Source organism: Oryctolagus cuniculus, chromosome 1 (genome assembly GCF_964237555.1).
Source record: "Oryctolagus cuniculus chromosome 1, mOryCun1.1, whole genome shotgun sequence".
Classification (NCBI taxonomy): domain Eukaryota; kingdom Metazoa; phylum Chordata; class Mammalia; order Lagomorpha; family Leporidae; genus Oryctolagus; species Oryctolagus cuniculus.
Genome location: NC_091432.1, coordinates 48,540,798 through 48,609,702, shown reverse-complemented (window position 1 = coordinate 48,609,702; position 68,905 = coordinate 48,540,798). Strand labels below are relative to the sequence as shown.

Sequence of the window (68,905 nt, the reverse complement as noted above, 5' to 3'; positions counted from 1 at the left end):
TGCAGCCAGGAGTCCAGGGCCTCCATCCTGCACATGGACAAAGGGAACACAGGGAGGGGCCTGGAAGGGCTCGGAGAGGGCGACACAGCAGGGTGCAGCGCAGCGGGCCCAGGCTCCGTCCTCCGGTCCAGGACGGTTTTGTCTTCTTGACAGCCTCCCACAGCTCCCCTGCACCCTGACACCCCCTCTCATCTTGCCTGGAAAACTCAGGGGCTTCAGTTTAGACAGAGCCCATTCCCCCCTCGGGGTCTGAGGCAGCTGGTCCAAAATGATCAAGGAACCCTAGACACAGTGTCGGCCACGTTGTCACATCTCCCAGCCTATGCTCATGCTGTTCCCTAAGCATGGGATGCTTTTCCCTCCAGCTCTCCCCTGGGGCTCCCCAGTTCATCCCTCAGTCTGCAAGGAACGCCTCGGTTTCCTCCTGGGAGCAATCTTCTCATTGTCCCCTCTGGGCATCCCACAGCGCCTCTCTCTCCCCACTAGAGGGAGCCCTCTGAGGCCGTGGGTGCCCTCCCGACTATCCCCTGATCCTGCCGCTGCCTCTGCCAGGGGCCTGGAAGCAGAGTGGGAGTTTAGGGAATACTGCAGGATGGAGGGAGATTATACCTTCGGGGTACATGAGTCGTAAGTCACTTTTCCAAGCCAGCAGGAAGCAGCAATCCAGGAAAACTTCATGGAGGTGGCAGGACAACAGGTAGGGCAGAGGTGGTGGCAGGTGTTCCAGGCAGCCAGAGGATTGGCCGTGAGGCCCTCTGTCCCCCTGCCAGGAAACTCCTTTGCGGGTGCCAGTGGCCAGGGGTGGGCAGGTTTGGGGCAGAGAATCAGGCTTCCTCTAGGCGCCTGACCTCCCCTCGGGGCGTGTGGCCAGGGCAGCTGCTGGGACAGCAGCTGGCGTCTGTCCCTGGAGCCCAAAGGCTGTGTGTGCCTTAATCCTAGCCCCTTGGAGCCCCGCAGGCTGGCAGGTGGGTTGATGAGGCAGAAAGGAGGCAACAGGAGAGGGCTGGGGAGATGAGCACCCCCCCAGGACCCCACAGCTGCCCACTGGACTCTGCCACGTGTGCTGTCCTCATCACCAGGCCTCCCCCAGTCCCAGAGCGCTGCCTCCTTCAACCCTTGGTTGGAGGCTCCTCCAGGCAGGAAGACCTGGCGGGTAAAGCTGCCGCCTGCAGTGCCGGCATCCCATATGGTCATCAGTTTGAGTCCAGGCTGCTCCATTTCCAATCCAGCTCTCTGCTATGGCCTGGGAAAGCAGTAGAGGGTGGCCCAAGTCCTTGGGCCCCTGCACCTACATGGGAGACCTGGAAGAACCTACTGGCTCCTGGCTCCTGGCTCCTGGCTTCTGATTGGCCCAGCTCCAGCTGTTGCAACCATTTGGGGAGTGAACCAGCGGATGCAAGACTTCTCTTTCTCTGCCTCTCCATAATTCTGCCTTTCAAATAAATAAATAAATCTTTTTTTAAAAAAAGACAAAGAGAAAGTTTGGACTGGAGCTGCAGAGAAGAGATAGATATAGCAGCCAAAGCATCCTTCTCCTTGGTGTCACTTTCCTGGACTGGGGCTGCCAGGCACGTGGCAGGAGGCCCCCACTGGGACCAAGATGTGGACAAACCTGACCTAGAATACAGACAGGGGGGACACAAGCGTACAGGGTATGTGAGGCGTGTTCTGTGGGTGACAGGCACACCATGTAGGAGGAATGCGCACTGCACCAAGTATCCATGGAGTAAGAACAGCTCGTATGGGACGTCACATGATGATGTGCCTGTGAGGGGTGAGACAGCGGACACCAAATGGAAGGTGTGCCCTGAGTGTGAGATGTACTCACGGGGAAGGGCACAGGCAGGGTATCAAGCGTATGCATGGTGCCAGGTGTATGTGACACTCAAAGTGTGTGTAATATGAGAGTTGCTGGCACGTGTGAGGCATCAGAGTGTGAAGTATACAGAGTGGGCGGGGCATGCAGTGTGATGGGTGCGCATGCCTGCGAGTGACCACAGAGCGTCAGCGTGAGCGCACATTGCAGATGATGTTCTCAAGATGTTCCCCGGGTGTGAGGTGCATCAGGCATACACAGTGTGTGGGTGTGCAATTTTGTTTCAGGTGTACATGGAGTGGAGTATGTGTACAATGAAAGACATTGTAAGAAAGTGTATCAGCTCTCCATTGAGTAGGAGGGGTGTGAGGCATGTGAGAGGTGTATACAGTGCATAAGGTATTCACAGTCTGTGACATGTGTGTGTCACTCAAATGTGTGAGTGTGTGAGATGTACACTGTGTGAGGTGCACAGTATGTGAGGTTACACGGTGTGTACAGTTTGTGAGGTGTGCAGTGTGTGAGGTGCACAGTGTGTGAGGTGTACACAGTGTGTGAGGTCTGTGCAGTGTGTGAGGTGTGCAGTGTGTGAGGTGCACAGTGTGTGAGGTGCACAGTGTGTGAGGTGTACACAGTGTGTGAGGTCTGTGCAGTGTGTGAGGTGTGCAGTGTGTGAGGTGCACAGTGTGTGAGGTGTACACAGTGTGTGAGGTCTGTGCAGTGTGTGAGGTGTGCAGTGTGTGAGGTGCACAGTGTGTGAGGTGCACAGTGTGTGAGGTGTACACAGTGTGTGAGGTCTGTGCAGTGTGTGAGGTGCACAGTGTGTGAGGTGCACAGTGTGTGAGTTGCAAAATGTGTGAGGTACACAGTGTGTGAGGTGTATGTAGTGTGTGAGGTGTGCAGTGTGTGAGGTTCACAGTGTGTGAGGTGCACAGTGTGTGAGGTGCACTGTGTGTGAGATGCACAATGTGTGAGGTGCACTGTGTGTGAGGTGTGTGCAGTGTGTGAGGTTCACAGTGTGTGAGGTGTGCAGTGTGTGAGGGGCAGTGTGTGTGAGGTGTGAGCAGTGTGTGAGGTATGCAGTGTGTGAGGTGTGTGCATTGTGTGAGGTGCACAGTGTGTGAGGTGTGCAGTGTGTGAGGGGCAGTGTGTGTGAGGTGTGAGCAGTGTGTGAGGTATGCAGTGTGTGAGGTGTGTGCATTGTGTGAGGTGCACAGTGTGTGAGGTACACAGTGTCTGAGGTCTATGTGGTGTGTGAGGTGCAGTGTGTGAGGTGTACACAATGTGTGAGGTGTGCAAGGTGTGCAGTGTGTGAGGTGTGCACAGTGTGTGAGGGGCACAGTGTGTGAGGTGTGCACAGTGTGCAGGGTGTGCAGTGTGTGAGGTGTGCAGTGTGTGAGGTGCACAGTGTGTGAGGTGTACACAATGTGTGAGGTGTGCACAGTGTGTGAGGGGCACAGTGTGTGAGTTGCACAATGTGTGAGGTGTGCACAGTGTGTGAGGTGCACAGTGTGTGAGGTGTACACAATGTGTGAGGTGTGCAGCGTGTGAGGTCCACAGTGTGTAAGGTGTGCAGTGTGTGAGGTGTGCACAGTGTGTGAAGTGTGCAGTGTGTGAGGTGTGCAGTGTGTGAGGTGCACAGTGTGTGAGGTGCACTGTGTGTGAGGTGTACACAATGTGTGAGGTATGCACAGTGTGTGAGGTGCAGTGTGTGAGTTGCACAATGTGTGAGGTGTGCACAGTGTGTGAGGTGTGCAGTGTGTGAGGTGTGCAGTGTGTGAGGTCTACATGGTGATGTGAGGTGTGCACAGCCTGTGAGGTATACACAATGTGTGAGGCACACAGTGTGTGAGGTGTGCACAGTGTGTGAGGTATACACGGTGATATGAGGTGTGCACAGCCTGTGAGGTGTGCAGCAAACCTGTGGTACTTGTGGGGGGGTGAGGATACACAGTGAGTGAGGTGTACACTGAGTGTGAGGTGCTCACGGACTGTGACACACTCCCGGAGTGTGAGGGGCACAGGGCGGGAGCTGTCCACAGTTCTGCAGTACACATGCCTGTGACACACTACCATGGCCCAATGCTGCAGCCTTGCCACACCTCATATGGAGAACCCAGGCTGAAAAGACAAGTGGACATCCCCTGGCTTCCCACAAAGCCTTGTATACAAGAAGCTGACAGTCGCCCATGTGTCCCCCTGCCTGCGGCTGCCCCAACCTGGTCATGAACTACAGGCTCTCTGGGGGATACCGAATAGTGCATCTTTTATCTGGTGTAAATCCCTCATGCTGCAAGTTAAATTCAACTTTTAGGTTTTAGTCCTCTGATCCCTGGAGGTCATGAACTCTCCTTGCCCTCAACAGCCTGGGGTCCTTAGGTTGGAAGAACAGTGCATTTATTGCACCTGCCTCCTTTACCAGTTGTAGGCACCAAACTATAGTGGCCTTATTTGCGGTGCTTAGCAAACTGCTGTGGGTGTGCATTTGAGACCCCAGGAATCTGGGCCCACCGCGACCCCTGTATCCACCCACAGGCAGAGAAAGACTGATTAGAATGGGCTTGCAGGAAAGGCTGGGCGAGTGTACTCCTTGGGTCTGTCCAGAAGCCAAGCCCAGTTGGCTCTCCCACTGGGCCTCAGCTTCCCCTGCCCCTGTCACAGTTCCAGGTCCTGCCATTTCTGCTTCCCTTGCTGTCTAGGACCCTGGGGAAGAAGCAGAGGCGACAGGCATTCAGAGGCACACGGCAAGGGTAAGGTGGGCACAGCCTGTGGACTGGAGGGTGAGACGCTGGGCGGGTTCCTCTCCCATGGAGCCAAGCTCACTGTGGGCGGGCACAGCCCTCACCCCCCACCCCCACCCCTTTCCTCCACAGCCTCCCACCCAGAGCTGGGCAAAAGCTCCATTCTCGGTGAGCCTGCGATTACAGTGAGGGATTTCATCTAGAGAAGCCCCTCTCGAGGGAAAGTGTTAGGTTTACTTGCTATGTCGGTGTCGGGGGCAGGATTTTAACAAACCCATTGATGAGAGGAAAGAAGGCTCTAGCCCGTTCGGCCAAATTTTCAAAGGATGTCTTGGGTTTGAAGAGATCCTCGCATTAGGAGTGACAAGTCACCCGTGGCACCCCAGCCTCGGGCTCTGCCTCAGGCCAGCCAGTGCCCCTCTCCCAGCCCACGCAGCACCAGGCGTGCCGGCCACACACTCCCAGGAGGGCAAGAGCCAGATCTGTCTCATCAGCCACAGGAGTTCTTGCTCTTAGCAGAAGGCATGTCCCCGAGAAGGCTCTCAGTAATTAGGTCCTCTCCTCCTGGGCTGTTCCCCAGAGGGCCACTTAGCTCCCTCCCAAACCTCTTAACTCTGCTCAAATGCCGCCGTGTCAGCCCGACCACTGCAGCTGGCCCCAGGGTGGTGCCCCAATCTCACTCATCCCGTTGTGCTTGCTCGCCCCGTGAATCACCTGCTAACCTACCATAGAACGTGTGTGTTGTGTTTATTGTCAGGTCTGTGCTGTGCCCTGTTATATTCCCAGCACTGGGACAAATGCTTGTTGCTTGAGTGAATGGATCAGACACCAGACGTTCTACATCTATAACCTGGCGGTTTCACAGCCCCTCTCCAACTTCAACCCAGTCCGGCCCCTCACCATCTGCACCCCTGTGACGGGCAGTTTCAGGCTGCAGCGAGGAGGGTGAGTGCGCAGAGAGGGCCCAGGTACAAGAGGGGAAAGACTGGGGATGGAGGGCCCCTGGGGTGGGTCCTGCCTCACTCGTGTTTTCACCCTCTGGCCCTTGGGCACCTCCCGCCTCCTGGCCAGAGCAGCAGCCTGTGCCAGCCCGAGGGCAGAGGCCACAGGTTCAGCCTGGGCAGGGCCAAGGGTGCTTGAAGCCCGGGGCAGGTGCAGCCTGGATTGGGTTTCCTGAGCTATATATATAGATAGATATAAAGGCTTCCAGGAGCCCCAGGGCCGGCCGCTCCCTGAGGGTGCAAGGCGGTGTGGGCTGGCCAGGCCGGCATTCCTGCCCAGAGGCCATTCTCCATTTATAGCCCCTAGGCAGGCCGGCCAAGGGAGCTGAGTAGAGAGGACTGGAAAGGGCAGAGGGAAAAGGCGGCACCCCAGGCAGCCCCCCTTCCCCACCTCCAGCACAGGAGCCCCTCGTGGCGAAGACAGGAGAACCAAGGCCCAGAGCCCAGAGCCCAGCAGTCTGCACAGGCCTCGACTGGCCCAAGAGGGACCTGAGAACCCCACCTCACCCCGAGCCCTTCTGGCTTTTGCCGAAAGTCTCTCCAGAGCAAGAGGAAGCTGGACTAGACTCTGCGGTACAAGAACACGATACTCTCAGCTTCCAGAATGGATGCAGTTCTCTCTGCCCCCAACTCAGCACTAGGGCTAAAGGGATGCCAGGACAAATCAAGTTCAAAACTGTCAAAGCAGCTTTGGTTTATAACCTGCGAGTGATAAGACAGTAAATCTCTTTGATAAGTTCGAACACACAACATTTGCTTATTGTAAAGGCACCTTGATAACTGTCTCAGGGAAGTTTTTATGAACACAAAACACAAAAAAGCAAAGTTGTAATCACTTAAGTCTCAACTTATTTCTATATTTTCTTTGCTTATATTTGAGAAAAACCTAGATGAGTGTAGACAAGTGTTTTAGAGAGCTCACCTGAAAACCTCAGGGTGCCATCTGTTACATGGATTCACCCACCAAACATTTATTGAGTGCCTACCAGGCATCAGGCATTTTGTCGAGGCCCAAACAAATAGGAAGAAATACTTGCTGCAGTCTAAATAATTAATAGAACCATTATTTCCATTTCTCATTGTGAGTAAAAGCCAAATGTAAAAACTTAAGCTCTTCCTGGGTGCCAAATCTCTCGACTGCACGCTACTACTGGACTGCAGCAGGCCGCGTGTCGTGGCGCAGTGTGAGGGTGCCTGCCCCGGGCAGAGGGACCTGAGCTTGCTCTGGGTGACAGGGCAGATATGTTTAGTCACGTACGTGACTGTGCAGTTCTGAAGAAATACAACCACACTCATGCTGACACACTTCACTGAGTTCTCATATGAAAGGACTTTAAAAAGTTCATGGAAAAGTAAAATTTTTAAAAAGTTGATTTGATTCAAAAAATGTTGAAATGCACATTTTTTCATACTACAAGCTTCCAAGAACTTTTTGAAGATCATTCTTCTATGCGTAAAGCTCCAAATGGCACGAGACCACCATTTCATTCATCTGACACTCACCAAGTAGCTACTGCGTGAATGTTGGTGAACTGAACATCTTTGCCTTCATGGGGCCACGTCAGCTGATGAAGAAATGAATAAAGGAGAGGATTTCTAAAGCGGTGCATGTTGCGGTGCAGCAGGCTAAGCTGTCACTTGGGAAGCCCACATCCCGTATCAGAGGGATTGGTTCAAAGCCCTGGCTACTCCATACTTCTGATCCAGTCTCCAGCTAACGCACCTGGGAGGTAGCAGATAACAGCCCAGGTACTTGGGTTCCTGCCACGCGCATGGGAGACCCAGATGGAGTTCCTGGCTTGCTCTCTCTCTCTCTGCCTCTGCCTTTCTGAAACTCTGCCTTTCAAATAAACAAATAAATAAATCTTGAAAAAATTTCACCAAAAAAAAAATGCAGCCAGAATTCAACCACTTTTCTCCAACTCCACTGCTGCCACTGAATTCCAAGCTACCATCCTCACTCACTCGGATGCCTGCAGTGACCTCCTAATTCATCTCCCTGCTTCTGCCCCTGCCCCCCCAGAAATCAGCATGCTGCTGTTAACATGTGAGGTCGGGTTCTTTCCTTCTCCTAAAGCCCCCCCACTGCAGCTTTCCATCCCAGAATACAATTCCTTCTCTCCCTTTCTGACCCCATCTCTCACCACCTCCCGCCTTGTTCACCCTGCTCCAGACAACCCAGCCTCTTTGCTATATTTCAAACTGTAAGACACAGCCCTGCCTCGGGACCTTTGCACGTGCGGTCCCTCTATCTGGCCTCACATAGATGTGGCTTTCTGCTTCCCCTCTGGTCAGATGTAATCAGCCCACAAAGGCCTTCCCTGAGCACTCCACATAATGAAAGCATCCTCATGCTTTGCTCCTTTGTTTCCTGTTTCTTCCTAGATCCTGTAACCCCCTAACACTCTGTCATTCTTTGCTTGTTTATTTATGATTTTTCACCTTGTCCCATAATGTAAGCACCAGGCGCGCAGGGTCTTGGCTTTGTTTACTGCTGGATTCCCTACACCTGGCCCAGTGCAGAATACTCCATAACGTGTGCTGAATGAGTAAATGGAGGAGGTGGTATGAAGTGGGGGTGGGGGGTGAGGGAGGGCCCTTCAGCACCACTGGCAGGGTGGGAGATGCAGTTAGGGCCCCTGAGCGCCTTCTTCCCAGAACAGCCAGGAAGGAGGCCTTCCCGAAGGTGGTGGGAAAGGCACTTCAAACTTCAATGACCGGATTCCAGAAGGGGTGAATGGTGGAGAGCAATTTGCAGCCCGAGCAGGGAGAGGAGGGTGAGGACTGCAGATTCAGGAAGATGTTGTGAGGCCCCATGGGGGGCGGAGGGGTGTGCTGAGGCTTGTAGGGGAGCCAGATTTGGGGCGGCTGCCTGCTCCTTCTGCTTCCAGCCTCTCCAGGATGCCTGCAAGGGAGCAACACGGCTGAGGCTTCTGCAGGAGCCGAGCCTGGGGATTGCTTGGGCACCTTCCGGGGCTTTGTGCCCCAGGGGAGGGCTAGGGAGCCCACTGGGCACACTGCTGCAGCTGGTGCTCAGGACAGAGCAGGCCCTCTGACTACCATGGCCCTGCACCTCGGACCGAGGACTTCTGCATCCTTGATCTCTCCAGCTTCTCAGCACTAAGCAACTGCCCCAAGAAAGTCCTCCTATCCCCATATTGAAGCAAACGGCAACTGAGGCTGGGGAAGGAGGTGTGGCTTCCACAGAATCACACAGCTGGGAAACTGGGGATTTGGGTCCCCCCTGGTGGGCAAATGCCATTCTCAAAGAGTTCTCAGGCCAGGTCCCCGCCTCGAGGATCTCTGCGAAAGGCATTTCCCGGGTCTGCGGGGGGTCTGGAGCAGACGCAAGCCCTGCGCAAAGGGAGTTCACTTCCCAGCCCAGGAGGCTCTCAGCCTAGCCCCAGGGACACCCGGCGTCAAGGGCGAGGGTGGGCTGGGCGTGAGTCCACCTCACTGCCTGCAGACCCCGCACGACCCGAGTTCGGAGAGAGGGGCTAGATTAAGCTCCAGCAGCGAGATCCACGCCCGAATAGACGCAGCTGGGTTTCTCAGCGTTCAGGAAAGACGAGCAGGGCCCGCGCAGCCCTCTGAGTGACTCTCAGGACAGGGACAGGGACTGGCCGAGTGGCTCTGCCCCCGCGTCCGGTGCGTCTCTGCCTGGCCCCTCCGTCTCTGGGCCTCTTTGGTGGTGGTGGTGGGGTCTCGCCTTTGCACCACCTCAGCCCTAATTGTGTCTCTGCCCCATTACTTTGCATCTCTCTCAAATCTCTCCTGATCTCATTTCTGCCCCGGCTCTGCTCCTGGTTTCCGCACAAATACGGGACCGAGTAAGAGCCAAACTCCGCCCGGAGGGAAGTGAGCGCCCAGGGCCAGCGTTTCCCGCGAACACAGGAGTCGCGTGTTGGAAAGGGTGTGCCTAGGAGCCAAGCGCAGCGGGTCAGGCTGCCAGTCTGCCGCGCTCCCTGCTCCGGGAGGGACCGGAGTGCGCGCGCGCGCGCTGGTGTCCACGGGCGGGAGGGGGGCCACTCTCTCGCCCTGGCGGCCACCCCGAGGACCCAGAGCTCCGCCCTCCTCTGTTCCTATTGGCCTCGTGCTCCCCCGCCCCCGCCCCCTCAACCGGCTTGGGCTCCCGGGGCGCTTAGGCTACTACGGATAAATAGCCCGGGGCGCCTGGCACTAAGCTAGGGCCGGGGAAGCCCCAGGGCACTGCCGCCGCTCTGCTCGCCGCAGGTCCAGCTGGCCAGGACGCGGCGGGGTGGCGGACAGTCGGGTGTGCCCTCAGACCCCCGGCACTCTGCCATCGCACGGCTGGGGTTCCCCAGCGACAGAAAGTTCCGGGCAACCCCTGCCGCCCGGGTTGGTGAGGCCGGGCCCGCGCCGCCCTGCGCTGGGACATGGAGCTGCTGTCGCCGCCGCTCCGAGACGTGGACTTGACGGGCCCCGACGGCTCCCTCTGCTCCTTTGCCGCAGCGGACGACTTCTATGACGACCCGTGTTTCGACTCCTCGGATCTGCGCTTCTTCGAGGACCTGGATCCGCGCCTGGTGCACGTGGGCGCGCTCCTGAAGCCCGAGGAGCACACGCATTTCCCCGCCGCCGTGCACCAGGCCCCGGGCGCGCGCGAGGACGAGCATGTGCGCGCGCCCAGCGGGCACCACCAGGCCGGCCGCTGCCTGCTGTGGGCCTGCAAGGCGTGCAAGCGCAAGACCACCAACGCTGACCGGCGCAAGGCCGCCACCATGCGCGAGCGGCGCCGCCTGAGCAAAGTGAACGAGGCCTTCGAGACGCTCAAGCGCTGCACGTCCAGCAACCCCAACCAGCGGCTGCCCAAGGTGGAGATCCTGCGCAACGCCATCCGCTACATCGAGGGCCTGCAGGCTCTGCTGCGCGCCCAGGACGCCGCGGGCCCTGGCGCCACCGCCTTCTACGCGCCCGGCCCACTGCCCCCAGGCCGCGGCGGCGAGCACTACAGCGGCGACTCGGACGCGTCTAGCCCGCGTTCCAACTGCTCCGACGGCATGGTAAGGCCTGGACGCCAGGCGGAAGGAGGGGAGGCAGCCCTGGGGCGTGGGGGTGGGGGAAGGAGTGGGTGGGTCTGGAGCCTTTCCCGAGGGCGGGGAGCTGGCCCTCGCGACAGGCATGGGCGGACAGGGGCCCGACCCAGAAGTGGACTCGCGTGGCTCCGGCGGCTGTCGCTGAGGTAGCCTAGGGCTTTGGAAGCACGCAGGACGGGTACAGTCGGCACGGCTGGGACGCTGTTACAAAACTTGTTGAGGGATCTGCTCCTTTCCTCCATGGATCCCTGTTTCCAAAATGCAGATCTGAGTCCTGCCTCGTTTGGCTCTGGACTCTGCGGTGCGCGGCTCCTGTCCACCCAGGACAGATCCGGGACCAGAAGCCCTCGGCTGAGTCTCGGGGAGCTGGGGAGGGGGTTGCTCCTGGGAGTGGCGCTCCGGTCCCGCGGGCCTGACGCGGTCCCCCCAACCCTTTGCAGATGGACTACAGCGGCCCCCCGAGCGGCGCGCGGCGGCGGAACTGCTACGACGGCGCCTACTACAGCCAGGCGCCCAGCGGTGCGTATCCCGCGCCTCCTCCATGTCCCTCTCCCAGCCGCCCTGGCTTCCCTCCACCTAGGACCCCCCCAACCCCGCCCCACATAGCCTGGCAATGGTGCGGGGGATGAAGCCCTGGCGGGTCGCGTGCCCTGCCGTCGTCCCGCACCCTCGCTGGATGGTTTCAGACTCCCGCAAGTCCTCCGAAGCACAAGGGGGCTCAGGGGTGGAGGAGGTAGCCGCGGCTCCACCCCTGCTCACTCCCCTGCCCTCCCCGCGCAGAACCCAGGCCCGGGAAGAGTGCCGCCGTGTCCAGCCTTGACTGCCTGTCCAGCATCGTGGAGCGCATCTCCACGGAGAGCCCCGCTGCGCCCGCGCTCCTGCTGGCGGACGCGCCACCGGAGTCGCCCCCTCGCCAGCAGGAGGCGGCCGCCGAGAGCGAGGGCGAGCGCGGAGCACCCACGCCGGCCCCGGACACCGCCCCGCGGTGCCCTGCGACCGCAAACCCCAACCCCATCTACCAGGTGCTCTGAAGGGGAGGGCTGCCTCGTGCAAGGGCGCCGCTGCCTACGCGCCCGAGGGACGGAGCCCCTGGGGTTCCTTCGTGCCCCCAAGATTGAGCTTAAAGCGACCCTCCGCCCCCTCCTCCGCGGTGGCAGAGACGGGGGGAACCCGGTCCCCGGCCCCAGGGCGAGCTCACGGTGGGTGTCTTCCACGCCGCGCCTGCCCTGGCCGCTGGGCGATCGCCGGCAAGCCGGGGCTGATCCTTCCGCTTCCTCGACGCCTCCCCAGTAGGGGGAACTGGATCGCCGCGGACCCAAGCCCGGCCCCGCCCCACCTCCGTAGCTACATCCTTTCAAGCTCCTCCCATCGCACCTGCGGGATGCGCGCCAGTCCCGCAGGTAACCCACCCCAACCCCGCCCTCCGGTTCAGGACCACTTTTTATAATACTTTTTTGTAATCTATTCCTGTAAATAAGAGTTGCTTTGCCAGAGCAGGAGCCCCGAGGGCTGTATTTATCTCTGACGCATGGTGTGCGGTGCAACGGCGACTTTCTATGTTTATACGGCAGGCGGGCGAGCCGCGGGCGCTCGCTCAGGTGTTCGAAATAAAGACGCTAATTTATGCCGCGGTGGCTCCGGCTTTCCCCGGGCTCGGGGGCGGGATCCGGAGGAAAACCCGCGAGCTGGGCCAGCTGTCTCGCAGCGACCCCTACAGGCGACAGGCAGATTGCAAGGAGGAAGACCGCTCAGGGTCGAGGGAGTGGGGATGCCTCCAGAACACACACTGGGGTTTCTCTGAGTTTGATCTGCATCACACGCAAGGCGGTGGCTCTCATGGAAGCGTGCACATCATATGGATAGCATTAGGTGAAAAGAATCCGTGCCTTGCCCCGCCCCCAGCCGCAGGGATTCTGATGAATGAATCTACTCCAGATCCCCAGGGGGCGCCCCCAGCTGATTCTGAAGGGTGTGCAAAGCTGAGAACGATGCCCCTGCACCCCACAGGATGACCCCAGGTGTCTCCCGAAGGGTCACGGAAAGGCGGTGGCCTCAGGTGCCACACGGAGTCCTAACGGAGTGCAGGCTGGGATGGGGTGCTCACTACAGGGGTGATGTGGGCTGCAGGGTCCCTCCAGGCTTGTACTGATAGTGTCACCACAAGGGACAGCATAGCCAGATGAGCACAGACACCTCTGCTGAGCCAGTAACCCGGCGCTGGAGCAGCCTTGCACAGCCAGGTCTCATAGAAGACAGGAACCACCAGACAGAGGGACTCGCAGGACCCGGCATGGCCACAGGTGGCGCAAGTGCTCTTGTCACACTAAAAAGTCGCTGAGAGGAGCAGGGGTCTGGAGGGGGTGCTCCCTGGAGGAGGTGCCCTTGGAGTGGCATCTTGAGAAACAAGAGTAGACAACGCACTTGCAATGCCCACGGACCCACACACACACACCTCGACCCCCTGCTGGTTCCCAAGGCCTGGGCCACTCATGTGTCATCCTCCTACCCCCAACCCATGTGGGAGGGGTACTTCAAAAGGTGTGTTGACAATGGCATTAGAAGAGTTTATTCTGGTGTAAAAAAAAATTTTTTTGAAACCATGCATAGTTTTTTCATACTGTGCATTTTCCACGAACTCTTGGAAGATCCCTATGCACGTGCCCCTGGGACCCAAGCATCTACCTTCCACCCTGCAGATCTGCCTCCTGAAAATCCAACATGCCCACTCACAAGGCTTTGTCTAGTGGGGGGCCCACGGGAATGGAGGCAAAGCATGATGCCAGAAGGCATGTCCTCATTATGTGTCTGAGGATCTGCGTTCCACCCTGAGCACGGCCTCTGCTCTCCCCAACACAGCACCGCAGAGGAGATGCCCAGAGCTGTTCTGTGACTAATGATCCTAGCCTGTCCGCTGGCTGCCTCCCCAGAGGTCCCTTGGGTTTTTTTATATGCCTCTGAGACCCCCTGGGACTCAATCAGCACATGGCAGGTCCTAGGCCGGCTGCACACAGATACCACTGGGTGTGGTTCCTGCCTGGGAGACGCACCCAAGACATTTGGGGGAAGCAGCTGATTGCATTACAGTGAATGCAGCTCTGGAGTTAGGTGCTTGTGGCAGAGAACACTGGGAGCCGAGAGGAAGGTGCCCTACCCATCTGGAGAAGTGTGGTCCAGCAATTGCTCATAGGAGTAGTCTTGAACGAGCTGGCCAGGGGAGAGGGGCCCAAGAACAGTGACCAGGCTGAGGAAATACCATATGCAAAGACCCTGGGGTAGAGAAATAAAACCGTGCCTTCATAGAATGGAAAATGCTCTAAGGTAGGCTAAAGGCAGGGGCAGAGTGACAGTGAATCTCATTTAGGCTTTACTCCAAGGACAAGTAGGGAGCCATAGAGGAATCTAAACCTGGTGTGTGTGTGGCTGGGGTGGGGGGATACAAATAAATCTTTATTTTAGAAAGGTCAGTTTGGGCTGGCAGAGTGGACAGAAAGGAACAAGACTTGAGACAGCACGACTCACCAGGAGGTCACTGGGGTTGCCCAGAGGAGACAGGACAGGCCCTGGACTAGGGGCGTGACTGGGGGTGGACACAGGCACAGGATTGGGGCTGGTTGTTGAGGCGTCAATAGAAGCTGGCTGTGGGAACAGCTATGACACAACCGACTTAGTGCTGTGTTATAAATGGTGAGGTGCTCTCTAAGGGACAGCAAGGATGCTGATAGAGAGTCATGGGGTGAATAAGAAGGAAGTGGGGTGAAGCGGAATTTCTGCATGGAGAACCAATGGCATAGGTGAAGACGGCCCCAGATCTCTCCACATGTGATTAGGAAACAATGGGAACCTGCCCTCCACCGGGGTTTTGGCCAGGCAAGCAGACAGCAGACTAAACTTCAGCCCCCACACACCTCAGGCAGGTGCATTTGTGCAGTGAACAACTTGCACAACAGTTCACAGCACCTTGTGTGCAGAGGCCCCAAGGGAGTGTGGGGAAAGAAGGAGTCATGGATGATGCAGGCTCTGCTTTGCTTGTGAGTAGGTGGTGCCGTTACAGAGGTAGGGACCTCAGGAGAAGCAGGTGGGTGATGCTTTTCAGTTTCAAGTAATAGAAACCCCATTCCAACCAGCTTAGACCCCACAAGGGCTGGGGACACCCAGGGCAGTGCCCCACAGCACCTATGGGCCCTGGCAGCTGGGCCTGGAGCCCCTCTCCTCATCCATGTTTCCCCCTCCTCATCTCTACATGCCCCTCCCCCATCCACACTGGTTTCCCCAGCCACTCCAAGGTTACTGTAGATCTCACCCTTGAACCCCAGTTAGAAAATTCCCAGAGAAGAACTCTCATTGGACCAGCTCAGGTCATGAGCTAGGATTGGAACCCAGACCCAGGACGAGCGAGCTCCAGAGGCTGCTCTCTCTCTGTGGACTCTACAGAAATCAGGAGAGAGGAAGTGAGGGAGGGGGGCAGGTAGAGGTTGGGTCGCACCACGGAGGATGGGATGTGAGGTCCCCCCCCCGGCCTGTCCCTGACCTCAGTCCCCCGGTGGTGGGGGTGGGGGTGGGTTGGCAGGGTGGGGGTGAGGAGTTCCAGCTAAGTCCAACTCCATTTGCAGTGTCAATGAAACATTCCTTGTTTGTGGGACCCTTTTTGACCAGGGTTGGATCTGAGGACGTCCCAGAGCCGTGCGCTCTACAGATACACAAGGAGCCCTCAAAAAGCTCAAGGAGGGGCTGGCGCTGTGGTGCGCAGAGGGTAAAGCCATCACCAGCAATGCCAGCAACTCGTATGGCTTGGGTCCCAGCTCTTCCACTTCTGATCCAGCTCCCGCTAATGCACCTGGGAAAGCAGTGGAAGATGGCCCAAGTGGGCCCCTGCCACCCACATGGGAGACTCCAGTGAAATTCCAGGCTCCTGGCTTCAGCCTGGCCAGCCCTGGACATTGCAGCTGTTTGGGGAGTGAACCAGTGAATGGAAGATCTCTCTGTCTCTCTCTCTCTGAAACTGCCTTTCAAGAGAAAAATAAATAAATGAATCTTTTTTAAAACAAAAAATTCAGGGAAAATGCTCATTGTGAAAAAGCTGGCCATGGGTTTCAAAAATGTTTTAATTTTTTTAAAGATTAGTAATTTATTTGAGAGGCAGAATTACAGAGAGAGGGAGAGGCAGAGTTAGGTCTTCCATCTGCTGATTCACTCCCCAAATGGCCACAACATCTCGAGCTGGGCCAATTCAAAGCCAGGAACATCTTCTGGGTCTCCCACGAAGGTGCAGGGGCCCAAGGACTTGGGCCATCTTCCACTGCTTTCCCAGGCCATTAGCAAAGAGCTGGACTGGAAGGGAGCAGCTGGGACTTGAACTGGCACCCATATGGAATGCCAGTTCCACAGTCAGAGGCTTAACCTACTACACCACAGTGCTGGCCCTGGGTTTCAAAATGTTTTACACCAAAATAAACTTATCTTTTAATTCTATTTTTCCAAAAACTCTTTATAGCACCCTTGTATGGGATGTGCAAGACTTCTGCATACAAGGATACTTCAAAGGAGTCATAGAAAAATGGAATTAAAAGATACATTTTAGTGCAAAAAATATTTTGACATCCAGAGTGGTTGTTTAGTCTTGCAGCTAAGACACCTACATTTTATTTCCTGGTCCAGCTCCTGACTCCAGTTTCCTGCCAATGCAGACCCTAGGAGGCAGCCATGATGGCTCGAGTAGTTGAATTACTGCCACCCGCGTGGAAGAATCTGGATTGCAGTCCTGCTGCCAGCTTTAGCCTTGGCCCAGCCCAGCCTTTGTAGGTGTCTGAGGAGTCAACCAGCAGATGGGAGTTTCCACTCTCTCTTTCTCTGGATATAGATAGACATAGATGTAGATGTAGACGTAGACGTAGACATAGACATAGACACAGACACAGACATAGACATAGACATAGATGTAGATATAGTTATAGGTATGGATATAGGTATAGATATAGATACAGGTATAGATGTAGATACAGGTATAGGAATGGATATAGATATAAATACAGGTATAGATATAGGTATAGGTATAAATATAGACATAGATATGTAGATATATGTATATATAATGAAAAAGCATGCAAGGCTTCGATTTTTTAATTATTTGAGAGACACACTGAGACAGATACATGTAGGGATTAGCACTTTTCATGAACTGTCTGAAACTCCTGTGTTGAATTTCAAAACTTTTTACACCAAAATGGACTTGTATCTTAATTCTATTTCCCTCGAACTTGCTGAAGCACTCCTGATTGTGCTCACACAAGAGCACCATGTCTCCAGAGGGCCCCACCAGTGGCCGACCCCGTGGAGACAACCAAGCCTGAGGCACAGTGCCCCTCCCTTACCAGAACTCCTTCCAAGGCCCTGAGAGAAGCCTGGTTTCTTCCTTTTTTTTTTTTTTTTTAAAAAAGGAGTTATTCATTTATTTGAAAGGTGAGGAGGAGAGGGAGAGAGAGACACACACAGAGACAGAGAGAGAATGAATGTGAGAATCTTCCAACCTCTGGTTCACTCCCCAAATGACCACAAGGGCTGGGGCTAGGCCAGGCTGAAGTCAAGACCCAGAATTCCATCTGGGTCTCCCCACAAGGGTGCCAGGGTTCCAAGCATATGGGCTGTCTTCCTCTGCATTTCTAGGCTTATTACTAGGGAGCTGGATTGGCAAAGGAGCAGCCAGGATTCAAACTGGTGCTCCAACATAGGATGCTGGCGACACAAGAGGCAACTTAACCTGCTGCACCACAGCGCCAGCCCCCTAGTTTCTTTCAGTTTGCCATAATAAATCCCTTTAGCCAATCTGTTATGATTATTGAATCTTCCTGTTCTGACTTCCTCTTGCACTGAGGGGCATTGATAAGGATGTTTGAGTCCCATCTACAGGCATAAATTGCACTGGAGTTTAGTGGAATCTATTTTAAATAATTGCAATTTAAAACAGAAGCAATAATAATGAGCAATTATATAAATTAAAATAATTCTGACATTGAGAAGACAATTGTAATCCAAACTATATTTAGATTATACCCAAAATAGTTTATTAAAAGAAAGAGATAACTTTCAACTGTAATTATGGAAAAAGACTCTCAATATGTTTGCTAATGCAGTCGGTAAGGAATAGCAAATTAAGGGAGCACAGATTTACTTTTTTGGTGATTGGACACAATATACTGCCATCAACAGCAGATAGCTTATAAGTCCTGTTGTGCCACTATAACAAAACCTCAGCAACATCCACATAGCATTTAATGCAACTTGTCGATTTACAGTATTTCAAATATCCCACCGTACCAGAAGGTCCGGGATGCTTTGACCTCTCACAGCCCACAGATGACAAACACTTGATGCAGTGCTACCCAAATTTGACCCAAACCCTGACAAATGTGCGTGATGTTTGCCAAAGACTTGTGAAAGATGTTTCCCTAAATTATAGAGAAATTAGCACAAAATTAGTCCTGGTACAAAGCCATTGTCACAAGAAGAGGCCATGGAAGGATCTGCCGTTGGGTGCATGCGGGAAGGGAGGGCAAGACCGAGAGATAGGAGAAAGGGGGAGCCAGAGGAGGGGCACAGAGGGATGAGATGAGGAGGGAGACAAAGACAGACAAAGACGGTGATGTGAGAATGATGAAGCAGCATCTACTCCGCCTGCACGCAGAGCCCTGGCATTTAGAAAATTACATCTGAGACTGCGACACTTGTTCTTATGCCATACTGGGTCATTTGAGCCTAGTTCCCAAGTTTTGTTTCTTCAGACCACATTGAACGGTAGACTCCAGTTCATGGAGAACTCTTCCCAGGAGCAGGGGGAATGAGTCCCAGAACCTGTCACCGGCTCCAGGAGTCCCTGGAATCCAGGCCTGGCTGTGCCATTCACCAGCTCTGACAGCCTGGGGATGCGACCTAGCCTGTCTGGACTTCAGCTTTCTCTCTGGCTAACGACATCACGATTTTGAAAGGCCTGTGCCTTAAAGCTCTTCAGAGAAAGAACAAAAAAAAAAATGAAGTGGATGTTTTACAGAGAAGAGGACAGGGACCAGGTTCATCTCAGCATGGACAAATGACATAACCTCCTCATGAACTTCTCCCTTCCTTTTCCCCTCCCCAGAGTCTTACGAAGATATAACTCACATATCATAAAATTCACCCTTATAAAGTGTGCCTTTCAGTGGTTTGTAATCTATCCACAAGGTTGAGTGCTATGATCTGAAAATCATTTGGTCCTTGGATATATGTAGCTTAGTCCACAGAGTCTCACGTTACTGGTACTGGGAGGGTGGAAACTTACCCAATTATGGTGCTTGGAGGCAGGGCCTTTGGGAAGGGTTTGGGTTGGGTTAGGGCACTAAGGTGACACCCCAGGACCCCATCCTGGTGGCTTTATAAGGAGAGGCAGACAGGCAGACGCACACCCACCGTCTCCTGCTGTGTGCTGCTCCAGGCCACCTGCAGATTCTGCCGTCACCAGAGGCAGAGCTGCCCAATCTTGAACTTGAACCTCTACGACTGTGAGCTAAATCAACTCTCTTTCTTGATCAAGTCTGTGTCCTTGGGTATTCCATCATGGAAATGAAAAACTGACCAGTGCGCTGTGCAACCATCACCACTGTGAAATTCCAGAACTTCTGCATCACCCCCATTAGTGTCACTCCCCGCCCCGGCAGCCCCTCCCCTTTCTGGCTGTATGGACAGTTTACAAGAATGTAATCAACAATGTGTGGCCTTCTACATGTGACTTTTTCACAGGGTGTTTTCCAGGTTCATCCATCTCGTAATGTGCATCGATACTTCCGTTCTTTTTCATGACTGAGTAGCACTTCACTCTACGGCTACAACACATTTTGGTTATCCATTCATCAGCTGAGGGCATTGGGTTGTTTCCGTTTCTTAACCATTATGAATAATGCTGCCATGAACGTTCCCATGCAAGTTTTTCTAGAAACATGTGCTTCTAATTCTCTTGGGTTTATATACCTAATATTGAAATCTCTGTATGTATCATAACTCTATGTTTAATTTTTCAAGGAATTGCTAAGGCTTTTGCAAAGTAGTTGCACCATTTTCCATTCCCATGAGCAGTGTACTAGGGTTTCGGTTTCTCCAGATCCTTCACAATCCTGATTATTATTGTTTTTTTTTTTATTGTCATCTTAGTGGATGTGAAGTATGATCTCGTGGTTCTGAGTTGTAGTTCCCTAATGACTAGTGAGGTTGGGCATGTTTTCATGTGCTTATTGGCAATTTGTACATTTTCTTGGGAGAAATGAATATTCAGACCTTTTGTTCATTTTAAAATTAGGTTATTTGTGGGCTGCACATTTGGTCTAGGGGTTAGGTTGCCTCTCTTTCATGTCAGAGTACCTATGTACCGGTCCTGATGCCAGCTTCCTGCTAACGCATAGCCCGGCAGATACCAAATGGTGGCCCAAGTACTTGAGTCCCTGACACCCCGTGTGAGTCTGAGACCTGAACTCAGCCCCTGGCTCCTCCTCCTCCTCTGGCCCAGACCTGGCTGTGGCAGGGATTTGGACAGTGACCCAGTGGATGGGAGCTCCGTGTTTCTCCCTCACTCTCTGTCTCTCTTTTTTTAAAAAATAGGTTAATTGTGTTTTTCTTGCTGAGTTATCAGAGCTCTTTTGTACATTCTAGACACGATTTAAAACCGTTTTCTCCCACCGTCTTATAACGTTCTTGATCATGTTGTTTTATTCTGCTGAAGTCCAATTTACCGATCTTTTCTTTTTGTTAGTGTATTTGATATCATGTCTAAGAAGCCATATCTAACCCAAGTTCTAAGAGTCTTGCAGTTTTAGCTCATGCATTTAAGAATTTGATCCATTTTTAAGTTTCTACACGGTGTGAGAAAAGGCTCCAAGTTCAATCTTTGGGATTTACAGTTGTTTCAGCGTTATTTACTGAAAAGACCATATTTTTCCCATTAAATTGTCTTGACACCCTTGTAGAAAATTAATTGCCCATAATTTCATGGTCTTGTTTCTGGATTCTGAATTCTATTCCAGTGAACAATGGACGTGTCCTTACACCAGCGCCATATGGTCCTGTGTATGGCAGCTTTGTAGTTAGCTTTGAAATCTGGAACCAAGCATTCTTGTTTTGGCTTTTCTGAGGCCCTGGCATTTCAAGTTCGTCTCTAAGTAGCTCTGACCTGTGATACTTTCAGTTACATGACCCTTGCCTAGTACATTCTGGGAGCCGTAAATGTGCATGAAAGTTTAAAATAGGTCTTTCTGGTATACAGGAAAGAAATGCTTATATGGGGTAGGGACCGTGATTTTTCATTCTCAGCCATCTCTGATGCAGCTTATATAAAATCAATGCTTTTTCAACTGAAAATCATTCTGCACTTGCAAACGGAGTTGTAACTGTTTTGGTTGTCAACGTATTGTATCTAGTTTTCTCGGTGGAATTGGTCAACTTTTTAAAAATGTATATTTGGTTCTGATTTATTTAAAATATTCACTTCTTCCCTTGCTTTTTATTTATTATTTGATTTCTTGCCTTCTATTTTGTTTTTATTTATTTTTTATTTTTTATTATTTTTTTGACAGGCAGAGTGGACAGTGAGAGAGAGAGACAGAGAGAAAGGTCTTCCATTGCCGTTGGTTCACCCTCCAATGGCCGCCGCGGCCGGCGCGCTGCGGCCGGCGCACCGCGCTGATCCGATGGCAGGAGCCAGGAGCCAGGTGCTTTTCCTGGTCTCCCATGGGGTGCAGGGCCCAAGCACTTGGGCCATCCTCCAATGCACTCCCTGGCCACAGCAGAGGGCTGGCCTGTAAGAGGGGCAACTGGGACAGAATCCGGCGCCCCGACCGGGACTAGAACCCGGTGTGCCAGCGCCGCTAGGCGGAGGATTAGCCTGGTGAGCCGCGGCGCCGGCCGCCTTCTATTTTGAAAAAGTCTTGGCTTGGGACCCCTCCCACCTGCACTCTGCTGACCCTGTTCCCCCTCAGGCTGACGCACACACACTCTGCACAGCAGGGGAAGCGCCAGGCTCCTCGGACAAGCCCTGGGGTCACCAGGAGTCCCCAGCTCCTCTTGGGAGAGGGCTCGGTGGCCTCTGCCCAGTGCTGCTGGGGACACACTTGTAGAAGTGCCTGCACACCATCATCCCTACACACATGGACCCCTGACCGCATTCACACACCTGCTCCCCTGCCTTCATCATCTCCCACCTCCCCACCTCACCCCACAGCCAGCCCCGACAGGTGGTGAGACCCCGCCTTCCCAAAGACCAAGTCCAGGGCGGGTGGCAGTTCTGCCCGGGACCCACAGCAACCCCCTAAGGCTAGGGATTGGCAAGGGTCTGCGATGGAGAGGTGGGGTAGGAGCTGGCTGCTGAGGGATGGCAGATGGAGAGAAGCGGAGAGGAGGTGAGGCACTCTCCTGCGTAAACCCCATGGAGTATCACTCCCTTGCCACACAAGAGGAAACAAGGCCTAAAGAGGGAATGTGCCTGGTTCATTCAGCTAGTGAGCAGCGAAAATGCGATTTGGACCCAACACTCTAGATCAAGGATTCTCTTAACCAGAGGAAATCCCCTCTCCCTCCCTCTGCCCCCAGGGGGCTTTGGCAGTGTCCATAGACCTTTGATGATGCCTGCTGGGGAAGCGGCTTCTACTGACATCTAGTGGATAGAAGCCTGCTAAACATTGCACCTTGTGCAGTCTGGAGCAAGCTCGAAAGCAAGCAAGAGTGTGTGGCTACACACACACACACACACACACACACACACCATTCCAAAGCGTCAGCAACACAGATGTTGGAAAAATCCTGTTCAAGACACCTGCCCAGACGATTCCTCACCTTGGCCCCTTTCTAGGCTTCCCATGGTCTAAGAGAAAGCAGGATTTGCAAGTAGGAGCAGCTCTACCTCGACTCCTACCCCGGCCCAAGTTAGCTACCAGGGTCACTGCTCAAGCTCCTGATCCTATGACCAAGGTCACCAGTTTCCCACAGTGACACCTTGAGGTTCACTCCCCCCTGCCCATCAGAGGGAGGAGGTCTGGTCTGGGAAGCCGACGCCACCTGCTGTCCCCACTGCCTACCATCACAGCAGGCTATCCCACCAAGCCGACTCTCCCAGCACTCTGCTGACGGTAGCTTCCAAGCACGGCCGCAAGATGGCACCCCAACCCATCAGGAATGCAGAGGCTCTGGGCCTGGAAGAGCCATGAAGAATATGCCAACCTGGACAAAGGCCTGGGGGCTGGACTTGGACCAGGTCCAGGGCCTCGCACGCCCAGGTCTAAGGCCTGTGAGTGCCGGATGTGCAAATGGAGGCCACACTTGGCTTCAGGACTCTCTTCACCGTTGTCTAGCTCGCTGCCAGCCCCAGCTCCTCCTCCAGCCCCTTGCATGCACACAGAACTCCCGGGAGCCCTGCACATCCTCCCCTTCAGCCTGCACACAGCCGAAGTGCTGAGGATGTAGGCATGATGACTGTCCCCAACACCAACGGCAAAGAAACTGAGGCACAGAGAAGTTGCATGACTTGTCCAAGGTCACAGTTAGCTGGGATTTGAACCCAGGTGGTCTTGTGCCCGCGTCTGTGCTTTAAGCCACTGCATACTGTCCACCCGCAGTAGCTCACCGCCTCCTCCCACCACCCTCCCCAACGCCCAAAGATTGTGTGGCATGGGACCACAGCCTACTCTGCAGGGGGAGCCGGGATAACGGCGAGAGCTCAAAAATGGAAAGGGGGCAAGGCTTTAGGGTCTGTGGTCAGTGTTCGTGACAAGCGAACTTCCCCTCTCCTATGTCTCTGCTTCTTATTTTCTTTCTTTTTTTTTTCTTCTATGTTGCCCTGTTGGTTTTTCTGGGCTTTCTGCAAATGCCAGCCTTCTGTGTGAAGAGGAAGTGAGAGAAGGGACTTTTATGTGCCGCTTAGGATACAGAAGGGGTTATTTCTTGAGGCCTGGGCTGGGGGAAGGGCTGGTGTCACCAGGGCTCCAAGTGAGAATCCTAAAGTGGAATGTGTGGGGCACCTCTGCACAGCTGACTTCTCCCCGAGCCGCCTCTGCATGCGGCCTAGGGCATTTTAAGGTGTAATGTGTGCCTGTCATGTTCTCACTCCCTCCAGCCCTGGATCGCATCTCTTTTCCTAGCTCATCTCCCAGGGCGAGGCCTGGCCAGAGCCCCTAGGCTTCCACCTTCCCCCTTACTTGGGGCCCTTTGCCTCTGTCTCTCCACCTCTGCGTCTCACAGCAGCTCCCCATGAAGACTCCCCCATGGGGCCCTGGCCAGGGTGTGTACTGTGTACTGACTTCCTAAAGGGTCCTGGGTAAGTCCCACTCTGGCCTTGGTAAGGGGCCCCGACTCCCACAGTCTGCCTCGGGGCTTCCTGGGTCCCAGCCCCTCTCCTGGCCTTTCCCGAGTCAGGGAGCCCTCAGTGAGCAGCCACCGCTCTGAGCACTGTGCAGGGAAGCACATGGGGAGCCCTGGAGGAGCTGAAAGTCATTTTCGGGCAAAAGGATGAGCTGTAGAGAAGGTCTGGGAGCCGTCCTCTGACCCCTGGTGCTTCTGCAGGAGGGAGAGGAAGCGGGGTCGTCAGCCCTTGAGCAGCAATTGCAGATGTCTAGGGCAGGTGAGGGGGGAGTGGCTGGTCATGAGGCTGGGGGGAAGGGGCGCTCTGGAGAGGCCTGTCTCTGGTCTCCCGGTCTCGATCTCACCCATCTTGGCATGCGTGTGTGCCAAGCTCTCTGTGCCCTTCCACTCTCCCTTAGGAAGTCTTGGGGCAGAGCTTCCTGAGAGCCTGTGTCCTGGGGACCCGCATATGGGCCAGGCTGGGCTACACCAGGCCAGACCTCTTCATGGTTAGCAGACAGGTCTCACACAGGTCGTGGTGAGAGGGACACTTAAAGACACGCTCATCCCTGCATTGCTCTGAGACTGAGAAAGGAGCAGCTCCTAACTGGGAAAAAAACATGCAGACTAAGCTCTGGAGGGAAGGAGTGTGCACCTGTCCCCAGACGCCAGTCCTCTGTTCGTCTGTCCAGCTCTCTCTCCAGTTCTGAGTTACCGCCCTCTCTCTCCCATTCTCCCTCCATCTGTCATCCCTTGCCCTTCTCCATCCCTCCAAGCCCTTTCCCCACCACACAAGGACCTCTCTGTGGCTGGGAGGTGATTTCCCTGGCTGGATGATGGCAGAGATGTCCACAGCACTGCTTTGTCCCCAGGCCCGCAACAGCATCTGTGTGTGGGGCAGTGTGGAGGGACGGCAGCCTGCACAGTCAGCAAGTGCCAACAGGTATAAACAGGAGCCTCAGGTCTCCTTAATTAAATCGCCCTTTGCCCAGGCAGCTTGTGTTCGATTGGGCTGGACTGGGATCAATAAGCCGCTTTCCCAGCCCAGCTGCCCCTTGGAGCTGGGCCTGTCCTCGTGTCCTGCCCAGGCCCACCTGCCCACCTCCCCTCCCCCTGCCCCCCGCCAATGCCTGGAGCTGGTGGAGGGCAGAGGCTGCGGCTGATTCATCTCCTGTGCCCTTGTGCCTGGGACAGAGCCTGGGACAAGCAGGGAGTGGAGGAGTGAGGGATGGGCTAAGGTCAGTGGGGGCACCAGCAGCAGGCAGCGGCCAGGAAGGCTGTGAGGTCCAGACTGCTACCCCCACCCCCAGGAGCCACTGTGAAGCTGTGGGCGTCACTGCAGGCAGCTGCTCCCACCCAGCCCCACAGGCAACACAGGGTGGCCCCAAAGGCAGCTGGGGCTGCCTTCTCCCTGGGGAGAAGAATGTCAACACGTAGTGGGGCTTAGGAGCAGCATCCCCCGTGAGCCCTGAGAGCACCCAGGGACCCACACCTGGCAGACCAGCGGACTTGGGGGGGACAGGGGCTTCCAGGAGATGAGGTCAGTCCCAAGCTTCCACGGGTCCAGGGCCTTTTGGTTTTGATTTTGGGGTTCTTGTTTTACATAATCTTTGAGCTGTTTATTAAAATGTGAAAAGCGGCTAATGGCAACTGAAATCTGTATATGGCTTTCTGGGAAAATGTTTATCTGAGAATTCACCGAAACGCAAAGTAGTAAGCGGTGGCAGGGGGTGAAAAAGAGCCAGGATTGGTTGTTTGTGATGGTTTAGAGAACAAGGCGTGTGTGTGTGTGTGTGTGTGTGTGTGTGTTTGGAGTCCATGCAACAGGATAGCTATGGAAGCATCGCGGGGTTCCAGATTCCGGGCGAATGGTTGGTATGAAAGCGCTCCTTGGATCTATCTATCGCGCCCGATCCCGGACAAGGTGTCTCTGAGGACCCGTTGGGAGCGCCTCGCCTCACCAGGGGATCAGACAGTTCCGGGTTTGGAAGGAGAGGGGCGGGTGCCTATGACGCCCTTGTCACCTCAATGTGACCCGGGGCCGCGGGCCCAGACGTCTCTTGGAGCCCCCGCCCTTCGAGCAGCGCTCCCTGGGGCGGAGCGTCGGCGGGTCCCCCGGGAGCAGCGGGAGCCGTGCGGGGCGGGCGCCCCCAGCGCTGGGGTGGAGGGAGGCCCGGCTCGCGCTGGGCTGGGAGGGGGGCGCGGAATCAGGGCTTTTTAGGACCCAGCGCGGCGCCTCCCTCCGGGGGCGAGTGCGGCTGCGCGCGCCGTGTGCCCGTGTCCGGAGAGCGGCGGGCTGGACGCGGACCGCGCGAGCGAGCGAGCCAGCCAGCGAGCTGAGCAGCAGCTCCGGCGGCGGCAGCGTCGCGGCGGCGGCGGCCGCTCCGCGCCTCGCCTCCCTGGCCTCGCCGGCCTCGCCGCGCCGCGCCGGGCCCCGCCACCCCCGCCTCCCGGGCCCGACCTCCGCAGCCCCCTGGCCGCGGCCGGCAGCGCCCACCGCCTGCCCGAAGCCGGGAGCGGAGCGCGGGGCGCAGAGGCACCGGAGCCAGTGCCGGCCGGCCCCGCAGACCAAACCCAGCCGGCAGAACCCCCGTCCGGCCCCACGCAGCTCCGCGACCGTCTGGGAGCTGTCCCTTCAGCACCGCCGCGGAAGCCTGAGTCCCAGCGCAGCCCAGCGGAGCCCAGGTCGAGCCTGAGCGCCCGGAGCGCGGCGCGCAGCGGCCGCCGCACCGAGCAACACCCGGGCGCCCCTGCCCAGGGGACCCGCCATCTCCTCCGGGAGGCGGGGAGAAGGAACGAGGAGGGCGGGCGGGCGCGCCCGCCGCCGGGGGGAGCAGGCAGCCAGGCAAGGAGAGAGGGGAGGGGGCCGGAGCCCGCCCTGCGCCCCGCGCTGCAGCCCCGCCACGCAGGGAGGAAGGCAGCCGGCATCCATCTCCCCGGCGCGGAGGACGCGCTGCGGCGACCACCGCACCGCGGAGCGCGCATTTCCCGGCCCCCTCTCCTCCCCTCCCCCTTCTGGGAGCTGGTCTCTATCTGCCTGGCCCCATAAGCTTTGTGTCGATTTCTCCGCTCTCCAGCTGAGATGGGGATAGAAGCCCGGCCCCCCCACCCTCTTTCCCCTCCTCCCGGGGCTCGCCGCTGAGCGCCGCCCCCCTCCCTCCCTCCCTCCCTCCCTTTTTGCTCCTCTGCCTCCTCCACAGCCAGACCAGCTCCCTCCCACATCAAGCGCCTGGAGACCCTTGGGATCCGGCGCGCACTTCCCTGGACCAAAAAGCGCCCCGAACGACGGGTCCCAGCCGCTCGCTGGGGTGGCCAGAGCCGCGGTCCTCTGTTCCCCCGACGGCTGGGGGGAGGGGGGAGGAGGCCGCGCGCCCCCCTCCCCGGCACCGACTCCCCCTGGCGGCCGCTCCCATGGGTGTCGCTGGGCCGCGCCATGCCTAAGGGGGCGCCGCGATGGGCCAAGGGGACGAGAGCGAGCGCATCGTGATCAACGTGGGCGGCACGCGCCACCAGACGTACCGCTCGACGCTGCGCACGCTGCCCGGCACGCGGCTCGCCTGGCTGGCGGAGCCCGACGCCCACAGCCACTTCGACTATGACCCGCGGGCCGACGAGTTCTTCTTCGATCGCCACCCGGGCGTCTTTGCGCACATCCTGAACTACTACCGCACGGGCAAGCTGCACTGCCCGGCCGACGTGTGCGGGCCGCTGTACGAGGAGGAGCTGGCCTTCTGGGGCATCGACGAGACCGACGTGGAGCCGTGCTGCTGGATGACCTACCGCCAGCACCGCGACGCCGAGGAGGCGCTCGACAGCTTTGGCGGGGCGCCCTTGGACAACAGTGCCGACGACGCGGACGCCGACGGCCCTGGCGACTCGGGCGACGGCGAGGACGAGCTGGAGATGACCAAGCGCCTGGCGCTCAGCGACTCCCCGGACGGCCGGCCGGGCGGCTTCTGGCGCCGCTGGCAGCCACGCATCTGGGCGCTCTTCGAGGATCCCTACTCGTCTCGCTACGCGCGGGTAAGTGGCAACAGAGCCCGGAGCAGAGCGGGCGGGCCGAGAAGGCAGCGAGCGCCCTCTGCTCCCGCGGGCGGAGGCGGGGAGGGGCTCGAGAGCCGGCGCCCAGGGAGTCTGGACTGGAAGGGGCATATGCGAGTGTCCTGGAGCGCAGCGGTGGCCCTTTGCAAGGGTGACCGGTTGAGAGCCCTGCAGGAGTCGCTGTCCCTCACAGCGAGTCAGTGCGGTTGGGTAGGAAGGGGTGTTTGTGTGTGTGAGTAGCTGGTGTGTGCGTATTTATGTAAGTGTGGTGGTGTGTGTTTGGGTGGGAGCGAGTGAGCACGGGTGTATGAGTGTGCGTGAGTGGCCGTCGGCGTGTATCTGTGTCTTTGCAGATGTGTGCTTGAAGGTGCGAAGTGCCCTCTATAGATTTTGGTGTGGGGAAGGAAGCACCTCCCAGGTAAGGAGGTGCCTGGAGCCAGCCAGGGCCCAAGAGGGCCTGAGGCCTGCCTGGCTGCTCCAGAGAGACCACCCCTCTCCCCCGGAGCAGCCTCAGCCAAGGGGGAATCTTGAGGGCTAATTCGCAACTTGGGGGCTGGCAATCCCTTTGTGACCTGCTCCTGGGGTCAGAGCTTGTCCTTTTCTGTGCACAGTGATGGGTGTCTGAGAGGGTCACGAGGTTCACACCTGTGCAGCCTCTGGGACTTGGGGGCTCAGGGAGAGGGGAGCCCTCAGGGGGAGCCTGCCAGGGTGAGGTGTGCCTGAGAGGTGGGTGTGTCTTCAGCAGCCACTCCCCTTTGGTGACAAGCAGCTTGTTGCTGGGGAGAAAGGACACCCTGCTTCTGACCTTGGCCCTCTCTGGGTTAGTGTCATCATCTGTACAGTGGGAGAGGGGGCTCCCAGGGCCTTTGCTGCTGACCCCTCGGTAACTGAGCCCAGAAGGGAGACTGGCAGCAGCCAGCTGGCCACCCTGGAAGAGACAGTTCCACCTTCCTGCGCTCTGCCTCCGGAGGCCTGCGGGGAGTCCAGGGCACCAGGGCAGGAACAGAGTTGGCAATATAAAGAGAGATCCTTCCCCATCCGTGGGCGGCCACCCTGCCCCAACACACACACCCACCCGAGAAAGCACTACCTCTGCCCTTGCTGTTTCCCTGCTGACCCTGGCTTCCCACTGCCCACTGGAGCCTGAGCCAGAGCCTGGGGCAGGGGGCAGGGGGCAGGGGGCAGGGGCAGGGGCAGGGGCTGCCTGGGAGGGCAGCAAAAGGTCATGTGAGGCCCAGATGTGGTCAGATGGCATGGTGGAGGGGCAGCAGGCTAGAGACTTACCCTGGAATCTTAGAACAGGTAGGTGTGGGCAGCGGGGTCCAAAAGGGAGCGAGCCTGGCCTCTGATTTTGCCCCTGAGAATCTTGCCCAAGGTCACCCAGGAAGCTGGAGGCTAAGGGAGACTTGAACCCAAATCCCCTGGGAGCTTCTCCTTCCTTGTGGTGGCCACAAACTCCCTGCCATTCCTAGAGTGGCCTGGGACCCCCAGAGGCCTCCCGTCCCCTTCCCCGACAGAGGCCAGCACCACGGCTAGAGGATTATGTAAGTGGGAGCTGTGCTCAGCTGTGGGGAGGGGCTGGAGCAGGGGCACTGGGGTGTTGAGCCCCAGTGTGTTGAGCCAGTGAGTGCTAGGGTTGGGGTGGGGGACAGGCTGGGCAAAGGCCTGGGTCAGAGCAGCTGCCCATTCAGCCCACACTTGACCTTGGGCAGCGTTTTCCGCCTGCCCCCAACCTTGGCCTGAAAAGCCAGGGAGGCCCCACTTCCTCACGGTGATCTCAGCGGCTCTCCCTGGCAGGAGGTTGGGTGCTCACACCCCTTTCCTAGGCTCAGCTTTTGGGCTCTTAATCAGAATCCCTGAGTTCCAAGGCAGGCAGGGGCCCATGGGGCATGTCCCAGTCCCTCTCCTCCCACTGGACATTCCTGGGACGTGGGGTAGCTGTACCCAGTGCAGACAGTTGGGCCATTGGCTGTGGCTTGGGGTCTTGCTGGTGTACAAAACCCAACTGACAAGTCTTTAAAAAAAATCTCTCATGCAAATGTCCATTGAAGTTGGGCAGGGGGAGGTGGTGGCGGGGCAGGGGTGCCAGGGCAGAGGTGGCTCCTGGCAGGAGCCCGCCTCTTCCGATCTGGGCCACCATTTCCCCCATAGCTTCACAGAAAGATTGTCGTCCCTTCCAACTCTCTTGGGTGACAGATGAGGACCCAGGCCCCCAGGGGAGCAAGGGAGCTGAGGCAGAGCAGGGTTTGGAACCCAGGCTCCCGGCCGCCCGCCGGCCAGCCTCGCTGCATTGCGCTGTCTCTCTGCGGCTCAGCTGCGCAGGGACCAGCCGGCTGCCCGCCCTCCTCCCGCTCTGCTCTGCCACCGCTGGCGCTGTCACCTTCGTCCACCCCTCCCCCACCCGGGGCCCCAGGCCTCCTGGAATTGCTAGGTCTAGACTGCAGAACAGGCTGCTGTTGGGTTATGTGTGAGAGGAGGCTTGTGTAAGAGGTGCCGTGTGTGTGCAAGAAGAGACAGACATGCCATGAGGCAGTGCACGCGTGTGCGTGTGTACGTGTGTGTGCTGAGACGGAGTCTGAGAGTCTGTAAGTCCTTGTGTCAGGGAAATCCTGGGTGAGTGTGAGAGACAGATTGGGGGTGAAATGTACTTTGTGCGTGTGTGTGTGTGAGAAAGAGAGAGAGAGTGAGAGAGAGAGAGAGGGAGGGAGGATGAGACTGTAGGGGATAGTATATGATTAAGGAGAGGGACTGTGTGTGGAAGAGAGATGCTGTGTGTGCAAGACTAGGTGAGTGTGTCTCTGTGCGGGCCAAGTGTGCAACTGCCTGTGTGAAGCTCTTTGCTGCCTTTGTGTGTGTGCGTGTGCATGAGACCATCTGTGCAGAAGGCTGCCGGAGGCTCCCCGAGTGACCGGTTGTGCGTGTATGCTGCTCCAGGTGACAGTGTGTCACTGGATAGGAGACACAGCGTGTTGTCTGGGTGTGCGTGCACCTGCAGGGACACGGAAGGCAGCAGCTGCCTGCCTGCCCCCTCCATCTCCCGGGACACCTGAGCCGCCTTGCCAGGGGCACTTCCAGCCAGTGTGGGCGGGCAGGCCCAGTGGCGAGGTCACCTTTCCCTGAGGAGCTGCCACCCACCCAGGCCCTGGCACTGGCTCAGGAAGATGGAGCCTGTGTGGCTGGGGTGGAGGTCCCATCTGAGCTTGTGAGAGGTGACAGCTGGCTCCCCGGCCTCTCTGTCCTGGGATGAGCTCAGCTTGCATTCTGGGTGGGAGTGATGAGGATCCCATGGGGTGAGGGGTTAAGGAGCTTCCTCTGCTTTGGGAATAAGAAATTATCCCAGAGGCAATGGCGGGGCAGGCAGGAGGCTGGCCGTGCAGAGAGCAGGGGGCTGCGGTGCTCCCGGGCTGAGTTGCAGAGGTGTGAGAACAGATGTGGGGCAGCCCGCGGGAGCCCTGCTTGAAGCCTGCCCTCCTTTCCTCCTTGCGGGGGGTCCACTGAAGTCCAAAGCCCTCGGCTTTTGAGTGTGACTTGCACATTGTCATCAGGAGCATCATTCCATGTCCCATCAGGGCCAGTGGTGGTCCCTAGGCTGCAGACCAGACAGGGTCCATGGCACAGCTGTGAGCGGTGATGTCGGTCCCCCAGAGTCAGTGACCTCCCAGAGGTCAAAGACGTGCCCACGACCCCCAGGCTGGGGAAGCCCCACTCCCGCCCACGCACTGCCCGCCTCGCTGCTGAGCCCTCGTCTAGTGTCTATCTCTTTGCCTTGTCTCTACCTCTTTGGGACCTAAAGCAGCCCTGAGTCCCCCTCTGCTCCCTGGAGGCTGGAGCACAGAGCCAGCTGGAGACCTCTGCACCTCCCTTGGACCCAGGCAATGCAGGCTCCTCTAGGGGAGGGCTGGTGGATGGCGCCGTCGTTGGAATCTTGCTGGGCCACTCGGCCTCTTGTCTTAGGGCCCACCTCCTCCAGGCAATGAGTGTAGGAGAGCCCTGGGCAGTGGAGAAGAGTCCGCCGCGTCCCCAGCCACCCCAAGCGTTCTCCTTCCTCCAATTCTTTCACAGGGAGCCCTGTGTGTCTGAACAGTACCCCTGGCCTCTGCCCTCCCAGTAATGAAAATCGCAAACCACGAGTCTCCCAGCCAAAGGCCCACAGCCTCACCAAGGCTAAACAGGGGCAATGCTGGGTGTCGTGACCTCCCAGCATTGTTGTAGAGCCCGTGGGGGTGACTGTGCAGAGCCGCGGGGCCCAGCACACAGTAGGTGCTCAGTAGACGCTGGCTGCTCTAATTACTCCCAGTGGCTGCACGATCGATGTACCCCATGCCTGTCCATCTCCGTGTCCGCCCTCCGGCTTCAAGCCACCTCTGCAGGAGCTCCCTGCCAGCTCTTCCACCGACAGCCCCTGGTCTCTATGCTTGGCAACCTCTGTGGTTACCTCTGACAGCTCACCGTCTGTCAGATCAGTGCCTTGCCTGCTTAACACACTTGGGTACTTCCCTGGCCCACACCCTGGCCTCTCAGGGCCTCCCTGTCTCAGTCTCCTCAGTGCTCACTGAGTAGCAACCACCTGGCCTCTTTTCACTTCTTACATGGGCCAGATTCCCTGCCTCAGGGCCTTTGCATATACAGCTCCCTCTGGCGCACTCTTTCCTCCTGGCTCCACTCACTCCTTCCCACGCTGCACAACCCCCAAGCATCCGTTCTCAGTGATGCCTTCCTGGACTCCACCGGCTGGGCCAGGGTCAGGCCCAAAGTCCTTCCTTTCAAAAAGCTATCTGGTTTATGATACAGTGCTCATCAGCGGCCTTGTGTGACTAGGTTTTGTTTCACCTGGGTGTCGGAGCTTCTCGCATAGGCAGTGTAATAGGAGCGATTATCATGACGGAGAGGAAACAGTGGCGCAGGGCGGAGGGCTTTACCCAGGGCCGCATGCGAGCAGGCTGGTTCAGCTGCCTGTGTCTGCTACCTCCGGGCTCAGGGCCTGCGCCTGCTCCTGGACTCTGGGAAGGAGGGGATTGGCTTGAGCCTCTTAGGGAGGCGGGTGGGCTGTCTCAGAGGTGGGGGAGGGCAGCTGCAGGGGGCCCGTTCCAAAGCCCACTGCGTGCGCGCTGGGGGATCTCGGCCTCCCACAGCAGCTGAATATAGTGCCTCTGGCTATTCTGAGCGGTCTCATGACTGGTGCACTCGCTCTGGCCCAAAAGGTCAGGGCCTGGGCCGCAGCCGCCCGTCGGCTTCTGGCCACCACTCTGGCCTGAGCGTCCCAGCCCTGGTGCGAGCTCAGGGGACAGTGAGGGCCAGGAGCCTCTGGGGACAGTTGCCACGCATTCCCTGCGGAGCAGATGGGTGCTCCCAGGCCACCACAAGTCACTGCTGTGATAAAGGAATGTAATCAGGGATGCGGCTCATTCACGGCTGTCGCAGTTGGTACGGGAGCCGTGGCGGCGGGGTCTTGCAGCGGGCAAGAGGGTTTGCACTGCACTCTGAATACAGCCTTGACAGGTGCGACTTTGTAACCAGGGACCATGGCTGGAGGTAGATCACTGGGAGGAAATGTCAGGTTAAGGGGATTCTGGCTGCTGATCAGTCATCTCCTGGGGGGACAGTGCGGGATGGGGAACCTGAGCAGGCATCCAGGCAGGGTGTCCTGGCGTCACTGACTCCTCTTCAGAGCCCTTTGCTAAAAGTGCATTAGAAACAGGCTCAGAGAAGGGAAGACACGTGCTCAAGAACACACAGGAATTTGTGAGACTCAAGCTCATGACACCGGCCTCTAGGTGCTGGGCCTGGCCCCCTGTGCATTTCTTTCTTTTTTCTTTTTCTTTTTTTTTTTTTCTTTTTTTTCTTTTTTTTTGGCCCTCAGTTTGAAAAGAACACCAAAGCCCACAGGGAGGAGGCACTAACCGGTCCTGCCCTCCAGGGCCAGGCCTGGCTGCTTGAGACCCTCTCGGGCCAGGCAGCCGAGGCTCATCCCGAATCCTTGGCCTCCCCAGGCAGGATGGTCCAGAACCCCCTCCCATTGTTGACTTGTAACAATGGCTCCTAGAGACAAAGGCACCTACTGGGTGCTGGCCACTGTCAGGCTTGCTTGACGTATTCTCACCTATTCACCCAAGGCTCTCGCAGGGGGGCATTATTAGTATCATACCAGTTCACAGGCAAGGGAGCAGAGGCTCAGAGAGGTCACACCACTTACCCAAGGTCACTTAGCTTGTGAGCAGTGGGGCCAGCACTGAGCCCCGAGTCTGTGGGACCCTGGAGCCCTGTGCATCACCACTCCTCCTGCTGGTGTCCCAGAGACGGGGAGCTGGGGCCTGCCATGCCCTGGTGCTCTCCTCCCCAGCTGTCCCCCTCAGCAAGTTCTAGTCCCTGGGGAGTGGCAGGTGCAGCTCGGGCTGGCCGGCTAAGCTGGTGCTCTCTGTCAGTTCTGAGAAAGAGAGTTTTGTGTTGGGGCTGCAGCTGCCCTCCCACCACATCTGTACAACCCCCCCCCATGTGGCCAGGAGGGGAATGCAGGGGCACTGGGTGTTGGGGGGATCCCAAGTTCTCCTGTGTGAAGCTATGCATGGCAGGGATGCTGGCTGCCCCTCAGCTTGGCACTCAAGACCTACTGATCAGGGTCATGGCCCTGTCTCCTGGGGCTCCCTTCTGCCGGCCTCCTCCCTGGCCACCTCCTTGTCTCAGCCCTGATTTTAACCTCTGGGTTTTGCTCATATGTTTTCCTCACTTGGGCATCCTCTCTGCTTCTGGTGGAGCGCGAACAGCCGTCCCTGAGCTCCGTAACACTGAGCTGTCCTTGCCAACCTCCTCCAGTAGGACTGACGGCTCCCGTGGACACTGAGTCACTGCGGCTTGCACCGTGGGAGCTGGAAGCCAGTGGGTCAGCTCTGGGGCCTGGCGCTGGGTGCAGGCAGGCCTCAGGATTCAGGACCCGCCCCGGGGTTGCGGAGAGCTGAGGCCCCAGACAAGACCTGGGTGAGGGCAGCAGGCACAAGGACCAGGGCAGGATCTGTCGCCAGGCCAACTAGAGCAGCAGGGCTACCTTGGGCAAGTCCCTCGGCCCCTTCAGGCTGCAGTTTGTCCAGCTGTAAGGGACAGAGGCCGTTCTAAATGCACACGCTCCCTGTGAGTGACAGAGCCCTGCCCTGCGCAGCCCTGGCCTGCTGGGACTCCCAGGATCTCTGGATTGCAGTGTGCAGAGGAGCTGGGGCCTCGGGCTGGCACTGCCCTCGCTCTCCGACATCCCAGCCTCACTGCCTCTAGGACACGTGTGTGCTCCCCTGGCAAGGGGAGTGGGTAGGAGGCCAGGGGGCGAGGGGCTGAAGAGCTTCCTCATCCGTTCACTCAACCCTTCTCAGTCTTCATTCATTCATTCATGGCATAGGAGTCTGAGCCCTGGCTGACAGGCTCACCCAGCCCTCTGGCCAGCACAGAGCTGGGCAGCCACCTCATCAGGGGGTGTTTGCTCGGGCCTGGGGGCAGCCCCCGTCCCCTCCTCTGCAGGTCTTTCTCGTGGCCATCCGTCCTCGGGGAGCTGCAGGAAGGCCCGCTCACAAGGGAGATACTGTGCCCAGCGGGGGGGCTGGAGCAGGGGCTGGGGGCCAACTTCAAAGGTATGGGGGCTCCATGGATGGGAGTCCTTGGCTCTTTCCTGGGAGAATTTGATTCCTAGACTTGGGGCGTGGTGGTGGGATGAGAGTGTTTACTCCCCCCGCCGGCTCCTGCTCAGAGAGGCAGAGTCAGTGCCGAGAAGTATGGGGCCCCCAGACCATCAGCGGCGTCTCCAGGCCCCAGTTAGCAGTCAAAGGGTTTCAGCCCCATCCCTACCCCAGACCTTTGGATTCGGAATCTGCCTTTGAAGGAGGCTCGCAGATGACTCATGCGCACCGGAGTTGGAGCAGTGCCTCCTTGGGCAGCGGTTCCCAGACAAGGGGGCAGACCAGGACGCAAGGGGTGCAGGTGGCGGAGCGCCCCAGATGCCTCTGACCCTGCCCCAGGGCTGTGCCAGTGATGACAGGGTGAGGAGGCCTGGGGGCAAGCCCCCGTCTCTGTCCTGGCCAGTGGCTCAGACCCAAAGCCGTGGGACTCCCTCTCCATTTTTCTTCCTCCACGCATCAGCAAAACCTGTTGTCTCCACGTTCTGCTGCCTCTCATCACCTCTGCCACTACCCGTGGCTGAAGCCACTGCCTTCCTGGCCCGGGTTACTGCCCAGGCCTCCTAACCATCCTGTGCATGGCATCCTGGTAAAATGCCGGTCAGACCAAGCCAGACCTCAGCTCGCTGTGGCCCCTGGTGCCTCAGAGGAGAAGCAAAGTCCTGACGAGTGTTCCAAGGGTCCCAGGAGCGCCCCTACCCCTCCTTATGGCCCCCGCCTCTCTTGTGCCCACTGGCCCTGGCCTCCTTGGCTTCCTGCCTGCACTGCTGCACTTCTGCCTGGGGACCTGGCTGCTGCTGGCTGCCCCCCGCCCCAGGCACATGTCCTTCAGCCATTCCTCCCACCTCCAGACCTGTGCTCAGGTGCTGCTGGCTCCCGTGCACCTCTGTGGACCCTTCCCCCGGGGTGTTTGTCCCTGTCTAGTACTCAGCGGCTTTGGCCTCCCCCCCACCCCCGGAATGTCTGTTCTATGTGGGCACAGGTTCTTGTCGCTATCCCGGAAACTAGAGCAGGGCCTACTGCGTAATGGGCACTCAGTAAATACCTATTATGAGGTAGGGTGGAGATCAAGACTGGGGGCAGACATGGGCACCTGCCCTTGAGCTGTTCCTGGGGACCTCCTCTTCCTCGCCTCACCTGGGCAGGGTCCCACCTGTCACCGTCACCACCCCAGGCCAGAAGGGCTCTTGGCATCCTGGCCCCCATCTTTCCAAACCCTTCCTTCATATTGCATCAGCTCAGTCCCCCACAGGCCAAGGCGCCATTGTCCCAAGCCAGGATGCACAAGTCCCCAAGCCCCACGGGGTCCAGCCCAGCCCCCAGCCCCATGTCTCCCAGCCCTCTGCTTCTCAAGGCCTTCCCTTCCCCGCCACGGTCCCCTTCCCCTGTCAGCTTTCTCTGTGGGGGATTTAGGCAGTAGTTGTGGGCTTTCAAACCAGACTCCTGCCCTCGAAGGCCCAGGGTGAGTTTTTGTCCCAAATCCCTCTACTTCGAGCCCCGGGTCATGCACTTAGCGGGAAGTGAGTGGCCTCCACACCTCCCCCGAGTCCCCACCACATCCTGCTGAGTCCTGCCTTCGAGTCGCAGCCCCACCACTATCCAGCTGTGTGACCTTGGACAAGTCCCCTAGCCGGTCTGTGTGCCCGGAGAGGGCCAGGAATAGTGCCTGACTCACAGGGCTACCGCGAGGAGTCTGTGTGGAGCACTTCGCCCAGAACCCAGAACGTAATAAGGGCTCAGCTATTTGTGGGTTCCATTCCCTTCTCTTAAGTAGCTCTTGAGGGCTGAACCCTCACCTGCTCCCTTCAAGCCTCAGCTGCCCCTCCCTCCCTGTGTGGCATGGGGCCTGAGAGCGAGGGCTGGAGGCCCCTCCGCCTGGCTGCCGCTGAGGGGGAGTGTGGAAGGCTGGCATCAGGCTCTGCTTGGGAGCCCAGCGCAGGGACCTGAGACACTGACCGATGTGCAGTGTGCTGGGGATGGCAGCTGGGGCCGTGCATCCCAGCCCCGGGCATTGAAGCAGCGACTCGTTAAAGGGGCGCTCAGACACAGGGAGGGGCAGCAGCAGGGGCCAGGGCTGAGGGCTCCCATGGGTGCCAGTGCAGTGCCCACTCCACGGCTGGGCTGCTCCCCCAGGCCGACGCCAGGCTGGGTGGGGACGAGCTAATATTAGCCAGGGCGGCCCTGGGTAGCTGAGCTCATGCAGCCTCGTGAGCCAGCCCCCTCGGGCCCAGGCTCAGAGGCAGTGTTCACCTGCGCCGCCGTGGCAGCCAAATGAAGACCATGTTGGGGCTCAGCCTCACCTCCCTCCTGCTGGCCTGGCCGCCCAGCTCCTGCTGCATGCTGGCTCTGCCCCGTCCACGAGCCCCCTGCCCCACTGCCCACGACGTCCCCACCTCACTGCTTTCCTTCCCCATTCCGGCGCTGGAAGGGCCTCCCCACACCCCTGCCCTGCACGGCAAGACAGTCTGAGCAGTGTCCCTGCCCGGGCAGCTGTTGGCCCTGGGTCATTGGTGCATTCATTTTTCCGGTAAATATTTCTGAGCACCTGCTCTGTGGCAGGCACGTAGTAGGCAAAGAGTGAGGCGGTCAGAAATCCCTGCCCTGCAGTCTGCCCTTCTCACACAGCGAGAACAAGCGGACAGCCAGGATGCGCGGGTGAACGGTTCTGCTGAGGCTCACCCTCGCCGTTCTGCAGACAGGGGCCGCGGATGGAGCCATGGATGGATGCTGCCTGGGATGCCCTGCCATCGCTGGCCTCGTCTCCCAGCAGCCTCTGAGATCGGGGACCTACCTTCTCCCAACAGTGTGGCTGCAGCTGGGGAGACCGTGCTAGGGACCCAGGCGTGGTGCTCTGGGGGCCTTCCCCATCCACCCAAGTGGTCGAATGGGCAAGAGTGACTCCCTTGGGCCTTGTCACCAGGGCAGGGATGTGAACATACCTCCAGCCACAACTCCCTGCCACGCTGGCGTCTCATCGCTTAGAGATTAATATTTTATGCTCAACCTCAGGGGGTTCTCTGAGCAACTGCAAGGAACATGGTCACCTGCTGGGCCACCTGGGGCCACCGGAGCCCTGGGCTGAGAGCCAAGGGCCAGGCTCTTGTGAGCCCAGGTGGAGGTCGTCCGTTGAGGGCTGGCCCTGGTGGTGTGCCCAGGCCCACGTTGGCCCCTGAGCAGCCCACGCACTGGCACGTGGCCTTGGCGTCTCCAGGCCTTGGTTTCGGTGTCTATGAAGTGGGCATCCCTCAGGGATGGGGGAGGATCCAGTTGGACCAGAGGCAGAGATGCTTTGTAGGCCTCGCACGGGAGGAGACACATCTCCGGCGCTGGGGGCATAATGGGGAGAGGGAGAAGGCGGCAGCCCAGGTCAGTGGGTCTAGGCCTCCCCCTGCCCTGTTGCGGACTTGGGAGGCGCCTCCCGCTAGGCCTGTTTCTCCACGTGCAGCTCAGGCATGACAGTTGCTGCTGCATGGGCAGGAGAAGTCAGTGGTGAAGCCCCCGACCTGGTGCCTGGCATTTACCAAGGGCCACGTCCACTGTCCCCCAGGCCCGCACTCTCCAGCTTGTGGGGAGGCCCTGGCTGAGCCACAGAGACAGGGAGAGGCAGGCCGTGGAAGCTTCATCTGGTGGCCGTGCAGCCCCGGAGGCCTGAACCGCCATCACTGGTGACATATTGGGCCGCACGAGGGTCAGAAATGCCAGGCACTGGCTTTCCTTCCAGGTGGCAGGGATGGTGTCTCCTGAGCCCGGCTGTCACCGAGCGGATCTCTTCTCCTGTCTGGTGAGCTGGGGGTGTAGGCACAAGTCTTGGAATTCGGAATCGTGGTGGTTTGCCCTAATTCACCAAGCCTTCCCCCGTCCACGGCCCTGCCTGAGGCCTGACTGCTCCCCTTGGAGATCAGCCCTCCTGCCGTCCCGGACTGCCTGCCCTTGGCCCCCAACACGCTGCAGCTCCCTGGCTCCCGGCCTTGGAGCTCACCGTGTGTGGCACCAAGAATGCCGACTCGCCCACCCCACACATCTGACCGGATGCTCCCTTCGGGGCCCCTGCTCTCTGCAGTCCTTCCAGACCCCAGCACGAGCCTGCTCGCCCCTCTGTGCTTCCAGGAGGCATCACCTGTCCCCCATGGGCCCTGGATCCACTGACCCACAGATGTTAGGTGTTTCTCAGCCTCAACTGTAAGCTCGTAGTGGACAAGGATCCACTCGGGCCCGGCCAGCTCCTGTTCCATAGCAGGAAGCCAGGAACTCTGTGCCAGGGTGTTGCAGCTCACCACAGCCCCAGGAGCTGGAAGGTGTGGCTGTGACACCTTGTTACTGATGAGGGGAAAATGGCCCAGAGAGAGGAGTTCACTTGTCTAGGCCCATTCTGTTAGTCAGTGGGAGAAGACGGATTGGATACCAGGACGTCTTTTGGTGGACATTCAGAGGGCTAAATAGAACTGTAGCAGTATTCCCTCCTGCTCCCATGTGCTGCAGTTCTTTTTTTTTTTTTTTTTTTTTTTTTTTTTTTTTTTTTTGACAGGTAGAATTAGACAGTAAGAGAAAGAGACAGAGAGAGAGTTGTAGAAAGTGAGAGAGAGACAGAGAGAAAGGTCTTCCTTCCGTTGGTTCACCCCCCAAATGGCTGTTACGGCTAGAGCTACTCCGATCCGAAGCCAGGAGCCAGGTGCTTCTCCTAGTCTCCCATGTGGGTGCAGGGCCCAAGCACTTGGGCCATCCTCCACTGCCTTCCCGGGCCACAGCAGAGAGCTGGACTAGAAGAGGAGCAATCAGGACTAGAACCCGGTACCCATATGGGATGCTGGTGCCATAGGCGGTAGATTAATCAAGTGAGCCACGGCTCTGGCCCCGTGCTGTGGTTCTGTGGTCAAGAGCGACATGGTCAGGGACAGCCAGTTGGCCTAGCGGTTAAGCTGCCAGTTAGGTCTGAGGGCCTGGTTTCAGTGCTTGGCTCTGGCTCCTGGTTCTGGCTTCCTGCTAATGTGCACCCTAGGAGGCAGCAGGTGACGGCTCCAGTGGTTGGGTCTCTGCCATCCTCGTGGGAGACTTGGATTGAGTTCCCAGCTCCTGGCTTTGGCCTGGCCCGGCCCCACATCATTGCAGGCATCTGGGGGAGAATCAGTGAATAGGAACTGTTTCTTGTGCTCGCTCGCTCGTTCTCTCAGATATTTCTTTTCTTTTTTTCTTTTCTTTTCTTTTTTTTTTTTTTTTTTTTTTTTTTTTTGGACAGGCAGAGTGGACAGTGAGAGACAGAGAGAAAGGTCTTCCTTTTGCCATTGGTTCACCCTCCAATGGCCACCGTGGCCGGCGTGCTGCAGCCGGCGCACTGCGCTGATCCGAAGGCAGGAGCCAGGTGCTTCTCCTAGTCTCCCATGGGGTGCAGGACTCAAGTACTTGGGCCATCCTCCACTGCACTCCCGGGCCATAGCAGAGAGCTGGACTGGAAGAGGGGCAACTGGGACAGAATCCGGTGCCCTGGCTGGGACTAGAACCTGGTGTGCCGGCGCCGCTAGGTGGAGGATTAGCCTATTGAGCTGCGGCTGAGGCGCTGACCTCAGATATTTCTTAAATTTAAGAATGCTATAGTTAGATGGACAAATGGATGAAAGCATGGACAGGAAGGGAGACCCGTGATGGATGTGGATACATGGTTGGAAGGAAGGACACCCGGATGGATGGATGGCCAGCAGGTGGATAATGCGTGTGGGCCCAGAGGAGTGTAGATGCCTGCTGTTGGAGTTGCTTGCCCTCAGGGCAGGAGAGGAAGTCCCACCCCCACCCCCATTAGGGGAACCCTCCCAGAGGGTAGAACTTAGAAGCTGAGGCCTTCAGGGAGGTAGGCAGAGCAGAGTGGGATTGGGAGACGCAGGGGCGGGCTGGCGTGGGGAGTGAGAGAACTGGGAGCTGAGTTGGAGCCAGCCCAAGGGACTGGGCTGTGCTGACTGTTGAGAGGCCCCAGTGGAGGCGAGTGGGCAGGAAAGAAGTTGCAGGACAGCCGTGTCACGGGGGAGCCTGGGCGGGGAAGAGGGCGCTGGCCGGTGCTCGCCAGGCTGTGCCAAGCACACCTGAAGTGAGTTCTGGAGCGGGAGGCCGCGGTTCCCCCTCGGGTCCTCAGCCTCAGCGAGGGGCTCCTCCGCTGGCTCGGGCAGGGTGTGTCCCTGCATTCAGTGCCGCTCTGCGGGGGTGGGGGGGGCCCGAGGAGTGGGCCCTCCCCAGGCCCTGGGAGGCCTCGGCTCCAGGATGCGAGACCTGCCGTCTGCCCAGTAAACCCCAGGCTCTGGCCAGGAGCTCCAGGGGCCAGTAAAGAGGCCACAGGCGACGGTGGCCACTAGCTGAGCTTGGCAGGGCCTGGAGGCTTAGATGCCACTGGTCTGGAGAATACGCTTCCAGCTAGAGCTAAGTAAAGCTCTCCATTTGCACCAGGCACAGCGCTTAGAGCAACAGTCTCCCTCTCGAAACCCTGCTCTGGCATTCCCCAGCACCAAGCTGCTCACTGCACCCCCCAGCGCGCGCGCACACACACACACACACACACGCACACGCACACGCACGTGCACGCGCATGCTGGCCCCGGAGATCTCCCTGGGAAACCAGGTCCAATGAGAGTGCCTGGTGTGCCGCTAACTGTTCATTACAGTCGCGGCTGCGGCGAAGTATAGCTTCAGCACACACAAGGCCGAGACAACAAGGGAGAGTCTTGCCTTAAAAAAGCCGCACAAGCAAGCACGCAGACACCTGCAGGCGCCTGCTCCCCACACCCATGCACCTTGCACCCAGGTGGACACACACTTGCACCAACACAAAGCTTCACTCATTCAGTACATGTTTGTTGGGGGTCTGGGAGAGTGGATAACAGCATGGTGCTGGAGCCAGACCAAACGGGGTCTCCAATTCTGGCTCCGTCACTTCCTGTGGGTAACTTAACCCCTCCGAATCCATGTCCTTCAGACTTGGTTTGGGCTAAGTGAGATGGAGCGTGCGAGGGCACTTAGGATGATGGGTGTGGCGCAGGACAAGTGTCAGGGCACGGCAGGCATCTTCATCACCACTGTTGAGTACCTACTCTGCCTACTTCTGTGCTGGGAGCCTCTCTTCAACTTGCTATTTCTGGAAGTGGTTGTGGACAGTGATGGCGGGAGCAGGTGTAAGACGCCCTCGGCATGTGGTTGCTGATGGACTGGATGGCCGAGTGAGCTGTCTTCTTTCAGGAGGAATCCACTCTCATTTGTCTTGCATTCAGGCTGTGTCTTTGGAAGGATCTGGATGTCCCTAGGGTGACACAGGGACCCCAGATATAGAAGAGGAGCTTGAGGGTGTCCTGATCGCCCCTCATTTATGGCAGCATAGAAAGGGAGCAGGGAGCCACATTTTCCCAGGCCACATAGGCAGCAGTCAGTGGCCTCCTTGAGCCAGCCTAGCGCAGTAGGCAGTGCGTGGTCCAGCCTCAGCCCCAGAGCCCCAAGCTGTAGCCTGCATCCTGGACCCTGGAGCCGCTCAAGGCACAGCCCTGGTCGTGGCTTGGGCAGCCCAGGAGTCTCGCAGCCGCTGGCGGAGTCCTGGCTGGGCTGTCAGGTAGGCGGGGGCCTCAGGGCTGGCAGCCGGCAGGGTTCCCTGTGCTGGGCAAGGGGCCTGGGTGAACCTGAGTACAAAACAAGCTTCGGGATTTGGAGGTCCTGTCACCGTTCCCAGCCTTTGAATAAACCGACCGCCACGTCGCCTGGGCCGTCTCCGCCCATCGCACCTCCTCAAAAAGAAAGTGACATTTCCTCGAGCTTTTTAAAGCTCAGGCTGGGCCGGGCCAGGCCAGGGTGTTGGGGGGGGGGGGGGCGGCCCTGGGAGCCACACAGCCTGAGTCTCTCCTCACCTTGAGTGATCTCAAGACGCTGGGAATAGGCATGGCCTCATCTCCTCGCCATGCGCCCCGGATTCCAGCCGCAGTGTCCAGATTCCAGCGCCCCGACTCCAGTGCGTCCAGGTTTTGAATTCCACATTCCACTGCCGGTTCTGTCCTGGGGGCCTTCTGCGTGAGCGCCTTGGGTTGGCCAGCCTGCTGCGGGGGAAGGGTATGCCGCCCCCTCTCTGAAAAACCGCCCTCCCGAGCTGTGTCCACTCTCCATGGATGACCTGCGGCCCTCGTGTTCACGGCCGGTGGGGAGTCAAGTCTTTGTTCCACCAGTGGTGGCCAATTTCAGGAGCTGAAAGTGTGTGTGCCTGCTGCCAGTGTAGACGTGAGTCTGCTGTCAGTGAGTGTCCCCGTTGCCTGTGTAGACACAGGTCTGCTTCAATCACCGTACCGACCGGCAGTGTAACGGACTATCCTGGTGGAGACCCGTGCGTGCCTGTTGCTGACAATACAGCTGTGCCATCAGGGCCTGTGCCTGGGGCCAGTTGAGTGAGAAGTTTGTGGACAGAAATGATCCTTTGCCAGGGAAGCCGCCGCTGTTAGTGTGGTTACGCCTGAATGTGAGTGTGAAACCAACAGTTGGGTGTGTTAGTGTAGACGCAGGCGTGGTGTTAGTGATCCAGTGGTTGGGCACACTCTCCATGCTTAATAAAAGCAGACTCTGATGGGGCGGGCGTTGAGTGGGCAGAGTGCTTCCTAAGGCGGCTTAGGAAGTTAACTTTTCTACCCATTATGCAGGTAGAGGGACTGAGTATAGCACACGCACTTTTCCCCACATCGGGAAGCCATTCTGGTGCTGAGCGGTGCTCCCTGGGGTCTGGGAAGGATCACCCCCGCCCCTCCTTCAGGCAAGTGTGTGGCCGGGCCGCTCTGGAAGCTGCCACTCTAGACGGGGGAAGAAGCAACAGTGACCGTGAAAGCCGAATAAATTCCACGGTGCGAGTCGCCCCACTGCTGCAAGTGGGCACGCAGAAAGAGTGACTGGTGTTGAGCCAAAGTGCACCGCAGGAATGGCGCAGGGAAGCTCAGCCGTGCTGCCCGAAGAGCCTGGTTATGACTTCAAACCAGGCGGTCAGAGCAGGCCTTTGGAGACAGTGAGGGGATGAGCCGCAGCAGGGCTGGGAAGGGCATCGTAGGCAGAGGGAACAGCAGGGTGAGGGCCCAATAGCAGGGCATGTCTGGCATGTTTGAGGAATGTGTTTGGGGCTGCAGGTATGGCTGGCGTGAGCCAGGGGACAGTGGTGGAGAGGACATTGGAGGGGCAATGGATGCCCACCTCTGGCAGGGATGTGCAGGCCACGGTGAGGCCCTTAGCTTCTCCTCTGAGAAACAGAGAGGTGACCCTGAGCAGAGAAGTGACACGAGTGGACTTGCATTGCAAAGCATCCTTCATCTGGCTGCCAGCTGGGGACCCCCTAGGCACAGCCCAGTGGGATGAGATGGCGGGGATATGGGCGGCAGCCGTGGCGGGTGGCAAGGCCACCAGGATTTCCTTGCAGATTAGATGTGAGGTGCGGCAGGATGGGGGTGTCGACGGTGACTCAGGTTTCTGGAAGAGAGGCCTGGGGATGATGTCTCCTGGGACAGAGAAGGCGGCCGGCGGCAGGTGGCCTGCAGCTCCGCCAGGACTGCTGGGACTCCTCCTGCAGATGCCAGGGAGTGGGGTACACGGCTGGGCTGTCTCGGGGCCTGGGATTGGGCCACGGTGTTGCAGTCACGAAGCTGGCAGAATCACCAGGGGAGGCAGTGGAGACTGCGCTGCGGGAGAAGCGGCTGACCAGGGGCACGGAGCAGGAGCAGCAGTGAGGGAGGAGGACCCCGGAGGCTGTGGTGTGGCCCGATGTGGGGGGTGGGGGCGGCTGCTGCTGAGCGCAGGCTATGACAGCGGGAGTCATCCCCTCGCTCCCTGCTGCGGCGCTCCTCCTGCACCTGCCCCTCCCCAGCCTGCCCACTCCTGCTGCCCCCCAGGGCTCAGCGTTAGAGGCCCACCGATGGCCTTGTCACCTCTGCTGGGCACATACTTGCCTGTGTGGTCATCTGGTAACCAGGAGCTCCGGCCACTTTGGCTCACTGCACAGCCAATGCCCTGCACAGGTCTGGGGTAAGACGGAAACACAAAGGTACTCCAAAAAGCTCGCAGGAAATGGAACGAGGCTACTTGGGTACAAAGTTTTCTCACAATCTGTGTATATAAATGATCTTGCAAAAGTTCATGGAAAATATGAATTAGGAAAAAAACTATGTATGGATTACCTTTTTTTGCGGGGGGGGGCACCACAATCATTTTTTTCATTCTATTTTTCCATGAACTTTTTGAAGTCCCTTCCTATCTGTTGGAGGGACAGCAGGCAAGCAGCCCATGATGGCCCCACCCAGGTGTGTCAGCTGCTTTCAGTGGGGCCATCCCCCCACCCCGCCCCTCCAGCACACTCATATATACACACACCCGTGCACATAGGGAGGCAGGACCCCCACTCCGCACAAACCGACAGGTGGGCACCTGGCGGGGTCGGAGTGGGGGATGGGGAAGCCGCCTAAGGGTTCCTGGTAGCCTTCATTCCCAGCTCTTTCTTGGAGCTCAGAGCCTCCGTTTTCTCCCCTACCAAACGGGGGCAGTCCAAACCATCCTGCTCATGGTGTGCACGCGTGCGTGCACGTGTGAGTGTTTGTGTGTGCGGTTCCTATGTGGAAACGTGTTGTGAAGTGAAGGCCCCTTGCTACCCTGGTTGGAAGACAAGAGTCTTCTTCCTGGGTCGCCCGGGACGGACGGGGAGAGACCCGTAAGAGGAAGTGGCCAGATCGCGGCCCCCTTCCTTCCATCTGGAGTTTTCTGCACAGGTCTTAACCACCCTGAGCCTTGGTGTTCTTGTCCACAAAATGGCGGCAGTGATACCTCCCTCAGAGAGGTTCTTAAAGACGAATGAGATAACGTTGGAAAAAGCCCTTGGCCTCTAGCGAGCGCTGGGTGATTACTTTGCGGCCGGGAGAGTGCGACTCGACGCGGACGTTAAATGCTCTGTGACTGAAGTGACTGCGAGGATTAAAAAGGCTGAAATGTGCAATCCTTTTAGCAATACACAGTGGGCGCTTAATAAAAGCAGGCTCTGATGGGGCTGGCATTGAGTGCTGGTGGTTAAGACGCCTCCCGGGACAGGCGCATCCCGTATCACAGTGCATGGAGGATTCAAGTCCTGGCTCTTCTCCTGACTCCAGCTCCCTAACACACACCCCGGAGACAGCAGGTGATGACCCTAGTCGTTGGGTCCCTGCCACCCACGAGGGAGAGCTGGCTCCAAGCTTTGGTCTGGCTCTGCCCTGTTTATTGCAGACATTTGGGGAGTGAACCAGCAGATGTAAGTTTCTCTCTCTCTCTCTCTCTCTCTCTCTCTCTCTCTCATCTCTCTGCCTCTCCAGTTAATTTAAAATCAATCAATCAACAAATAAATAGTGAACAGGGGAGCTGCGAAGGAAGCCTGGTGTGCAGGAGGCGTGGCCAGGCATACAGGAGGCGTGGCCGGGCTGCAGGAGGCGTGGCCAGGTGTGCAGCCTGAGGCTCCTCTGCAGCTGGGTGGGGGGGCTGTCACAGGATGGGAAGGAGCAGATGTGTTCTAGTGACCCTGGAGGGCTGACCAGCCTGAGGAAGGAGCAGGAGCTTGACTTAAGAAGTAACTGCGTGTGCCTCCAAGCTGTCCAAGGACAGGATGAGTGACCCCGGAGGCTCCGTGGTGTTGGTGATGATTAGCAAAGACATTTGTCTCTGGGTCTCAGTGGAGGGCAGTCCCGAACCACCCCCTTGGGAGGCCTGTGTACCTTGTGTGGGCCTGCCTGCATCCGGGAATCTCACTCCCATAGTTCCTACTCCAACCTGTGGCTTTCTCAAAAACAGGTTTGAAGCACCCTCATACACGTGTAAGACCTACAGTAGAACCCTTCAACATAAAGAAGAGAGAGGGAAAAAGAAATAACTGTGCCCTGAGCCCTGACAGAGCAAGAGAGGAAAGGCAGGCAGGTGTGGCAGGAGACACACCCTTGCTCTGGGTCAGAGATGCTAATGGGGGAAGGAGAAGGGAGGGGCAGGGGCAGCCCCTGTGGGATGCTGGCTCCTTCCTGGCAGGGGACACCCTGGGACAGCACAGCTCTGTCATCCTGAGGCCCCACACTTGCTGTGCTTGCAGGTGGCAAGGGAGGCCGGGTCACACCTAGGCTTCTGCCTGGAGGGGCTTCCAGGTGGCAGAGGGCTGCAGAGCTGGGTTGCCCTGGCCTGGCCACTGGGGACGCCAAGGCCTCGGGCAGGACGATGGGCCGGGAAGTGGGCAGCTCTGTTCAGCCCACGTGGTGACCCCGGGGCCCCTTCCCTCCTGGGCTTCACTTCCTTTCCCTTGTAAACCCAGAACATTGAGGACCAGGGCCTGTGAGTGTGACCCACCCCTGGGACTGCGTCCCTCCCTGGCTGGAGGCCGCAGAGGCTGGGCCCTGGGCGCCACCGGCCTTGTCTGCAGGAAGCAGGCCGACCGCCGGCTCCCCCAGGCCTGGCCCACACTCCCGGGGCCCTTGGCAGCAGGCAGGTGGGAGTGGGAGCAGAGCACATCAGGGGGAAACACAGAAAATGGAACACATTTCTCCCTTTTGCTGTTGCTGCTGCTCCTCACACCCCTCCCCCTGCTCCCCACCCCCTGGTAATTTGGGAAAAACACAAATCGAAAATGCTGCGTTTGGATTTCTGTGCAGGGAAGCCTCGGCCCAGCTCCCGGAATCCCAGTGTGCAGGGGACCTGGCAGCCTTGGGGGACTGTTTCTTCCCGCCCCCGATCTGGGGACAGCATCCGCCCCTGGCCTTCTCCACACGCCTCCCCTGGACACCACCTTGGCTCCCTGGCGCGTGTGCTTGTCACGTCCACCTTCTGAGACCGATGGCGTGGAGCTCCAGCAGGCTGCCAGGCTGCAGCCACACCGCGGTGGCGGAGCTGGGATTCGAACTCAGGCCCCTGCTCCTCCTACTGGGCTGCCTGCTCCCAGCCCCTCATGGGTTTGTGGTGCATCACAGCTACCTGGCGCCTGGGCCTCCTTGGCCTGTGAGACCCCACACACGAGGACAGGACTGGCAGTAGCACAGCCTCACCCCCACCCCCACTCCCCCACAGCACACAAATTCAAGGTAAACCTCTGGTCCCACCCATGACTACTAACCCAAGTCTTCAGCCAGGGAGAGGGGGCGGCCAGGGACTCTGCATTTGCGTCTCTACTCTCCCAGCACCTCCAGTCACTCAGGCCGGTGCCCATGTCCATCTCCTTTGCTCCCCACCACACTCCTCCGGGGAGGGGTTCCTACTCCCAGCTCCCCCAGCCCACCCTCCCAGGGGCTCCGGGTCTGGCCCCCCACCCCCACCCCCCAGGTTTCCCGGTTGCTAAATCTGCAGACCTCTCCTCCAGCGCCGCCCCACTGGATCTCTCTGAGGCTGCGCCCTCACAAACACCTGCCCCTGTGCTCCAGGGCCTGGGCTGCCCTGTGCTGAACTCACTGGGTCACTGCGCTGCTGGGGGCCTGCACAGGAGGTGACCTCAGCCTCACTCATGTCGCGTGGGCCGAAGGAGGGAGGCAGCGGCGGGGCTTTCTGCCTCGTCTCCCAGGGTCTCCCAACTCAGTGGAACAGCTCACTCCGTGACTGACGTCCCAGGCTTTCCTACATGCAGACACTCGGCTCCCAGGCGCTCCACTGCAGTGGGCCCAGGGCAGGAAGGCCACACGAGGTACAGGAGGCTGGGTGCGGGGACTGAGCGGTGCCTCTGACGCTGCTCCTCCTCCTTCCTCTCTGCGTTTGGTTTCACCCTTAGGACCGCCTGGGAGGCAGGGCAGGGAGGGCTCAGAGTCCGACCTAAAGCCCAGGCTGCTCTGACTTCAAGGTCCTGCCCTGTCTGCTGTAGCTGCTGCCTGCTTCAAAGAGACTCACCTGCTTTAAAAGAAACTCGTGTATTTATTCGTTAGAGAGAGAGAGAGAGAGAGAGAGAGAGAGAGAGAGAGGTATCTTCCATCTGCTGGTTCCCTCCCCAGGTGGCAACAGTGGTGGGGCTGGTCCGGGCCAGGAGCCAGGAACTCTACCCGGGTCTCCCACATGGGTGCAGGGGCCCCAGCACCTGGACCATCTCTGCTGCTTTTCCAGGTGCATTAGTCGTGAGCTGGATCAGGAGCCAGGAACTCAAAGCATTGCACGTGGCAATTTAGCTCACCAGCCCCTCAAGTTGCTTTTGATGATGTGGGATCTGGGAAGCAGCTGGGAACCGCGGCTGGGCAGGGCTGGAAGTGGGGAGGAGGGGAGGTACGGGCTGCTCTGTGTGCTTTGTGGCATGTGATCGGGGGCTGGATTCCCTAGGAGATACTCATCCGCTTCACCCCCTCCTTACTGCCTGAGCAACGGCTCCATGTGCGTTCATGATGATCAAAATCCCAAGGCTGACACTCCGGAGAATGGGGTGCCCATCTCTGGTCATCCTGAGAGCTCTCCGCCCCTCGCTGGGCCTCCACTTCTCCGGCAGCCTTCTCCATCTTGGTTTTCTGAGGTTTTCTGATGGTCACATTTCCTCCCATCCAAGGCACCATTGATTTAAGACAGGCCATTAGTTCAGTCTCGGCGTCCTGGGGTTACAGGAGGAAATACCATTTGCAGGATGGGCCACTTTATCACGTATTTGAACTTCCAGAGTCAGCATTCAGGGTGGCCGTGTCTGGATCTGACCTAGGTCTGTGGTCATGAGAATGAACTCAGTGAGGCGAGCTGTTGTGTTTGGGCTCCAGAGCCCCTGAGCGTGGACGCTCCTTCTCCGGCCCTGGGTCCTTCCTCCCCAGGTTGGATCCCAGGACTGAGAGAGCTTGTGAGCACAGGACAGGCCTGGGCATGTAAAGGGGAAGGGATTTGGAGCTGGACATGGCGCTGCCCCCTCACTGCCTTCCCCGGGACTCACTCACCCTCTCCCGCCCTGTCTGTCCATGTTCTCCCACTCAGGGATAGTTCCAGGAAAAGGCCCCGAGGCTCTGCCCAGGGCCAGTATGAAAGTGTCCACTGTTGGCATGGACAGGGCTCAGGGCCCTGGGCAGAGCCTCGCCTCAGAGAAGGAGTGTCAGGTGTGCCCAGCCAGACTCGGATTTCCCTGGAAGGCCCAGGCATGCACACATACCACAGATCACACATGTCCCCATAGACGCACACACACGTGCAAGTGCATATGCACACAATATCCCATACACACACAGTGTGCACATATCACAAACCACACGTCCCCACACATGCATATACCCATGCACACACACCACACTCCATACATCACCCAGTACACACACACACCACCCCATACACACCCCCATGAACACACACACTGCACATTTGTTCCCATACACAGATACACACACATGCAGACCCAGCATCCCAAACACAGCCCCATACAAACACACCACAAACCATGCTGACTATACTAGCACACACACACACACACACACACCATTCCATAATATCCCTGCCTCCTACATACCCCGTACATGTTCTCATGCACGTGCACACACACACACATGCACACGTGCGCTTGTCCTACTTGCGTGAATCACATACAAAGAACCTCAAAAGGTCACAGAAAATGAAATCCAAAGATAAGTTTGTTTTTGTGCAAAAAAAAATTTTTAGGTTTATTTTTTTACTTGAAAAATAGAGCAATAGAGAAGGAATGAGAGAGAGAGAGAGAGAGAGCTTCCATCTGTTGGTTCACTCCCCAGATGGCTGCAACAGCCAGGGCTGGGCTAGGTTGAGGAACTCCTTCTAGGTCTCCCACATGGGCGGCAGGGACCCATGTGTTTGGTCCACCTTCTGTGCGCTCTCAGGCACGTTAGCCGGGAGCCGGATGGGAAGCACAGCAGCCGGCACTTGAACCAGTGCTCTCATATGGGATGCTGGTGTGCCAGGTGGCAGCTTAACCTGCTGCACAACACCAGTCCCACAGAAGAAAAATTTAAATCTGCACATACAGGAGGTTTTCGCAAATTTCATGGAAATGTGTATGTTTTAAAAGAAAAACTATCTCTGGATTTCAATTTTTTGGAGCAAAATAAACTTATCCGTTAATTCCATTTTCCACAAACTTTTTGAAGTCCCCTCCTGCGCCACATGCAGCAAACGTTTACCCAAAACTCGTGCACGGGCTGGGGTCAGGCCACCTGCACAGGCGACACCTTCCATGCTCCAGCGCTGCACAGGTACCCACTGCCTCCCCCAGCACTGCCCCCAGCACACGGACGCTCCCACACTGGACCTTGTGCTTGGCACGCACACACACGTGCCCCGGCTCCCAGCTGCTTGTGCCAGGGGAGCTCCTGCCCACTGCTCTCTGGGCAGGTGCTTTGTGGTGGGGAGTGTGAGAAGGAGCAGCGGCCGGGGCCAGAGTGCCCGGGCCTCCTGGCCTTGATGGGGAGGCAAAGCACACAGCAGGCACCACATACCTCCAAAGCCACTTCCCCTCTCCTCCCCTCGCAGCCCTTGGCCAGCCCAGCACACCAGCCCGTGCCCAGCCCTAGGAAGTCCAGACAGAGTCTAATTTAGTTTCCCAGCCCAACTCAACTGACAATTTATTTAGGACAATTGGCCGTCCCGCCTGCTCTGCATCACTAACTCTCCATGGATTAACTCACACGCTCCACACTCCCGCTGGGCAGATTAATTGGGCGGAAAAACTGACCTGAAGCCTCTGGGGGCCTGGGGTCTGGACACCAGCCAGGGCTCCCCTGAGTGGCCGTCCTGTGTCCCCAAGCGCCGGCAACCTTGCCCTGCCTCGGTGTGCACAGAAGGGACCCAGCCCAAGCTGTGCCTGACTCAGGATGAAATTGAGGCCCAGAGAGGTCAGGTGACTTGCCAAGGGCTCACAGCAGGTGAGTGGCCAGAGCAGAATGTTGGTCTTCACGCCATGTCACAAAGCATCTCCTTGTTCCCGAGACGCCAAACAGAACACAGATCCCCGCGGCGAGCCCCTGCACAGCCCTGAAAGGAAGCACATTTTTCTAAGGATGACTGTGGCATAAATAATTCATAAATGAAAGTCATCGCACATATTGGTCATTTTAATAGATAGTAAATTGCCTTTGTGATTTATGGTTTCAGGGGCGGGGTTATGGTAAAAATAACTTGGCGATTTATAAAACATCTTCTTAAGTCAACAGATCGTTAGTAGGTTTGTCTGACTTTACAGCCAACTGCCTCACCACCCTGGTTGCCATAGAAATGGGATGCCTCGCTCTGTTGCCATAGCTACCACTTTCTAGAACACAATTGGTGGGTCTCTCACGGTTTGTGATTTGGTTCTGGAAAAAAACAACAGAAACTACAGCTTGAGTTTGTGCCGTATCACAGCTGATCTCGCCTGCATTGTCTTGCAATTTCACAGGGTGACCACTCAGGCGGCCAGGCTGGGGGACAGTTGCCCTGGCACTGCCTGGCAAAAGCTCCTGTGCGTCACAGTTGGCCTGGATCCTGGGTGTGGCAGGGGCAGAGAAAGGAGACAAGGTCTGGCAGGTGACAGGACGCCCCCAGATGATGGGCAGGGCCCAGGGACGGAAAATGCAGGAGCCGGCATCACCCGAGCAGGAGGCTGAGGGCATCAGGGAAGGCCGAGGAGGCAGAGGCGGGGCAGAGCCGTCCTGCGAGAGACGCAGGCACTGAGTCAGCCGCCAGCCGCTGGGCGTGGGGTGGGCAGAGGGGCTGACAGGGAACTGCCGGGGCAGGGGAGGGGCTGGCTGGGCGGCAGAGCCCGGGCTCTATGTGTGCTCATGGGGGCGTGTGGAGTGGCCCCAGTGCTGGACTGCATGTGTGCTTTGGGTGGGCATGCACTGGTGCAGTGTGCATGCCTCGCGGATCAGCCCTGCGCGGTGTGTGTCTCGGCACGCTCTGTGCAGACCCCTGGTCGCCTGCGTACGTGTGGCTGCCTGTGTGCCCAGTGTCTGTGCTTAGGTAATGGGTGTGGTGTGCAGTGGGTGTTATCACGTGTGTGTCGCCAGGGTGACTGTTCCATGGCTCTGGATGATGGGGGATTGGAAGGCAGAGCTTTGGTCCTTGCCTGTGACCCCCTCCTCCCCCACAGTCCTGGAGGTGACAGCCGGGGTTGCTGCAGCGGTCATTCCAAGGCGTGCTGCCCTGGCCCTCCCAGTAGAGGTTCACTCCCTGCCCGGTCAGCTGACCCAGGACCTCCCCATCCCTCATGCCCTCCCTCTGGCTGAGCAAGGTGGCAGGCCAAGGCTGCAGCCGGCGATAATTCCCTGAGCACAGCAGGTGCAACATCCCCCCTCGAGGGGCTGCTCCAGCCCCGTGTTGGCAAGTCCTGGGCAGTGAGGCCTAAGAACTTCTCCAGCATGGCCGGGCTCCAGCCAGTGGATCCGGTACCCTGCTCCTTCATCACTGGGGATGGACAGAACCTCCTCTTTAATGGAGTCTGGGCTGTGGGTGCCAAGCTCCAGGATGGAATCATTCAGACAGAGTCAGAGCCCTCTGCCCAGTGAGCAGCGCTGTGATTTCAGCTCCTAGAACTCTGGCGACTCAGTGGTGGGAAGAGTCCAGGTTCTAGACCTCAGTGATCCCGGGTCCCTGTCCCAGCTTCCTCACTGGCTGGTAAACCTTGGCCTGCTCCCGGGGTCCATCTGCATCTGGGTTTCCTTCTGGATGCAATGGGGACGTGACCACCTGCCTTGCCAGCTGGGTGCAAGGAGTAAAGGCCCCTAGCAGGTCCTCAACCTTCGGTAGCTTCTTCCTCTCTCCTTCCTGTGTTTGGCTGGCCCTGGAGGATGGACGGGAGGGAGCCAGGCCCTTGGGTGACCTCCCGCTGGTCTCCAGGTGAGGAGAGGGGCAGGGTCTGTAGCCCTCCACGTGTCCCCTGCACCTGGACATTCCTGGGGCTGTGCTTACGACAGAGGGAAGAGCAGAGCTTACAGCAGCAGAGGCTGAGAAGGCCCAGGTCCCACCCCAGGTTCGTGTCCGGCTCTAGACCTGGCTTTTGCCACCCGCTCTCTCTCACTCCATGGCACCGGAGCCCTGAGGGAAAGACTCTAGAAGGCTGTCCATTGACCAGCAAGAACCAAGGATTTTTCTACTGTAACCTGATAAGGCCTACCCTCTTGCTGGGGCCCCACTTGCCCACCAGGATCTGTACTGTGACAGCGGCAAATGAGAGGAGAGTTCATAGAGCCTGGGGGAGCCCCTGGGAGTAGACTCCTGGGTGTCAGTGCCCTGTATGGCTATTCCCATGGGCCTCCCCCAGCACTAATGAGCCAGAGTTGGAAACAGATCTGCTGCCTCCCTGGAGATGGATGTAGAGATTCCTTGGTGGTGGGGGGGTGGGCGGATCCCTTCACTTGCTGCCTCCTAGGGGCTCCGCAGCTGCCACGTGGAGCCTCACCCCAAGGGAAGGTCTGCTGAGCGGGCAGTGGAAGATGAATGGGATTTTTCCAAACAAGACTGGCAGGAAGACTCTCGGGTGGAAGGGGTAGCAGGTGCAAAGCCATGGAGACCGGGGAGACACCCTGGTCAGAATAGCAGTGTTGCACGCGGTAAGAATGCGGGGTATGTGTAGGGAGAGGACGCCCAGGAGTCCAGGGAGGCCGGGGGATGGAGAGTCTTGTTGCCAGGCTGAGGGGTTAGGCTTTGCTCTCAGGGCAGCATGGGCAGAGCTGAATTCCTTAGGGCAGCTCCCTCTGGCAGCTGTGTGGAGGGTGGGCTGGTGGCCGAGACCAAAGCCTAAAACTTGGAGTAGCCCAGCTGAGAGAGAGGAGGGTGGATGTGGAGGTTTTAGGAGGGGGGATGTCCAGGCTGATGGGGCAGTGGGCCCTGCCTCTTGGCATCCCCTAGACACCCATAGTGTGTGTGTCCCTCTCCTCTGACACTAAGGCCAGGGCACGGGGCGTGGCTGGGGATGGCCTGACCTGCCTTTGGGAAATCTGAGCTGTGAACCAAGCTCCAAGATCCTCCCCTGTGCCCCCCCCCCCCCCCGAGGGAATCAGAACTCGAAGGCAAGGGTGCATTTCTTAGCTCTAAGAACTCAGGCGACCTTGGTGATGGAAAGAGCTCTGGAGCAAGGTGGACTTGGGTCAGCGGTGGTAGCCTCCTCCAGTTCCTCCCACGTGGCTTTCCCGGCCTTCCTCTGTGGTGCCCTGGTTCTGAGCTGGGTGGGCCCTGAAAGAAGAGCCTTCTGGCTGCGGAAGGCCTGGCTTAAAGTTCCCAGGGTGCCTCTCTCCCAGGCGCACGCATCGCTCTCACGCTTTCCCAATCCCACTACTTCAGAGGGTTGAGGGAGCTCAGCTCGTCAGTCCATGGCACTGTCTCTGTCCCTGTGTGTGTCCTTCTCCCTTAGCCAGCCAGGGGGTCCCTGGGGGTATAAGCTCGTGCCTGCTGAGGAGTGGAAGGAGGAGAGGATAGATGCGCGACTCCACGAGTAGCTGGCCGGCTGGGTGACAGGTGGATGATGGAAGGGGGAAGGGAGGGCAGGAGAGATAACACAGGGGGAAAGGGAAGAAGACCGACAGGTGGAAGGAACAGAGTAGAGGAAGGGGAGGAGCTAAGGGGAACGCTGAGATATGGAAGGGTGGATAGGCGGGGAGGGAGGGAGATGGAGGGAAGGGTGAGTGGTGGACAGGCGTATGAATGAAAATACGGATGACTGGGTGGAAGAGAGAGGAGGGAAGGGGAGAGGAAAGGAGGATGACGGTGGACAGCTGAGTGAAATGAGGGGTGGGCGAATGGCAAGAACGATGCACTCAGCTTCCAGAAACTCCCACAGTGCTCCAGTGCCAACCGGACCGTCACCATCCTGTGATGAGAGATGGGCAGCCCTCTTCCTCTCGGCCCGTCCTGGGCCTCGGGCTTCCCTGGGAGAGCAATGCGGTGCCTTGGCCCAGGTCATCTCTGCAGGGCGCTCTCTGGCTGCCATTCTGAAACGCCAACCTGGCCTCTTCCTCCAACCTGGAATACCGTTTCAAAGCCCGCGGAGTTCCTGGTTCACAGATCCCTGCGAGGTTGGGTGCCGGCTCTGTGGTTCTACCAGGCTGTCCCCAGACGCCCCCAAGGGCCGGGGGAACGCCCTCAGCGCAGAGGCCCGCAGTCCCTGGAGGCAGGGAGCCTTCTCCCACCGCCCCGCAGTCCTTGACGTGACAGTGGCGCTGGCAGGCAGGCGATGCGCTCCCTGAGGGCCTGATCCGCTCAGGCTGGCCGCTCTCAGTTCCTTGCACACTTCAGCCGCCGCAGGGGCCTCTCACTCAGGTAGAAGTTCAGTGAGGCACTGAGTGGGCCCCTTCCTTTCCAGGGAGGCTTTAGCATTTACCAAGGAGAGGAAGGCAAGATGGCGGCGGGCGGTCTGGTGAGCCCAGCCCGGCAGCAGCGCAGGCCGTCCTCGCCCCGAGGAGGGGGTCCTGTGCACACGCCTTCCCCCGGCACAGCACCCTGAGTAGACCCACATCCTGGGCGGCGAGGCCTCGCTCTGACACTGTCTTTCTCCCCTCCTCCCCTCCCCTCCCCCTCCGGCAGTACGTGGCCTTTGCCTCTCTCTTCTTCATCCTGGTCTCCATCACCACCTTCTGCCTGGAGACCCACGAGCGCTTCAACCCCATCGTAAACAAGACGGAGATAGAGAATGTTCGGAACGGCACGCAAGTGCGCTACTACCGGGAGGCGGAGACGGAGGCCTTCCTCACCTACATCGAGGGCGTGTGCGTGGTGTGGTTCACCTTCGAGTTCCTCATGCGCGTCGTCTTCTGCCCCAACAAGGTCGAGTTCATCAAGAACTCGCTGAACATCATCGACTTCGTGGCCATCCTGCCCTTCTACCTGGAGGTGGGGCTGAGCGGCCTCTCCTCCAAGGCCGCCAAGGACGTGCTGGGCTTCCTGCGCGTCGTGCGCTTCGTGCGCATCCTGCGCATCTTCAAGCTCACGCGCCACTTCGTGGGGCTGCGCGTGCTGGGCCACACGCTGCGCGCCAGCACCAACGAGTTCCTGCTGCTCATCATCTTCCTGGCCCTGGGCGTGCTCATCTTCGCCACCATGATCTACTACGCCGAGAGGATAGGCGCGCAGCCCAACGACCCGAGCGCCAGCGAGCACACGCACTTTAAGAACATCCCCATCGGCTTCTGGTGGGCCGTGGTCACCATGACGACGCTGGGCTACGGGGACATGTACCCGCAGACGTGGTCCGGCATGCTGGTGGGGGCGCTGTGCGCGCTGGCGGGCGTGCTCACCATCGCCATGCCCGTGCCGGTCATCGTGAACAATTTCGGGATGTACTACTCCTTAGCCATGGCTAAGCAGAAACTACCAAAGAAAAAAAAGAAGCATATTCCGCGGCCGCCGCAGCTGGGATCTCCCAATTATTGTAAATCTGTCGTAAACTCTCCACACCACAGTACTCAGAGTGACACATGCCCGCTGGCCCAGGAAGAGATTTTAGAAATTAACAGAGCAGGTAGGAAACCTCTTAGAGGCATGTCGATCTGACCTTTCACCTCCGCCCTCCCGGTAGCGATGATTCCAGATTCGGTCAGACTGCTTCCTTAGTCCCGTGGGCCAGCCCGGACCCCGCACCCAGTCTCGAGGTGTGGAGCCTGGGGGGGCCCAGGGCGCTGCTGGGCAGCCAGAGTCAGAGGGCCGAGAGCGCCTGCTGGAGGAGCCCTGCCTGCCGGCCCCGGGGGAGGAGGCTGCGGCCGCTGGGGCTCGGGCCGAGCGGAAGGGACGGCGCGGCCGGGAGGCTGCCGGGGACTCTCGCAGCATCAGGAGCCGGGCGGCTGCTGCCGGGGTGGGCAGAGGCCGGGCGCGAGTCTCCGACTCAGCGACTGAGCCCGTGCTGGGGCGGGGCGGGTGCGGTTGGGGAATGCCGGACAGCTCCTTGCTCCGGTCCTTAGCGAGGCTGCCTTCGGGCCGCGTGCACGGCGGACGCGGTGCGTGGCCTCCGGGCAGGAGGGGCCCTGCGGGGGCTGTAGCGAGGATTCTCGCCCCCACCCCCGCTCCCAGCAGAGCCCGTCTCCGCAGCGGCTGCGCAGACCTCCTGCTCCGACTTCCGGCTGCCGAGCCCCGGGGCCCGCCCCGGGAGCCGCCTCGAGCCCTCCGTGCCGAGCACTTACCCCATAGCATGCCGAACCAACTCATCTTCCACCACCACCCTAGAGTTTAGCGTTTATCTTTAGGAACCTGTTGGAGTGACTCTGGCTTTCGCGGTGTCTGGCTGGGTTGATGGTCGAGTGGGCGTGTCCGGTGACCTCCTGATGGAAGCGGCTGGTGAGCAGCGGACCAGAGGGGAGCTAGGTGACAGCGCTCCAGACCGGCAGCCGCCCCTCCCCGCCACCGAGGCCCCTCCCCCACCCCGGCAGTAGGGACTGCAGCAGCAATACAGGACATCCCCACCGGTGTAGTCACCTTCCCGTGCACTCCCTGGGCGGCGGGCGCGCGACAATACTAGTCTCCGTGGGATATATTCTAATATTCCATGGCTAGTGGTTCGTTATGGGACTCTCTCAGTTTTATGAGAACCTGCACATAGCACATAAAGTTGATCATGGGGCTCTGGTCCGAAGATAAAAAAGCCCGTAGTCTACCTCTACCCATGGAATGCCATCACCTTATTCTGTGGACATAGGCAACTCAGTGGGACGGATGACCCGGAGAAGAAGGATGGCACTGAGCTGAGAAGAGGCACAGGGGAGCGGGAGACTGACGTGAGAGACCCTGTAGCTCGGAGTCCGCCAAGGACGGCTCCGTGCCTGCCTGGGTCTGGCCCCCGGGGCTGCAAGCCAGTGCAGCTCCCAGTATGGACTCTCCCCCACCCCTGCTAGAGCGGCCTCCCCCAGTGACCTCCCTCCCTGCTGAGGAACTCCCTCTGACCCGCCCCGCCCCGCCCCGCCCCGCTGTGGCCAGTGCAGTGCCCTCGAAGCCCCTTCTCTGCCCTGGGGACTTTACAGCCCGTACACCCCGCTCCCTACTCTCCCCTTGCTGGGATTGCTGAAGGCACCTGAGAAGAGTGTGGTTCACGTGCTGAGCTGGGTGGCGGGCACCGCGGGGCAGTGTCTGGGGAGAGCCCTGGCCACCTCTGCACTGGGGCTGAGCTAACATTGACCTCAGGAGCCACCATCAGGCCAAGGAAGGTTCCTGGGGCTCTGGGGCAGGTCTGGGCTGGCTCCACTGAGCTGCAGCAGGAAGAACGCGGCCTGGCAGGCGTCACTATGGCTGTCCTTGACCCTTCCAACACGTCCTCCCCAACACTGGAGCTTTCAGTACTGGGGCCCCAAGCATGGGTGCTCCAGGCTAGCGCATCACGGCTCCCCAGTTCACTCCGGGCAGGCAGATTCCTCTGTACTCCCAGGCAAGGGCAGTGTTTATCCATGTCCTGAGGAGGGACACACACGTGCACACATACAACAGGAACGTGTTCCGACATGCACAGCAGCCCGTCACGGGGACACCAGCAGCAGCAACCACACCAAGGCCCTGCATCGCCCCAGGTCCCACTGCTCCTTCCCCGCCTCGGCAGCCCCGTGCCCAGGGCCGCCCTGCCCCGGCTCCAGGTTTCAGGGACCCAGAGAGCACTGGCTTGAACGATCTCCAGGACCGAGGAGCCTGGATGTCCAGGGCCTCCTGCTCAGACACTCACTTCCCCTGGTGGCGTTGGTGCCGTCCTGATGTCCACACCTGCCCCTCCCCACCAGCTCTGAGACCCCCGGCTAGTCTGAGTCCCATCCCTCACAGAGCACTCCTGCTTCCACCTGCTGGCCTGAGACTCTGAGGATCCACCACCGAGAGGAGGTGTGGCCCACAGGGGTGTCCCCCGCCCCCACCTCCACACCGCTGGGTCCCTTCCCCTGCACTTCCTTTCTTCTTGTAGCTATGCCCTTCCTGGGCAAGGGCTTGAGGGCGAGTTTGTGAGAGAGTGAGGGGAAGGCCTTTGCAAGGCTGGCAAACATGAGGGTAGACCCCAGACCTACAGGAAATGGGGGAGGTGAGATGCAGCCCCCTCCCCTCAAGTGTCTTCTAGCCTCACTGCACACTGAGAACAGCCAAGCAGCCTTGCCCTCTGAGATTCTCTGATTTCACCTTTCTGACCTGGGTAGGGGTCAAGTGCAGCCATCTGAGCCCTGAGGGCATCCCAGCCCCACACCGCCCCAGGCCAGGCAGCAGGACTGAGGCAGGCCTCCTGGTCTCGCCAGCAGCACCTCCCTCTCAGCTCCAGCCTGGGTCACTCCTGAGGTCTCTGTGTGTGTCTGTCCCCAGGACGATCCGCGGCTGCTCTGTCCTGTGTTTGAGATCTTGTGTGTGAGTCGGGGGGGTGGGGGTCGAGGGTGTAATTCTCACCTGGCACAGCCAGGGACTGCCTGGGGCTGCGGCCCTGGGGAAAGCAGGGAAAGCAAGCGGCTTGTTTCCTGAAGGGACCTCCTCCCCTACCTCTGCGGCCGCCCGGAGCTTCCCCTGTCCTGCCATGTCCATCCATGTGTCTCGTCCATCTCTGCTCCTGTGATGTGGGTTGGTCCTTTGTGGTGCCGTGTTCAGGGCTGCAGGGGCTCATCGTAGGTGAGCGGGAGGTGGCGGCCGGGTGGAGATTGGGGGGCTGGCGGCCAGACTCCCTTCCTGCCCGTGGGCACGGTGGGGCAGCCATAGAACATCCCATAGAAGCTGCTCCCCCAGGGAGCCACCACCACGGTCTCAGCTTTGGGGGCGGGGTGGGGCGGTTCTCCCTGGCAGCAGCAGGGAAGTCGCAGGGGGCGGGGCTGTAGAGTTGCAGCGAGCGGAGCAGAGCAGCCGTGGTATTGGCGGCTGGGACCCTGAGTGGGGTCCTCGCTGCCCCCAGGTGAGCTGAGGGGGAAGCAGCAGACTCAGAGGGCCAGGCATGGGTGTTCTTTTCCGTGTTGTTCGCATTCTCACTTTCTCTCTCTCTCTCTCCACTAATCATGTTTCTCTCTCCTCTCTCTCCCTCCTCGTTTTGTTGCGTGACTCGTGCCGGTTCTCGTGGTTGTGTGTCTCCCAGACTGTCCCCATTTAATCCGGGACGTTTTTCTCTGAGTCCCCAGCTGGGCAGATCTCTTGGGATTTAACCCAAGGAAATGCCCATCCACCCCCCACCCCACCCCAGCCCTGCGTGCGCCCCGTGGCGCCCGCTGCTGGTGTGAACAGTAAGTACCTCGTCGGTGGTGCCTGGAGACAGGGGGGGGCAGAGAAGCCAGCCCTGCTGGCTGAGGGCCTGGCCACGTGGGGTCTCCTTGCTCCAAAGTTTAAAAAAAAATGACCCCCTCCTTTCGGACGCTCATCTCAGCCATTTCAGAGCCTGGAAACCATCTCCGAGACGCTGCCCATGCTGCCATTTCACCATCGCAGGCCTGTGGGGCTAGGGGAGGCCTGGGGGCCCTGGGCCAGGTGAGGCAGGGCCCCCAGGCTTCTGGAGAGCAGGTGGGAACCAAGGCGCCTAGCTGCCATCTCATCCGAAGGCCGGGCCAGGGCAAGAGGGTGCGGGGATGGGTGAGTGTCTACCCCTGGCCCTTTGCACAGCTTCCTCGGATGCAGACAGTTGGCCTTCTTTGGTTTGTCTCTCTTGCAGCTGCCCCTCTGGATTCTGAGAGCTTCCCATACCACAGATAAACCAAGAGCCCGAGGAGGCCGGGCTTATTCACAAAGCGAGACTTAAACACCCCCACCCAATCACCACCCCCTCCGCCAAGGTCAAGAGAAGAAGCAGGCTTGGGGAGTATCCTGGGAATCCCCCCCCAGGGAGGGTGGGGTGCCTGGCTCCCATTCCCTCCCCACCCCCGACCAGTGGGAGATCCCTGATGGCTACTCCTTGCCTCCTGCCTCTGCAGGGAATGCCTGTGCTAAACTTGGGGCCCTTTGAAGGTTGTGGGAGCCGGGAGCCCCCAGGATAGGGAGGGCTGGTGGGCAGAGCCAGGGGGCGGCGACTCAGAGCCAGAGGAGGGACCTCAGGCTGCACCCTCTCTGGAGGCCGAGGCAGAGAGGGAGCACCCACCTTTGACCCTCCCCTGGGCAAGAACCACAGGCTGCAGATTCCACACCCCTGATGGGCGGTGGCCAGCAGAGAGACAGCAAGTGCTCACCCATCTCCCAGCCGGCTGCCGCCTGGGAAAGCTCATACAGGCACTGCAGGCCCCCCGCTTCCACACTCTCCCTCCCCAGGACCCTCCTCCTTCAGCCCAGAGAGCTCTGGGAAGGCAGACAGGGGCTGAACAGAGTGGGAGGCAGGACGGGCGTGTCTGGGAGCACACTTGTGTGCCCGCAGACACGCCCCTAGGTGCTAGGCAGCTCCAGAACCCCAGAGAGGCCCCAGTCCCAGTCCCATGGTGTCCAAGTTACTGGCCTTTCTGGTGGAGAATCAGTCGGGGAGCGAAGCCCCTGGGATTTGTCAAGAAATGCACTGTACATGAAATGCTTTGCCACCTTGTACGAGAGACTTTTTTTTTTAAGTTCCAAAATTATGATGGGATTTTTTTTTTGGATTTGCTTTATGAATAAACCTGATTGGTCCATTTCTCTTTTGACTGACTGCCTCTTTGTAGTGACATGATGTGCACACGGGTGGTGATCCCGCCCACGTGCACGCCGAGTGTGTGCACGCGGGGAAGGATCACTTCTGCGTGTAGTTACATGATGTGAACAGGATCACGGGAGAGCGTCACACGGGGTGGAAACTGTCCCCAGGCTTCTCCCCCCCATCACCCTCGAAAGCTGTCAGGGAGCCTCCCCTAATGTGGTCTTGCCCACGTTGGTCTCTTTCCTCCACAAAAGGGGTTGCCCTTGAGGCTGTCGCCCTTGATCCACTTTCAGAGTTGGCTCCACCTGGGGAAGAAAGGGTCTGCTTTGAGGGCAGAGAGCGGGGAGAGGCTCAGTCCCCAAGAGTGACGGGGCAGGGGCAGAGACCAGTCCGAGCTGCCTGGGAAAGGCAGCTGGGCTCCCCGGAGCCGGGAGAGACGGGGCTCCTCGCTCTGGCCATGCTTTGCTGCCACGCCTTCTCCCGGTTCCTTCTCAGGCTACCGCAGAGGAAGAGACCCGAATCTCCCCCGCCCCAGTCCATCAGCCGCTGTTGTCTTCTACACCTCCATTTGCTCTGCTTTGCTGGGGACACTGGCGAGAGGAGACAGAGGAACGGGAGTCCCTCCCACGTCCATGTCCCGCCGTCACAGCGTCATGCATACATCCCTGTTGTGCCTGTACACGCTGACCAAGCCTGCTGGGGACAGCCCGGGGGCGGGGAGCAGAGCAGACTGAGTGGGCAGCGTGGGTCTGCGTGGAGAATGGAGCAGATGCGCTGGGCAGGTGGGGTCTGCATCGGGACAGAGACCGCTGCGTGGCCGTGTGTACAAGTGGGCGGGGCATCAGAGTGGCCAGATCGGGTCCTTATGGGGACAGAGTAGACCGCATGAGCAGGCCTGGTCTACACAGGAGACAGAACGTGACAGTGACCAGATAGGGTCCCTCTGGGACAGGGTAGGCTCAGTGACGAGGCTGAGTGTGAATGGGGGACAGAGTGAAGGATACCAGGGACAGAGCAGCAGAGGGGCCACACTGGGTCCATATGAGGATAGAGACTGCCTGGCAGTCCTGGTCTGTACAAGAGGCAGCACATCAGAGTGGCCACGATGCAGTGGTGGGAGTGGGGCAGGCTGAGTGACTGATGGCGTGTGTGTGTGTGTGTGTGTGTGTGTGGCGGGGTGGGGGGGGTGGGGACAGGATAAACCACCCAGTGGTCAGATGGGGTCCAACCGGAAGTGGAGTGGAGTTGGTCAGTGTTTGAATGCGGCTAAGGAAGCCTGCACAAGTGGCTGGGTGCGGATGTGAGGCAGACGGGCTCTGGTCAGCAGCAGAGGGGTCTGCAAAGGCCACCTCTCTGGCCTGGAGTGCTCCGCGTGTCTGTCTGTCTTCTCCCCGAGCTCTGTGTCTGGCCCCCTCCCCATGACGGCATCCACACCATCCTGTCTCATCGGCCCCGCCTTAGGCCCTGGGCCCAGCCTGCAGCACTGCACCCGCTGGCCCATCACCCACTCATCTTTTTGCAAACTTTGAGCAAACCCAGGAGTGCCCCCACCCCATCCCACCCCCGGCACTGTGGGTAGCCCCCAGGGTGCCCGGATGAACCAAGCCCCACCTCCCAAGTCTCACACCCTCCTCCATGGCTCCCTTGTGCTAATGCCCTGTCTCTGGCCTGTCCCCTCCCTCCCCCCCCCCCAAACAACTAAACAGTTTTCAGTGTCTCAATAGCTTCTGCTTATATGTTTGAAGATTCCAAACTGAATGGGGAGGTGGCGAAGGCCGCGCTGGCGAACGAAGACTGCCCCCACATAGACCAGGCTCTCACTCCTGATGAGGGCCTGCCTTTTACGCGCTCGGGCACCCGCGAGAGATACGGACCCTGCTTCCTCTTATCAACCGGGGAGTACGCGTGCCCGCCTGGTGGAGGAATGAGAAAGGGTATGTAGAGGAAGCTGGAGCACTGTGCATCAGCCGGGCCCGCCTCGCGCTCCTGCAGATGGGTGGGCAGGGCGGCGGGTGAGGGGCAGGCAGGCCCGCTGAGGGGGGCAGCCCCTGGGGGTCCATATCCCGTCCCCCCAGTGGGATGTCAGGCTGGCTGACGGAACCTGAGGCCCGGGCAGCTGTGGGCTGGGACTGAGCTAAGGGCAAGATACAGGGGCTTGGCAGGCGGCTGGCTGACCTCATGCTATGGCCCTAAGGCAGGGGAGGGGGCCCTTGGGTATAGGGGGAGCCTTGACTCCCCCCAAGGCTGCTCCGGAAGATGGCAGGGAAGGTCCACAAAGCTCAGTGATCTCTCCTCTCCCTTGCTTGGGGAGGGCAGAGGGCTGGGCCTGGCCTGCCCAAGGCCATGTAAGCTGAGCTAACGGAGGTCCTTGTTCAAGAAGAGGCATCCTTTATGAGGCCAGTGGGAGGGAGGCATGAAGGGAGAGCTGGCTCCAGGGCTTAGGGGAAAGGCCACCACCGTTGCAGAGGGAAAGAGTGTGCCAATCAGAACACTGCTGGTGGCAGGCAGCATTGTATGCTGCCTCTTCCATGCCTGGTGCCCACTGGCCACTGCCCTGGGTGCGGTCAGCGCCCCCTTGTGGCTGACGAAGGCTGAGACAAGTGGTGGCCTCTCTGCTCAAGGTGGCCTTACAGTCAGAACTTAGGGCTGACTTGGCTGGAGAGAGGCTTCTAGGAGAGCTTGAGCTTGGGCTGAGGAGAGGCTTGGGGTGGGGCCCAGAACAGCCTCGCTTGAGGCTCCAGGCACTGCCCTGGGCTGGGAAGGCAGAGGCAGCCTTCCCGGTGCACAGACTGGCTGGGCGGCTCATGCATGTCTTGGAGCAACTTACACGGATGCATGCTGACCTGGGTGAGCAGGCTGGGTCAAGCGAGTGGCTGGGGGTGTTAAAGGAGCCATAGCTGGTGGAGTCTGTGGCCATTCAGAACTGCTCTAGCGCTGAAGTGGTTAAACCATGCAGAAGGGAGGAGACAGGGAATCCAACCAAGGCAAACCCAGCAGAGGAGAGGCAGCCTACACCGAGACGAGGGACAGTCCTCAGGTCACCAGTGCTTAGCTAGGCGCCCCTCATCTAGGCTGATCCCTGCTTCTCTGCCCTGCCACGAGGTCCCTTGGACCCCCAGTGCACAGTGAGCCATGCCCCGCATGGAGCTGCACGAAGGAGGGCTGCCGGCCTTGGGGAGGCGCCTTGGCACCCCCCACGGATGGGCCTGATGCTCCCGTTGGCGACTGGCTTTCCCCAGGGGAGGCTCTGGCCTGCCGGGGAACAGGGGCAGCGCTGGGGTGGGAGTGCGAAGCAGGTAGACCATTCCCCGTGGCCCAGCCCTGCCCAGGGAGGTCTCACGGCAGCCTGTCTTTTTCCTTCAGAATGTTGGGTTACTAGGTGCAGCCCCAAACAGCAAGCAGGAGGGTCTTTTTTTTTTTCCTTTGCTTCCAGAAGCCCAGAGAATGTGGGACGGAAGCAGCCGCATCTCCCTGTAGTGGCTAGGGGACCCAGCGGCGGCACTGTCCACAGGTGACACCCCCACCGCAGTCCCGCAGGGCTTCAGCGCCAGTCTTTAGCAGGTGCCGAGGGTGAAGCCCCCCCACCCACATCCACTTGGCCGGCACTCCCACGGGGTCACCACGGTGGCCGAGGGCGTGCCTGTCTCCTAAGTCACTGCAGGCGTTTGAGTTCATGTGCAGAGTAGGAGAAGAGTTAGGGACGCGACCTGTTCCCCCCCACCCCCCTCCAGGAGGGAGAGAAAGGCTGCGAAGCTGGCTCACTGCATGGGAAACCCAAGCCAGCTGGAGAAGACTCTGCCTGCCTCTGCATGCGGCTGTTCTGTCTTTCCTCCTCCTTCCTTAAAAAACTAAGTACCAAGCGGGACGGGAAAGCCGAGAAGAGAAGCTCAAGTGTTAATTGTATTCTTTACATACAGATCTTTGCAAAGAAAGCCCTGTCATTGCTAAGTATATGCCGACAGAGGCTGTGAGAGTGACTTGACCAGGCGGCTTGGCCGAGGACACTGGTGGCTATTAAGCATCTGGGTGGACCTGCAGCCCCTCCTCACCCTCGGACAGAGTAAATTCACGCCATGCAGTTTTGCCGGACGAGTCCGAGTGAGTGGCCCAGGCCCTGTACTAGGACGGACGTAGCTTTTTCTACGGCCAAATGGTAACTGACCGTAGAGGATTTCTTTTCCTTCTTTTCATTTTTAAGCCTTTTCTTTTATTTGGGGAGGGGGAGGTGGAGGGGTTCCTTAGCATGACTTGCATGAAGTTCAACAGAAAACCCAGCCAAACCAAACCCACCACCCCCCCGCAACTGTATGCTCACCCTAAATGACAACAAGAACGGGAAGGCAAAAGTCCTCGATTTTCTTTGAAAACTCTTTTACTTTCACACACGTTGTTGGAGCCAAACTGTAACGGCGTTCCGTAGAATCCTGTACATTCCCGGGGGGGCAGGGGCGAGGGAGGAGGGGCGGGAAGGGGGACGATCGCTTCTCCTTTTGTACACATGCTGGAGAGCCAAGGTTCCAGAGAGGGCAGTCGGTCAGTCATTGGTCATATTGACCTCACCTCCATAGTTCATCTCTCCCGTGGAAACTGAGAACTTTGCTCCGAGTAGAATTGTGGAAGCCCGCACTGCCGCCTCCCTCCCTCTCGGTCTGCCACGCTCACCACCCAGCGGACGCCTCCCCGAGACCCCTGACAGCGGCTAGCCTAGGTCGATTTCTCTCATCTTACCGGTGTGTAGCTGCGTGTGACCAGCTTCCATGACTACTCGTTCATAGTAAATCATCCCCACCGTGTGGATTTTCCAAGTGTTACTTTCAAACCAGGCTGTAGAGCAGCAAAAGATCAGGACCCCGGGAGGAGCACCCTCCTCCACCTTACTAAGGCACAACCTGGCATTGTATGCAATTTAGTACTTCCGAGTAAAAACCTGCATGCCCAATGTTATGCAAAGCGATTCTAGCATGAAATAAATTTTGCATCATGGTTTCTGTATAGTCTAAAGCAGATTTGTTTTCCTGAAGCAATCGGAGGTTTGCAGAGACACACTTCTGCATCTTGAATAAATATAGTATTTTCCCAACCGAAACAGAGGACAGTAGCTTGGCTTTGGTCTGATTCTAAAATTAGTGGGCGGATGGGGGGGCCGGGGGGAGGGGAGAAGGATAAGATTTTTGAAAAACACATGCTTGAGTAGGGGAAAAAAATGCAACATCTCGAGCTTTACCGCAGCTCCCAACATTTCCTGGAAAGAGAGCGCTGATGCTTTAGCTCAACAACCTCCCCTTGCCTGGGCCCTGGCCCCTGATAATAAAAAGCTGACTTTTGAGATGAAGCTCCGACTTGGGTTTTTATTGCCTCCAGGCAGTGTCGTGACTGGGTTCTGCACTCCACCTCCCCACCCTCCCCCACCGTGGCTTGGCTGGGGGAAAGCCAGGCCCAAGGAAGAAGCTGCCCCCTGCAGGTTGGCTGGGCAGGGTGGCCCCTCGGTCTACAGGTTCCGGTGGCTGGGAGGAGGCAGGAGCTCTCAGAAGGCACAGGGTATATGGAACTGACCTAAGATCCGCACAACTCCTAGGAGCTTCCTGGTGTGGAGCCTTCTCTGCAAATCATGCCAGAGCTCCCTGGGACCTGTGCAGGTCACGGCCACCTCCTCCCTGACGTAGCTGCCTCTGAATCTGATGGAACCAGTCTGGCGGATCACCTTGTTGAATATCCCTCTCTCATCCCAGAAGGGGTGGAGCCCTCTCCTAGGGAGCTTGGTTTGCTTGGGTTGGCCCCTTGATTTTGGTGGGGGGTACAGGGGAGCCCTGGGGTTCTA

General features: G+C 58.5%; 2 protein-coding genes across 7 annotated transcripts; both read left to right on the top strand.

Moving 5' to 3' along the window:
• The first annotated feature begins 9,669 nt into the window (after positions 1–9,669).
• Positions 9,670–12,243, top strand: MYOD1 (myogenic differentiation 1). Its single transcript, XM_008275114.4, has 3 exons — positions 9,670–10,582; positions 11,056–11,134; positions 11,396–12,243. The coding sequence occupies exons 1-3, from the start codon at positions 9,956–9,958 to the stop codon at positions 11,644–11,646; spliced, it is 957 nt and encodes a 318-aa protein (XP_008273336.3). The 5' UTR covers positions 9,670–9,955; the 3' UTR covers positions 11,647–12,243.
• A 15,025-nt stretch (positions 12,244–27,268) lies between these two features.
• On the top strand, positions 27,269–68,419 carry KCNC1 (potassium voltage-gated channel subfamily C member 1). 6 transcript variants are annotated; one of them, XM_051833923.2, is made up of 4 exons: positions 27,269–27,982; positions 57,096–58,029; positions 64,833–65,021; positions 67,005–68,419. In XM_051833923.2, exons 1-4 carry the CDS (start codon positions 27,413–27,415, stop codon positions 67,067–67,069), a joined length of 1,758 nt encoding a protein of 585 aa, XP_051689883.1. In that variant the 5' UTR covers positions 27,269–27,412; the 3' UTR covers positions 67,070–68,419.
• Positions 68,420–68,905: the final 486 nt, after the last annotated feature.

Bases quoted from the DNA above. Each gene is read 5' to 3' on its own strand.
- KCNC1 (XM_070065286.1), top strand. From the start codon at position 27,413: ATGGGCCAAGGGGACGAGAGCGAGCGCATCGTGATCAACGTGGGCGGC. The intron at 27,983-57,095 runs GTAAGTGGCAAC...CCCCTCCGGCAG, and splicing joins ACTCGTCTCGCTACGCGCGG to TACGTGGCCTTTGCCTCTCT. The intron at 58,030-64,832 runs GTAGGAAACCTC...ATATGTTTGAAG, and splicing joins TTTAGAAATTAACAGAGCAG to ATTCCAAACTGAATGGGGAG.
- MYOD1 (XM_008275114.4), top strand. From the start codon at position 9,956: ATGGAGCTGCTGTCGCCGCCGCTCCGAGACGTGGACTTGACGGGCCCC. The intron at 10,583-11,055 runs GTAAGGCCTGGA...AACCCTTTGCAG, and splicing joins CCAACTGCTCCGACGGCATG to ATGGACTACAGCGGCCCCCC. The intron at 11,135-11,395 runs GTGCGTATCCCG...CTCCCCGCGCAG, and splicing joins CTACAGCCAGGCGCCCAGCG to AACCCAGGCCCGGGAAGAGT.